At 43.8% G+C, this 60,948-nt stretch overlaps 1 protein-coding gene across 1 annotated transcript; it reads right to left on the reverse strand.

The window, feature by feature from the left end:
- Positions 1–32,273: 32,273 nt before the first annotated feature.
- Positions 32,274–59,973, reverse strand: LOC138604684 (gap junction delta-2 protein). The gene is made up of 2 exons (XM_069676654.1): positions 59,903–59,973; positions 32,274–33,480 (listed from the first exon to the last, which is right to left on the reverse strand). The coding sequence occupies exons 1-2, from the start codon at positions 59,971–59,973 to the stop codon at positions 32,631–32,633; spliced, it is 921 nt and encodes a 306-aa protein (XP_069532755.1). The 3' UTR covers positions 32,274–32,630.
- Between the last annotated feature and the right edge of the window lie 975 nt (positions 59,974–60,948).

Genomic DNA, 60,948 nt, shown 5'->3' on the forward strand with positions numbered 1-60,948 from the left:
CAGCTGTGTGTTTGCTCTCATATAATCTATCTGATAAATGCTTTTTATTGCTACTAGTGCGCTGAGCCGCTGCAGTGTTCTCAGGCGTGACTTCAGAAGTATCCTCAATACATTATATACATTTTATAGCTTATTTTTGCACAATATTTTATGATTTCATTTGGAGCTTATGTATCTTTTCATGCATGGTCAGTGTAGAAAAAAAATAGAGAATGTATCTCTGTGATGCTGGCCTGATAGCTCCTTTGGAGGCAGGGACTCTGCTTAGAGAGTAGGGCACGAAGAGTTGTTTCCAAAGATACTTTAATGGTTACTTAGGCCATGTCTACACATACACGCTCTTTTACCTCCTTCCTTTCCAAAAAACCCCCCGTCCACACAAGCAAGGTTATAAAAAATACACGTCCAAGCGAAAACGCAAAAACATAACAGAAACGCTGTCATGAGAATGCTACACCAACAGGCAGCGATATAACCTGGTCATGCAAAGAAGAAAAAGAAAATCACGGCAAATCAAGAGTCTGAAAAAATCTATTGCCGGAATACTACCTGGCAGACTGCAATGGTGCATCGAGGAAGGGGGACAATATATCACTATAGTGGACGAGTAACAGTACATATGTATAAACATGTAAAACATCCTATCAGCAAGGTTAGAAGCATCACTGTTTTTGTCCGTCATTTTGCAAGGAATGTCGCCTCATTTGTGACGCCTTGGAAGGGAGATGACAGCGCACAGCCTGACGTCACGAGCCGAAAATGCTGTTTACCCCATCTACACGTCTCCGTGGAAACTGAGTTTCTAAAAGTCTAAAAGAGTTTTACAAAGATCCGTTTTCAGTGACCTAAAACGGCATTTGTGTGTGGACGAAAGGCCAAAAAAAAAAGAATACCCATGTACATTTAGACATGGCCTTAGATGGGCATTTACAGGTTATGGTTCAGCACAGGGCATTGGTATGGATATTTAGGTTAAGTGTGTGTGTGTGTGTGTGTGGTCCTAAAGATAGAAAATAGAACAAATACAGTTTAAGTATTCAATAATATGTTTTCATTCATAAATCAAAACTTATTTTGGTACCTCTAAATTATTTTTCATTTGATTTGATCTCCTGCTTAATGTGTAATACTAAACAGTGTTATGAATATTTGTCTGACAACCAATCTGTTCGGTTGATAAAACTCCCTTTCAATAACCGAGGGCGTACCACAAGGTACTTTGCTGGGTCCATTTACAATCTACCTCAAGGATGGGAGATGGAGACAACTGTCCGTCACACCTTATACTTTAGGTAGTAGGAATTTCATGACACCAGAATTTTAAAATATATACTATTAAAAAAATATATATTTGATACATCTTTCAAAAAAACCCTATAGTCCTATGGACAAAAAATGGCGTCATTTTGTATTTTAGTACAAACCACCCAACAGTGCTTGTACAGCCAGCAGTCCGAGGTAAGGGACAAAAATAAAACTCTTCTGGTGTCTGTCTGTATGCTACAGATGCTAAAGGGGAACCTTGTGTGTTAGAATGAGAAGCCAGAGTGTCATGAAAAAACTTCAGTATTTGTCGACCTGTGAATAACAACTTTCTGCTGACTGTTTAAGTGTTACAGGTGCGATGGAGGGCAGATCAGAGAGGACACGCACACCGGGCAGGATGAAGTGTGGCTTCTGCTGCATACAAACAAAACCCACATCTTTTCTGCAAGGTTGAATGTAGGTGTAGGTGTGTTTATTTGTGCTTTTGAAAATAACCACCAATCAGATAAAAATGTTTAAGTTCTCCAATTCCCAGCGGAGTTACATTTTTTGACGTCCTGTCTTGGTTGATAAAGCTTAGCTTCTTTCTCCCTTTGGCTCGCTGAAGCTTTTCATTAAAATAAGAATGGAGATCTGTTTGTTTTGTTTATTAAGCTTTTGTTCTTTTCGATACAATTAAACTTGGGGGATATTTTATCATTTTAAAATCGCTGAAAAAGGATTGAAGTATAAATACTTTGAAAACACTAAATTGAAGCCCATTTACAATTTGGGGACTTTAATCCTCTTTTAGGCCTCCATCAACCTGGCTGCTGTTCACCACTATTTTTGCCCCCTTCTGCATTTGCCAGATTGCCAGTCCGACCCCGCCGTCACATAACTAAATCATTGAATTGTTGTTTATAAAAACATTTAATCTGTCACGTTTTGTCACATGTGACAGGTTTTCCATTAGTGTAACCAACCCTTCTGTCTTCTTCTGTCCAAAAATACCAAAAATCAGTACCCTTTGCTCTTTCAGGTGATAAGCTGATGCCAGAGAGACACGCAGCAGGGGATCTGGTGAAGCTATGCCAAATCTAAAATACTGATTAATTCGGCTGTCTACCAAAAATCACTCTTTGAGATGACCAGATTAAAGCCATTCTTTTTTTGGTGAGTAAGTGCATTTGCTTTTATAGATTATCCCAAATCTCAAGGGCAGGTTCCTGCACAAAGACAGTTTGGAGACCCGTGTTCTTGTCAAATGCTGGTTTTATAAAGATATATCACGTGGATATGGTTTGTGCATAATATATATTACATGATTACACTGATTTTTTTTACCCCCACACGACGACGTGTCTGTATCCATGTATACCTATTCATTTAACTTTATAAGTCTGGCAGTCAACATCTGGAGCCGTCAGTGGGGAGAACGCTGGAACAATAACCGCTTGGATGTTACTCATCACTGCCACCCGTCTATCACTGTAACATCATTCCCCATACAGTCTGTAAAAAGCAGTGAGATCTTTTCACACTGACTGGAAGTGATGTCGATAAAAGCCCTCTGAGACAAACTTGTGATTTTGGGCTTTATAAATAACACTGACGTGACTTGTCAGTACACTTCTGCTTCAGCACGTACACAGAGCCTTTTCACAGCCACGGCAGCTCAACGCAGCTGCAGCTGATAAAGAGAATAAAGGGTAAGTGTTGGGGAGAACCAGGTGACAACTGCAGCGCTGGGTTTGGATGGTGAGTGATGTTCAGGTGGTGTTGCTAAAACACCTGTGAAGCACTTTTCCTTCTTTGTTTAGCCTCCTTTATTTCCACTGTACATGTTATACAGTTGGGTTGGCGCATGTGGTCTGCAATCAGAGGCAGAAATCAAACACTGCCTCTGTATTAATATATCCACTGCTATCCTGATGCTTAACCAGAGTGTACATATTTAGTTGAATGTCTTACAGCACCACACTGTCAGCAGAAGTTAGCATGTTACACCAAGTGAATAACTCAAATCACACCTATAGTAAGCTGAACAAACATTCAAACTGTCAACACAACGAAGATAAGTGAGGGTGCATACACGAAAATTGTTAATAAAAACATCTTAGCAATGCAGTTGCATCTTACTGTCCATTTCGCTAGCTAGCGTGCTAACCACTAGTGTGCTAATCGCTGGCCCAATTTACAGCTTAAACATCAACTGATAGTGATCCTATAAAGTGAGGAGGATGAGTTGAGTTGCATTCAGATGACACAGAGGAGCCGTGATGTTACCAGGCAGGGAGCCTTTCATGCAGTAAGTTTGACTGGTTGTGCCAATTACCAAACACCTAAAGTAATACTGACCAGGGGTGTACTTAGAAGGGGGGCAGGGGGACAAGGCCCTCCTTGGTGCCCCCATGTTTGAAAAAATGAAAGTGCCCTAATGGATGACACTAGTAGATAAAAAATCATAACGTGCCCTCTCAGGTGCTCTTTCAATTGATCAAATTTAATTGGGTGCCCTTCCAGTGGATAAATGATACATGTTGGAATTAGTTAGCTTCCGCACCTACTACATGTGAGACAATGTGCCCTCATGGGATGCCTGTAGTGCCCCTGTTCTTGTTTCACATCACAACTTTCTGCACACGAGTAGCCCATGGCATACAGCTGGTGCCCTCTTTTATTTTATTTATGCCCCTTCCCCTCAAACAGCCCGAGTATGCCACTGACTACTGTCAACTTTTGTTGCTCATTAACGTTCCTAAATCAGGAGGAAGCATGTGGTTCATGTCAGCATCACAGAGATGTCGCAAATTTCCTAAAGCTGTCTTCCCACATGGTGAAAAGAACTACAGGAGTGTCAATAACATGTGACATTGTGGATTTTGAAAGGACAGTTCGAAGTGGGGTTGTATGAAAGTGAGTGTAGGCCTACTGTGTGCAGTAGATGGTGGCTCCTGTTTATAGAAGCCTGCCAGACACAGAAGCTTAGCTTTATAGCGCTGATCACAGGGGGCACAAGAAACTTTAGCCAATTAAAAAATGTCCTGGGCTACATATAAAAAATTAAGCATATATTTTTGGGTCAGCCCTACACATGCGTCAGTATGTGACTGACTGAATAACTGACAGTACTTTCAGCGCCATAGAGAGAGAGTGTTGCGACATTGCAATGGCGGATCATGGAGCATATTGGACCTCCACTGACGCAACTCTCTGTCTGTAGGGCTCTGGATACTTTGTTCGGGGAGTAGGCGGGGCTGCTCCTCCGCTGCTTGTCTGCTGTCCTCACCTACGTCCGCAGCGCGCACCTGCTTTCAAACACGTTGTCATCGGCCTCATGAGGACAGCCCTTGTAACACATTGCCCACAAAAGCGCACACTGACCTAGGTTTTGACCTAGTCTTGTTTAAACATTTTTTACTGCTTCACTTATGGAACTATGTTTCAATCCTTACCACGGCTCTGTATTCCTACACATGCCGTGCAATGTATTTCGCCAGATCAGTTGGTGCGTGCTTGTGTTTTTCCGGAGTGTTGGAACAAAGAGAGTCCAGGTCACCACATAGATTTCACCATGTCTAGCGTTTTGGGGAATGAATATTTAAGGGGACGCATGTCTTTTATTCATTTATTTATGTATTTTTAGAGTACATATTTAGAGTATTAAGCTATTTACAGTATGGGTGGTGTTGGACCAAGTGTTAAAAGCTTGTTCGGGCCTGGTTTTGACAAGAAAGAAGAAAGTGTTGAATTACAAAGACGACTGTACTGACTTTGATGCTTTTTTAACTGTCCGTCATGAGTCCAAAAATGCAGTGCAAAGCTAAATTGGAACACTTCTAACAAAAATATACTAAAAATATAAAACATGATATAAATAGCTCATTTATGCTGGAGCTCCATTTATCCGGCGTGACGACAAGGCAAACGATGTCTGCTGTTCCTGCGTGATGCAAAATAGGCTCCCTGAATTCAGTGAAGTGATTCACTGTGCAGGCCTACTGAACTTGGAAGTGATTAGAGACACACCATTGACTGTAGTGTGTAAAAGCACAGCTGTTAGTTGTACCCAGGGGGTAGAGTGGCTTACTATTTCGGCTTAAAATAGGTCTTTAACTCCTCTTTTGAATCACTGAAAGCAAAACTATGACTGGCTTAGCAGACCAGTGTGATATACTTTATGTTTTTGTACAGGTGAATCCAGCCGTTTCAGTCATAAAGCCTCAACACTGCAGGCGAAAGGGAAGCTGCTGTGTGTGTCTGTGTTTGTTAACGCAGACAGGAGGGGAGAGTGTGAGCCAAAATGAGAGCTAGTTGTTATTTTTACTCTACAAGAAGTGTTGCATGTCATTTTATGATTCACTGATTCTTTATGTGACTGTTGGCTGAACTCATATTAATGTTTTTACATCATACAGTGCAGATCTCATACATTGTGACACGAACACTCTGCATCACTACATTACTCCTAATTAAGCTTGTAGGATACGCAAACATATGACTGTAAAATAAATAGTCAATCCTCATCTACGTCACAGACGCTCTGTCTTCTCTCATTTCCTTAATCTTAATCTATCAGTCTCAGACCTTCATACCCCTCCCTCGCTGTTTTATCAGCCCTCTTCCTCCGCTCATTTATTCCCTCTGACATGCCCATAATGTCTCTTCAATTTCCTCTCTCACCCTTCACCCGACCGCGCACACATCCATCCATGCGGCTCGACTGCACTCATCTCCTTCACCCTCCTCTCCATCCCCGCGGCCCGACTTTTATTCAGAGTAATACCACAAAAAAACGGCCTGCGCTTGCAAATTCTAAATCACTCATCAGCTTTTCTTTCTCTCGGTTTTGTCCCTCTCCGCACGTCTCTTCATCCCAGCCCTCGCGCACGCTCCACCCAGGCGTGCCATCAGAGTCTACTTCATCATGTTGGATCACCGAGGTTGAAAGCTAATTAATGAGGCTCGTGCTTAATATGAGATCGGCCGTGATTCTCATGTCATGCGAGTGGAAGAGGCGCATATTGCAGCCGTCAGCCTTTCAACTCATCTTTATAATCTTCCTCTACTGTACGTGTCACCTCCAGCTGTCCTTCTTGTTCAGTGAACCTTGAAGGGATGAAATCTTTGTTTAATCCAACCACCTGTTTTTAGACATTTAACTACAGATTTCATGACATTTATTCGTACACACGTGTGAAAAATACAACCATATATATGCTTCACGAGAATGTGTTTCCCAAGGTAAAATACATTTCTGAAAATATAATTGATTCCTGCCGGGGTCATTGGCCTTGCAAAGAGCACTGAAGGTCAAAGTTGATCCACTCTGTGATTTCATGATTGCATCGCCGCCTTTCCTCACCACCCCCTCCTTATCGGGCCATTTCTCCCCCTTCCTATCTCATCTTGACCATCTCCTCCTTCCCTCCTGCAGGCAGGGTGGAGCACATAGCGCTAGTGCTTGTTTGGACAGATATAGAATGAGCTGTGTGTGCTCATCTTTTGACAGATTCTAAATAAAAAACAGACATTTGTACTGCAAAATTCATGTAACTTTGGTTTATATTTGGTGTGACTGGCCTTATTCCGGGCTGCATGGTGGTGCAGTGGTTAGCGCTGAGGCCTCACAGCTAGAAGGTTCCTAGATCGAACCCCGGTTTGGACGAAGTGGGCCTTTCTGTGTGTGTGACTGTGAGCGTGAAAGGTTGTCTGTCTCTAAGTGTCAGCCATGTGATTGACTGGCGATCAGTACATGGTGTAACCCCGCCTCTCACCCAATGACAGCTTGGATACGCCCTAGTCCCCACGCAACCCTGAACAGGATAAGCGGTATAGTAAATAGATGTTCATTCGTTCCATCCCTCCAGTAAAAATATTAAATGCAAACTTGCGGGCGAGAAAATTAGGTCCCATTCATCCCATTGTCTAGGCCAAGCGACTGATTCGCTGCTCGCAGCATGCCGGCATACCTGGTGATGCGGACCAAGCTGGTGGTGCAACAGGACAGGATGTAATCAAGCTGAACAGCTGTGTGAGCATCCGGGAGAGCCAGACTGATAATACCTGTACAGCAGTTGATAAGACATCCATAAGAAGTATTTTTTCAGCGAATGGCGAACTGAAAAGTATCCCCATTTGCTGGAACTAGCGAACAAATTCCGTGTCAGCTCTCACAGCCAGAAGCTCCCAAATCTCTTCCTCTCTCCAGTTTTCAGACAGCTTTGCTATTGTCGTCTTGTAAATGATCCTTCTTCTTCAACTTGGGATGTTTTTAATCGTCCTGTCATGTGCCACTCTTCTGGTTTCACACCAGTCATATGATATAAAGATCCTCACCCCGCCGACTCCCTCGAGGTGAATGTTCCTGACTATTACCTGCTGCGTCCACGCCTCGACTCACCTCGGACATTTTACTCGAAGGCTGGTGGGAAAGAATCTGCATGAAAATGTGTCATTTTTAGGAGTGCAGTGCATGCGTGAAAGGGTCAGTTGCGTCATCTTTATCCACCCAGCAGAAAACACTTTTAAACTGTTTTATTTATTTATTTTTAAATAATTTTTTGGGCTTTCTATGCTAAAATTTTTTATAGAGAGGACAGTGGCTAGTGGTGGAAATGGGTGAAGAGAGAGGTGGTTGACACGCGGCAAGGGGCCGAGGGTGGGAGTAGAACCTGGGGCCGCCACATCAAGGACTATAGCCTCAGAATATGGTCGCCGATTTAACCGCTGAACTAAACCGTCACCCTAAACTGTCGTTTTTGAGCAAATAAAACACCCTTGTGATGAGCTGGTTGGATTGACGAGCCTCCTCCACCCACACCTACAAGCAAAAATCCACTCAACTTCTTTACATTCTAGCTATTCACACAGCCGGTGCAATTAGTGACCTCCTGTGTGTGTGCATGTGCATGGAGAGAGAATGAAAGAAAGGAGGAAATCACACAGATTTAAAATGATGTTTGCCTCCTCAAGGATTGCAGAGGAAATTGCTTTTACTTGAAGCAGGCCTATTTTCTGTGTCTGAGTTGTAACAAGATGCATTATGTAGGTTAGATCTTAATTAGCTTGTGTGTATCAAGCTTGAAATGTAAAACCACATCATATATTATAAATGAGCAGTGCAGTACTCTTGTTCAAACAGGTTTTTACCGGTTCTTGTATCACTGTAATGTTATCATTAACCTCTGAGGCTGAGACTTCCCTATTGTTAAAACAATATATTTTCTAGTCTGTAGGAAGCTACAAAGCAGGATCACAGTCTAAAAATATCAGTCATGATCGACTCAAACCATGAATTATTCTTCAAACTGTTAAAAATCTTATTTGCTTAAAACATGTTTAAACTGATAGGAAGGTGTTTATTCTTTGTTGTATAATGTAAACTTCCTTAGAGTCGATCTGTGATCTGCAAAGTGGATCCAATCTGTTATCCTGAGATCGATTGCTTCTGTCTCCTCCCACATACCTGGTCATAAATTGCAGTATTTTTCTCATTTGACTTCAGATGTCACCGAGGAAACAACAGCCTATCACTGTTGTGATTATTTCTCCCCGTTTTTAGGTATGTGTTCGGTTTGAAAAGAGTAACTTGCTAAAATGTCAAGACTTTCATGTTTAGTGTTTAGGTAACATTTTGAGAATGTTACAGTAAATAAGGGAGTAGTTAAATCTGAAGCTGTGTTGAGTGTTACAAATATTAGCCGTGTTCCAATTCAGGGGCTGCATCCTTCGAAGGACGTATTTCAAGGACGATTGCATCACAGCGTCGAAGGCTGTCCCATTTTGAATCTGCCTTCAGATGCGGTCGACAAATGCGTCCTCCTTTTCACAAAGGATCCATCGGGTGCATCCTTCGTGCCCTAACTTATCCCGAGATTCATTGAGCGCCTGCTGAAACGTGATGGCGGACTCTTAAGCAGCCGAGGAATACACTTTAAATGTAGTTTTTGGTTTCAACTCATTCGAATAGCTAGTGATAGACATGTTAATAAAAAAAACTAAAGTGATACGTAAAATAATACGTTAAGTTTCGTGATGTTAGTTATATTAGCGAGTTAGAGAGCTAGCTACCTGTTGCTAGGCGACAGGAGCGGCGCTTTGTGACGCAAGGGTAAGGGCTGGATCAGCTGGTGACGCAAACGGGAAATCCTCCATAAACCAGAGGGTCTCATTTCAGGGCGGCCGAAGCGTCTACACAGGCTACGAATGACTCATCCGCTTATGTTGCAGGTAAGTTTTGTGTATTATTCTAAGTGAAATATGATGTAAACGCTTCCTTCTTACCTTCCTGTGTAGACGTGTAAATTGTTATGTGTTGGTATCAATAAATACGACCGATGTTGTCGGTAACACCTTTGTGATTATTTCTTATTTTTTAAGTGGTGTGACACCCACAGTCGCAGCCTCATTCTAACAGCCCACTTCACCAACAAATAGTGTTTACTTTCATTTTTGCGTCAATGAAAGGCTTATTATGCAGCTTCAGTGTAACCAGACCAATATTTTCCCCCTTTACTCATCTACTTTATAACCTTTAAACAGTTTGAAGAGCGTGAGCCAAGACAGTTTGGGCCTCACAGATGATTTACTCTGTCTGGTGTTTGTATATCTTCTGCTGTCAAACAACAGCGTCTTCAGTATACAGTGACTTTAAGATGAACCCAGCTGAATCCTACAAACATCACTCCCGTTAATAATGCAGGATGATGAGAAATTTAGTGTTGAAATGTAGCTTTAACATGTAAAATGTACATGCTAAAACAATATTTTAATCCTGTGGCGATAGCAGCACGCAGACAGACAGATGACAGCACATGTTCGTGTATGCATCCATGCATGTAACCCAGCATCTACGGCCCTTTAACCTCACACACACACACACACGCACGCACCATCTGCTGGATGTGCAGACGCAGGCGGAAGGTGTACCCTTGTGACTGACATCAGAGTCAGGCTGTCGGTCTGCATTGTCCTTGCTGATGGCCTGCAGAGTGACCCGGTGATTCAGAAGAGGCTGAAAGGCCAGCATATGCTGGACCAGGCTGCACTGTGGAAGTCCCTTATGTATTCCTGCTTGATGTTATATCATCAGTTACATATTTACTCGGTATGTGAGGTTTTGTTCTAACCAATATCCGACCCTCTTTAACCGATCATAAACCATAAACCGACAAGATTTAAGACGTACTTTTCAGAATCAACAAATGTCTGAGACCCTTTTAGAAACTAACAATATAACAATTTAGGCTACCCTGCCACACTGTGAAATATAATATACAATTGGCCTGCACAACATATACATAAAGAATGAAGCCCAGTGTAAGCATGACTGAATCATTAAGTCATCATTCATCTCTCTCTCTCTCTCTCTCTCTGTCTCCCTTTCTATCTATTCGTGCTTCTGTGATCAGCTGATCTTGGGCGTTTACTTCTTTAAGTAGTAGACCAACCAGATTTCTCCACGACCTTAATCAGCCAATCATCCTTCGGCAGTCAAACTTTAAATCTGTTGTCCTCCCTGCTGCTGTCAGTTTGTCATTTTGCAGGGATCGTTGCGACCCCGCAGTCACATCCTGCAGACGTCACAACGGGGTCTAACCACCAAAGACGTTACACATCCTTATTCTACAATAAATGTTTATTCATAATGAAGTCGCTCCTGATTCAAATAAACGTTGGAGCAAATTGCAAATGGTTGCCACACTTTCAGAACTCACAGTGAGAGTAACACCCCTTCCTAACGTACAACGAGCGATTGCACTACAGCAGATGAAGCGCAAATTATTGCCTAGATCACAGACTGTATAAAAAGATGGACGACATGACAGCTCCCTAAAAGTGAAGCCAAACCCTCTCTATCGCCCCCTGCTGACTGGCTGCAGTATAGGTCATTAAGCCCGCCTCCTCCATGTTAACAGATGGGACATGAGTCAAACTATAAAATCAAAATACACGTCAAATAACATGGTTTCTGACATTATAGTTAGTTATTATCATGCTGATTTACGTGCAAGTGTTCATTTTTCTGACAAGTTTATTTTTAATTATTCATTTGATGCTGTAAAAATGATGATTGACAGCTCTGTTGACCAATCCTGCTCCTGCAGCGTTCTGTTCCCGAATTAGCAGAGTAGAGGAGGAACGGCGAGAGGAGACGTAACTAAACAATCACGACAGTCATTGAATTTTACATATCCTGTAAATGTCTGCTTCAGACCAACACAAAGAAGCTGTTCTGCAGTTAAACACACTGACATGCGGGATCCTTGCAGGGTTTTTTCTGTAAGTTAAATGTGTGTTTTGGTTAGCGGAAGTGGCTAGCCGCCGATCGCTACTGCACAGTCTGTGGTTGCAAATGATGTCACCAGTGCAAGATGGCAGCGCCCGGCACGGGGGTATTTTGGCTTTTTTTATTTGGGTATTTTGAGACGCGTCGTCCATCTTTATATACAGTCATTGGTCCAGATATAGACCTACTACGAGCGATGCTGCAGTGCTACATATCTTCATTATGAAAAATATACTCATTCCTACCTGGAAGCCATGAGAACGATCAGTTTCCTTCTTCAAGTGTGACTCCCTTTATCCTCACAATTGACAAACATTTGTTAATACATGTGTGTGGATGTATAATGTCTGTGTGTGTATCAAAGAGATTGAGTGTGTGTGAGTAATCTACATGCACTCGATTCACCTTCATCTCTGAGGTCAACCACACACAGATCTCATGAGTAGCTCTCCCAGGTCCTCCTGACATTCAGCCTCTTCCCATTGAAGAGGCAGCTGACTCATCTGTCCATCTGTCGGCCTCGCCATGTCTCACAGTGCCATCTCCCTCAAGGGGAAGAATTATTGATGGAGCTCTGGCTCGTAGCTACATCCGAAGTCGGATGACTAACTGCTGATGCTGACAGACTTACTGTGAAACTAAGGAGAGGGGAAGTGACAGCTAGTTTCCTTTACATCTGAAGACACGCACAATCACTGCCGGCAATTTAAGTAGAACAAAATATGTAAACAGATCACGAATGACTCTCAATAAAAGTAATTCATAGTCATGGAGACATTTCATAGACATAGTCATATACATAATTACACAAAGCTACTGCTCAATTTAGTTATTTACACTTGGTAAATATCCTCATTTGACAAGGCAAAAAAACAAAAGGGCTTACTTACAGAGTCCAGGTATCAAACTCCAACAAAAAGGTCCAACCAATAACCCGACAAACGGCTGAAAACACAAGGAGAATCCAGGGATAGATCTTCATAAAATCCACAAGAGAAAACACGGAAATTTCATGAATGTATCACAAAAACTTTTACAATGATAGAAGATGATGAGGCTAATCAGGTGAGACAATCAAGGGGTAGGTGAAAACAATAAGGGCACGGCACATAATCAAACAAGCGGGAAACAGACAAAGGCAGGAAGTAGAACAACACAGGAGACAAGAGCTGTGTCGCAGTTCAGGGGCTGCATCCTTCGAAGGAGTCATTCTCCTCCGTGCACGGACGTAACGGTCCCGGTTCCATTTAGTTTTGCAGGTTTCCACATCGACTTCTGAAATTATCTTATCTGTCTCTTATCTGTCTGACAGGCATGTTTGTCACTGTGTAGCGTTAATAAGACATCACACAGGTGTGGATAATCGCGGACTGGGTCTATCAGCTTGTCTTCAGAACCTTCTGCCATTGTTGTTCCTTGCTGCTGTGTTGACCACATGCCCTCTGCCCGCTACACTGCCCCTACCGGTCATGTGCACACGTTGGAGGACGTGCACAGCCGACGCGCCAAACAGACGCAGGGTAGTTAAACACATAGTTAGAAGCAAGTATATTTCCACCTTCAGTGTTATTTGCCTCCGTGCCTCTGCACATGGGCCGCGCAATTTACCGCTGAGCTATACCAGCGCCCAAGCTTAATTATTTCATCTTTTTCCCACACTTAACTCATTAGTTTTGGTGCCAAAATCTAACCACATTTTTTCGTTGCCGAAACTCATTTGTCTGGTTTGAGAAAGTGTTGCCTGCCACCGGCTGAGGCTAACCCCCCTTTATAAAATGCAGTAAAACTAGCTCATCAAACATCTACAACAGTAAAATGTCATATACAGTATTATCATTTAATGCGATGAAGTCTTATAGCACTTTTAGTTTGCATAACGAAAAGTATGTTTTGCTGATGAGTTTGACTTGTCGTGCACGTCTTCCACCACTGCCCCTTTCTCTCTCTCTCTCTCTCCCCTTGTATCCTGTCAGCTCTGTGGAGCAACCAAGCAACAAATGGCACACAAAAACAACCTTACCCTAATTGGTCTGATAGGCAGTTGTAACAAAAGGTGTGAGCGATTACCCTTCAGGTTTTTGTCTCCATGTTCTTCCTCGATGTATTAAACTGCAATGTGCGAGCAACGTCATAAGAGCAACTTTCCTGGCACGGACGGCAGCGCCAGCATCCAAGATCTTTTTTTTGCCTGTGCCACATCGCTCAGCTTACCCTAAACAAAGTGGCAGGGGCTGGAGATGCGGTTAAAGTGACGGATTGGAGCTTTAAAGCCTCTGTAATGATCTCTAGTGGTGAGGATTATATAAGGAGAGTGTGTCATGTAGATGGATGGTGGGTCTCTCTGGTCTGTGTATGTGTGGAGGAGGAGGAGGTCTGAGAGTAAGTTCACAGGGGGCAGAAATGTGTGTATGCACAGATGTATAGTGTGTACGCTTGTATATGGGTGCTTGTCATTGTAAGTCACCTTGCCTCCGTCTCTCTGCGAGCACTTAGCAGACACAGTCCAGCGGAAGAGCTCCTGTCTAATGTCCAGTGTGCCTCTGTTCCTGGGAATTATGTAAGGAAACACGGGGGCCTCATTTATAAAACATGCTCTGTGACTTTATCCTGGATTTCATCGTGCAATCATTTCAACAACAAAAAATAAGACGTAAATTGCAGATACGCAGCACGGTTCCCCGGGCAACGCTGGAGTTTGTTTTTAGCTTTTGATAGGTCACTAAATAAATAAGTCCTAGACATAGGGAAAAAAATCATCCTGCAGCAGCAGGGGAAGAAAAAAGGGATGCAAAACTCTATTACAAAGCCTTTTCTTCATTTAGCATAGCTGTAATTTAAGTTCGCTCTGTGCTTTAATCAAGAGTGTTTTAATGAGAGCCTAACCTTGAGACGGATTTAGATCGTAAGCTTGAATCAGGACGTTTTATGAATGAGGCCCGCTGTGTGTAGCCCACTACAGGGGAGAGACGTGCAGCCTAAATTGCAGTGACACCTCAGCCACAACAATGGACAAACCTTCTGGGAAATAATCAATAATTCATCGAGGCACTTTTTAAGATCGAGTGCTTTAAGGGCAAAAACAGAAGGGTGCAGAAACTTCTCGTTTTTTTATATTAGTAAAACAAGGCTAATTAAAAGTGCTACATGTAACTTTCAGAAAATCCTCATCCCTAGCGACACGGTCGGCCGTTGAGGGAACTGCAGTCAACCTTCCTGGGGTTTTTGCCGAAGACACACGAAACTGAGCATGCTCAATCTCGGAGCTCACCGGCTCTGTTTACTTTTCACATTGGCAGTAAAAAATTTGATTTGATTGATGAACATATGTGAAATCTAAAATATCGCCCCTTTAAAGAAAACAGAGTCGATTCTGTAAATTAGGTTAATAAAAAAAGCTAATCACAGGAATTAATTCATATTCATGACTGTAACAGTGTGTGGTGTAAGTGCCTGCTGGAGATAGCAAGAGTGGGGCTGCTTTAAAGGGCATGTCAGGTTGAATATGCATAATGTGTTACCACCTGCCATTTAAAGCCTGTATCACACCATGAAGGTCACATACAAGGATTCAACAAGATAAGCAAACAAAGGGCCTACTTTAATGCACAGTGTGAATGCTCTGATACACTTTGTGAGTCATTAAAGAAGAAGCAAAGAACAGTAATGCATTAATTTTCATTTAATACGGACACAAGGCCTCCATGAGACAGAAAGGGAGACTTTGTTCTTGGAACGTTGTTTTGTTTAGGTTCCTTGTTCGCGATGAACAGGTTGTGCTTTTGAGACTTTACACTTATTTTTATAAGTGGACTTTTGTTACAATGTTACATTTAGCAGACGCTTTTGTCCAAAGCGACGTACATCTGAGAGTTAACACAAGCAACGAACAAGACAGGAGGGAACGAATTCAGGAAGTGCCAACAAACAGTTTCGACAGTGCGATCAGATACAGGTTTTTAATTAATCTTAATTTTATGTTATTTTTTAAATTATTTTATCATCACCATCAACATCCTGAATATCATTAAGTGCAGAGGTGTTCATGAAAGAGCTGGGTCTTTAGCTTTGTCTTAAAGGTGAAAGGGACTCTGCGGGCCGAATGGAGTTTGGTAGCTCGTTCAACCACCGGGGGACTACTGAGGAGAAGAGTCTAGTTAGCGACTCAGCGACCCTGTTGTGATGGGAGTACCAGACGCCTTTCATTGGCGGGAGTGAGTGTAGACCTGGATGAGGGCGTTCAGGTAGGCAGGAGCTGTTTTGTAAGCGAGCAACAGGGTTTTGAATTTGATGCGAGCGGCGACTGGGAGCCAGTGGAGGGATATGAGCAGTGGAGTGACTGCTGCTCGAGCTGCTGCGTTCTGGATCATCTGCAGAGGTTTGAATGTGCATGCAGGAAGGCCTGCCAGTGGTGAGTTGCAGTAGTCAATGCGTGATATCACGAGAGCCTGTACCAGCAGTTGTGTTGCATGCTCTGATAGGTAGGGTCTGACCTTCCTGATGTTGTACAGGGCAAATAAACATGAACGATGAAGGCCACATGAACCTTAAAGGTTAGCTGGTCGTCAATCATGACACCCAGGTTTCAGGCAGACTTTGTAACCCCTGATTCAAAACATGAGTGTGATAAAAGTGAAGCAGTAAGCGTACTTGTTTACTTCTACTGGGTTCAATGTGTTTAACACCATTGAGTACAATATACTGGAAAAGTCACCTTGCACACCTTATACCTAGATTGTAAAATAAACAAGTAAAGAAACTGCCATCTTTTGGTCTCTTCACACATGTGGCCTTTGCTTTGGCTTGGCCACTCAAAGACTGCCACACTGCACACGAGCACTCTCTGTGCTGTGTGCTCCAGGTCATCGTCATGCTCAAAGGTGAACTGTCGCCCCGGTCTGAGGTCGTGTTCGCTCTGCAGCAGGTTTTCTTCTCGGTATTTAGCTCAATTCTGGTTATGCAGCAGCAATGTGAAGTGCAAAGACTTCAGTCATACAGCTGACAATTTATTCATTTATTTGGCCTTGTGTGCTTTTATTGAGTGACAGGACAGTGTCAGTGACAGCAGAGAGTGTGGGGATGACACGATGCAAAGGGCCAAGGGTGGGAGTCAAACCATTAGGCCAACGCGTCGAGGACTGTAGCCTCCGGGACAAACGATTTAACCACTGAGCTAAACCAGCGCCCCATATAGTTATATAATATGTGTTAAATTATTCATATTCAAAAATGTTGAAATCTTTTTCAAAAAAGTCCCTAAAATATATTTAATAGGAATTTATCTTGAGTACACGTGCTTGTCATGAGTTCTGTTTTTGATTTTTATTTCAGGGTTCAGATATTATTTCATGTTTTACTTTGTCACTTTGTCTCTTGTTGTCATGAGTTCTTTTGTTTTGTCTTTAGTTTATTTCTGTGTTCTGGTTATGATTTTGTCTTGTTTAGATAAGTATTTCATTCGTTTCATTGTTTAGAGATCATTTCCTGTTTTCTTTGACACCTTTGCTGTGTCCAAAATTGCACACTTATTCACTACTCCCTACTCCCTACATAGTGAATTGATTGTAGTGGACTGTACAGTGAACTCACCGGCACAATAAAAAATCAAATTTTGGACACTACTTGACGTATCGCCGGGCGCCAACGATGACGTCATTGCTGTCGCACACATAAAACATGCAGCTCAACGCCGGTTGGGATCAATAATAAATAACGGCATGAATTTCAGTAATAACTAATACTACTGAGCGCATTTCCACAAAATACAACAATACATCATAAATATAAAATACTGTGGTGTTAATAAAAGAATCTGACAGGTCTCATCCAGCTGCAGCAGCAAAGCGTTTCGGTGAATAAGTTTGGCCACATTGTCGTCGCTCCGTGAAGAGAATAAAATAAACTGACCATTGATATTTCTCCAGAGCGAGATAAAAACATTTAGCCCCCGTCTGGCTTAATGTAAGCAGTGCTGCCAATGGCAATTACTATACATAACAAGGCTAAGGGCTAACATTAGCGATCTGGATCGCAAGCTGTGATTAGTACTGTAGTGGCTAATTTATACATAAAATTCACAACCTAATACGTGGATAAGAAACCGGTAAAACACACTTCATGATCAAAAGTTTTTACTTACATTGTGCGTCAGTTCACGCTGGTCGCGCTCCTCTCGTCTCCTCTTGCGCTGCAATGCATTATGGTATATATTGCTTGGTTAGTGACCATCGGTTGTACACTACTTTTCACATTGCATTGTGGGATACAATGAGACCAAAATATAGGGTATAATAATTCTCACTCAGAATTCAGACAGCACTACAAAGTGGAGAATATCCTGTATAGTGCACTACACAGTTTTTTCCACCTTTTGGTTCTGCTCTGTCCTGAATTAAGAGTTTTAGAGTTGCATTGTGGATTCTGCCCTTGTGCTCTTTTTGTTTCATTCATTAAATCATCCAAGTCTGCAACTTGGTCCTCTACCTTTTTGTTTAACCTCTAATCCTGACGGTGCTTCTGCTCCGCTTCCTCCTCAACAGATCTGGAACCAAACTTAAGTGCACAATTTGAGAACATGAAGCATTTTTAAAGACAGATACTGTACTGTATTTCACGCACTTTATAGATGCTGCCTGTGTGATGTGTAGGTCTAGCAGTTTTAGCCATTCTGTGGTGCAAACTTCACTCATAAAGTCGCATGTACATCTCACGTAATAGCTATGTGTTGTATGGATTGCGTGTGTGAGCATGAAGCAGCAGAGACTGGGGCTCAGTTGGGCTTGAGAAGCTAGCCAGACATCGCTGGGACACCGTGTCATGCCACTGTGGGCCTGCCAGCTGACCTGTTTGTGTCTATGTGTTTGTGTGTGTGTGCGGTTCAGTTCGGCCAATCCTGTATCTTATGTGAGTGTAGTCATTGTCTGTTAGCGAAGCGGTTCCAGGATCCCCCTCATTAGCTCATAAGTGTGTGTGTGTGTGTGTGTGTGTGTGTGTGCACGTGCTGGTAATATACGTGTGTTTGTGCTGGCGGTCAAGGAGGGCGCCTGGGAGGACTGGTGTTTGATTGGCGCGTGCTGCCGAGATCTGCTCCTTCCTGTTAGCGCACGCATCACTTCCTCTCACCCTGCCCAGAGCTACTGCCTCGCCGTCTCACAATCACCCTGACACGATTCTCTCTCCTTATTTCTTCTCGCTCTCTCTCTCTCTCTCTCTGTTCGTCTCCTCTCGTGACTTACTGTCCCCTCTTACTTTGTCTTTTCGTTGTCTCACTACTCAGCCTTTTTAAAAATGCCTCCTGCAGCCCTGCTCCCGTTTTACTTTCATCCTCTCTCATTTTTTCCCCTCTCTCTTTCCACTATCATAGTCCTCCTTTCCCTCCAGTCCTTGTCCATTTGTCTCTCTCTGCGCTCCCTCTTAACAGAAGACCACTTTTGGTTTAACAACTTGACAGCCAGTTCATCATCGTCAGTGCATTTCTTCGCCCTCTTCCTCTCCCGGTCCACCCCTCAAATTTTTTCTCCCTAACCTCTTTCTCTTTCCATATCTGCTCTGTATTAAAGCAACCCCTTCCTCCTCCCCTCCTGCCTCACCCTCTTCCTCTCCTTCTCCTCCTCCTCCTCAGCTGCTCTCCCTGAAGACAGAGCAGATGCAGCCAGGCAGAACAGCCAGCATGTTCCCATGTTCTCTTACTCCAGCTCGGCGGCTGCAGCAGCCCTCTTAAACCTCTCAATTTCTCTCTCCATCGCCCCGGCCTTTTCTCTTCGGTTTCGTGATAACATTTTCTCATTTTTACTTCTAACTTCATTTGCCATTTAAATTTCCTCATTGTCATTCAGTCTCACTCTCCTACTCCTTCCTTCCTTCCTTGCACTCTGCTTCCTTCCCCTTCCCTCGCCTCCAGGCTTTATCCTTGGTCTTTGCATCTCGCTTCCATCGCACTTCCGCCGCCGAAACATCGCTCGCGGCCTTTCTTGTCTCCTTCTTCCCAGTGCCTTCTCATTCCCCACCGTAAACAATATTGCTCCTCTGCTTCCTCGCTCATCTCATCTCTCTGTTTTTACTTTTTACTCAGCTTAAAAACAACTCTCCAGTAGTTCTCCTTTTTGCTTTACTTGCATGTAACGTACTCCTCGATTCTCATCTTCTCCTCCCTCTTGTTCCTGAGCAGTTCCTTATCAGCATCCCGTATGGGTTCATGTTTATGGTAATGACTCTCCTGCCTCTCACTTCGCCTGCAGCCCTGTCACGTCACGTACAGCAGCACTTTAAGAGCTTATTTTTAAAAAAGAATGAAAGGATGCTAATTTAGATAAAAGACTTATAACGTGTATTGAAGTTAGGTTCGTGTCTGGGGAGTGGCTGCTATATTTAAGTCATAATGATTCAGCTATTTGCTTCTGTTTTTGAGACCAGCATCTTTCAGTTGTCTGTCAGCTCTTTGTTGTGTCTCTTTAAGGTGGCTGTAAATAACACACACCCAGTCTGAAGCTTCTTTCCGCTTACAGTCAACATTTGGCCCGCTATAGTACAACTCCAATGCCATCTGATCCATCAATCCATCTTCTATACCGCTTATCGTGTTCAGGTTCGCGGGGGAGCTGGAGCTACTCCCAGTTGTCATTGGGCTAGAAGCGGGGTACACCCTGAACTGATCACCAGGCTCATGTACAAATTTTGCATTGAACTAAGACTTAACTAATAACAGTAACAATTTACTATATTGATCCCCAAAGGGAAATTCACTTGTCTGGCATCTCATCTACCATTTACTGAAGAATTACAAAGTCTGATGGCTGTGGGTAAAAAAATCTTCCATATCTCTCCGTCCTGCAGCGAAGAGAGAGGAGCCGTCCACCACCGGTGTTCCTTTGGTCCATCAAGGTGTTATGAATTGGATGATCCGTGTTTAGAATGGCCTCAACCTTCTTCACATGATTTGGTGGTTGTCTTAACAGCAGTAAAAAAAAAAAGGCGCAGCAAGCTTCTTTTTTTTTAACCGTTGGCCTTAACAAAAAAAAGACAGTGCGGTGCGCCTCGCGTTTTACAGCCTGCCAAACGCTCTCTGTCTGATCAGGCCTTTAAAAGCGCCTCAGGATGTTTAGTCTGTATCCTGGAAACTATTTCATGGAGAACTTCACATTGAACTACAGCAGTTGCCTTGGGTGGGATGTACACCAGTATTGTTATGATATGACTGAATTCTCTCGGCACATAGCATGGTCGCATACCAACTGTCAATAATTCATTATCTATAGCTGCTTCACAATTCACGAGCTGCAGCCTTCGAAGGAGGCGGTCCACAGTGGATGCTCCTTTCACAGCATGCGTAGACAGTTAAAGCTGAACTGAAATGAGACGGTCTGGTCTACCTTTGCATCACCAAACGGCGCTCCTGTCGCCTAGCAACAGGTAGCTAGCGGGCTCACTAGCTAGCATAACTAACGTTGCGTAAGTTAACCAATTATTTTAATAGATAATTTGTTTCAAGGGCCCTTTCGTTTTCTTAAGCATGTGTAACGCTAGCTATTCAATTGAGTTGAAATCCCAAAACTTTTACATTTTAAAGTGTATTCCTCGGCCGTTTAAAAGTCTGCCATCTCATTTGAATTTGCCGCGAAATGCATCTCAGAATACGGTGGGCTGCGAAGGATGCACCCGATGGATCCTGCAAATTGCATCAGTAATTTCAGTGTGTCTAGGAGTTGGGTGGATAGGGAGTCGCGCTGTACTGCGTTGCTGTTATGGATGTCTGACTTGACGCTGGACAAGGACAGGGATTAGTGACGTTATTCCTCTTAACCTTCATACACTCATCATGCTGCACCTTGTGGTGTTTTTCAGGTGGTTGAACAAGTTAGTTGTGTTGCTTTGTGGCGCAGATACAGATTTCATGCACTTTTTGCATATTATTTTTTCCTGCTTAACATCACTTGCCCTAAACCTGAAATACCTCCAAACAACGATGACGAGCCGTTTCAGGGGAACGGTTTAACAAGTGACTCTATTCCTTTGCGTTCATAATGCGACTGAGCGTGAACAACACTCCAAAGACGTAACAGATGAGCATAGTTTGAGCTCATAATGAAAAACAACAAAGAGGACTGCTGCATATTTTCTTCCTGTTTTCAACAGCTGCTGTAACCACGACAACTGCAGATGCATTCGAACGAAAGTTGTTTACTCTTCCGCTTTTAACTGCCGCTGCAAGGTAGGCGTTCACGACATGGCATGCCAGCTCCCCCAAAAGAGAAGCCAAAACCTCTCGATCGCCCCCTATAAGGGAGAGGCTGTACGTTTATCAATGTAGAAAATTATATTGTCCCAGCCCCACCTCAATGAGAACATAAAATGCTTTCTGCAGGTTTCTGTGAATCAGTTGAGATAACGGAATCTGGAGCACACTGTGTTAGTCCTCCCTCATCTGTCCGCCGTTTGGGACACTGCTTGGAGCTCCGAGTTGGCTGTTGTCATTCAGTAATAATTTTCCAGAATGTTATGATACAGTATATTATATTTTTTACCAGCCCTAACAGATACAAAATGCTGACCACATAATCTGACACAAATCTAGCTGCATGCAGTGTTCTCTATGCTAATTAAGTGAATAAGGGAACTAATTAAGAAACAGTCACAGTATGATTATAGTTTCAGGCAAAAAGCCATTATAACTGCTGTGTGAATCACCTACTTAAAGCCCCCCTCCACTCAAAAATGTGCTGTACTTTAAGTTTTTACTATGTCTCTAAAAGGCCGTTTTTACATTCATGTGATGAACAAGTGAAATTCCTCCGTGTGAACCGTGAATCGTGTTTAGCATGTGTACAAACCAGCCTAATGGACTTAACGTTGAAGTGGGTGAATCCTTGTGTCCAGCAGTATTGCCACGTGTTGTCCACACTCTTCCCTATGTTTCTGATACTATCCACTGTCTTCTCTCTCTAAACAAATTCATTAAGGCCAATAATCCATCCATCATCTACACCGCTTATCGTGTTCAGGGTCGCGGGAGGCTGGAGCCTATCCCAGCTGTCAGTGGGCTAAAGGCGGGGTACACCCTGGACTGATCGCCAGTCAATCACAGGGCCGACACATGGAGACAGACAACCTTTCACGCTCACACCTAGGGCAATTTTAGAGTCACCAATGAACCTAACAAGCATGTCTTTTAACTGTGGGAGGAAGCGGGAGTACTCGGAGAGAACCTACACATGCACGGGGAGGACATGCAAACTCTACACAGAAAGGCCCACTTCATCCGAACTGGGATTCAAACCAGGAACCTTCCAGCTGTGAGGCGACAGAGCTAACCACTACACCACCGTGCTGCCAACCCGATCTCATGGTCCTCATAAGCATTTAGAGTCATCTCAGTTGCCCATGCTAAACTGACAACAACTACATGCATACTGAAGAGAACGATGACACATTTACCAAACAACAACAAAGGCTCCTCCAATAAAGCCAGTGTAATTAATATGATGATCGTTATTGGGTCCTGCGGGGGACTTCTGCTATAAGTGACAGTTGAACCGACGTGTCTCATGTAAAGACACTTGTTGCATTTTGTTGCATCATAAACTGTACTATATTAAATCACAGGACCAGTCACCTGCCTGCTTTATGAAGGAACTTGTTAACCCTCAGCATGGGCTTGGAATAACTTCATCCTCCTTTCGAACATAGTTGCTTTGTGTTGAGTTTTGCTGTAGAAGGTGTTGCACAGGTTTACTTTTCATATCTTTATTGTTATTTTTGTTTAATTAATTTTATTTTATTAACATGTTTGAAATAAAGAAATCAATCAGTCAAGATCTGACTTCCTGTGCAGGTTTAAAGGTATCATAAGTAGGATTTTCCTAGAAAAATAAAATATAGACTTTTACAAATATAATATAAATCATCACTTATGGGCCTCTATACGTGTGTGTTGGTGAGTGTGTGCAGACCCTTGTGAGTCCCTTCCCTCTGCATCTATTCTGTTGTTTTGCTTTGCACGGGACGTTTTCAGGAGGGGCGCTGTTGTGGTTCCCAGAGCCAATCACAGCGTACAGGTGAGTGTGGGAGTGGTTCAAATTAGCAACTGGGACCAATTCAGACGGGCAAACATGGCGAAAGAGCGATGCAGAGTTGGGCTTCTTTCTGTTGGACAGGTAGGTGCCTCAAACCGGGTAGGACAAGCTAACAGGCGGTTAGCATGCTAGCGCAACAGTAACCGGCGGTTAGCATGCTAGCGCAACGGTAACTGTGATGCTGTTGGTGTTAGCTCGGCGGGATGGGCGTGTTTCCGCACGAGAGAGTGTGAGTGAGCTTCTGGTGAATGTTTGAATGTGTTGTTGACAAAATGCAAGAAGAAATCCTACTTTTTATACCTTTAAAGTTCACAGTGATCCACACACGGTTTGCTTTTACCATTTACGCTGCAGCGTTCTCACCTCTAAGCTTAATGGAAATTTTCAGGAAAGTAAATCAGGCTTCATAGGGATGAGGTTAAAACCCCCTGAACCATGAACCGAGGCCCTGCTTCTATTACAATGAGGCTGAGCTGATGAATGAAGGCGCTGCATGCAGAGGCACACTGCGAGATTTAACCGCTGCCTGCTGTATTGATCCCCACGGGACCAAGGCCGCCTTCCTTTTTAGATGATAGTGGTGGTAATAGATGTGATGATGAAGGAAAGAGGAGCGGCGGTTAAGGAGAGGAAGAGGATGGTCTCGAAGTGGATGATGGGTAATGATGATAATGGTATGGAGGATGCAGCTTTGGTGGATGGCGTGAGGAGAACGATGATGGTGTGTGTGTGTGTGCATGCGATGGAAAGTTAAGGTAGTGGTCGGACAATGATGATGAGGATGATGATGGTGAATATGAATCCTGAGTGTGTGTGTGTGTGTGTGTGTGTGTGTTTCAGGAAGTGACGCTGAGCAGCCAGCCATCTGTCGACAGATTAATCCTGGCTGTGCTTAGAGATATTACCGGCTGGCTTATCGCCGTGGCAACAAGCCTTCAATCCCAGTCCAGCGCAGCCACCATGTGACCTTGCTCGAGAAGGTGGGTGGGGGTTGGACGCACACATACACACAACTTGCACAAGCCAAAAACCACACAGAGGTTCGGGAACGTGACGCGTACATGCACACAGAGCGCACACAGAGGGGGATTTAAGAGGAAGTATGATTGTGCTCTCTCTCTCTCACACACACACACACACACACACACACATGTTCCCTCTATGTTCATCAGTGCCATGGTCTAAAGGTTTTAATCCTGCTGAAAGGTTTCAGTGTCACCTATCGAGTTCAGAAATGTCATTACGCCAACCAGCTGGGCTGCACGAAGCCCTCTGCAAATATTTCCAGCAGCTATTTTTAGCGCTGTATCAATCGGAATTGTCGCCACCTTTGTTCGCTCTTCTTCACACCACAGCACGCTTTTTTTCCCCCAAATCCCATAACCCCCACATCCTCTGATATCCACCCCCTCACGTTTCCTATACACACATTGTACAGGAAACAACACACATACACACACACACGAACACAACTGCTTTCAGGTCATAAATCAGCAGGCACGCGGCCAGTTCAGGCTTGATGTAACATTCAAGGTTTTATTCAGTCTTTACATACAGTACACCAGTCAGAAATATACAGTGAACCTTCAGCGAAGGTCCGTCAGCTACACCGTAAAATCTGCAGTCCGCAGATTTTTTTTTTTTTAGATGAGGATTACAAAGTGTGAGCGTGTTTGAGCGTGTGTTTCATCGGTTCTGTTTTTAGTCCATGCTTTCACATCCGTACAGACACAGTAGAAGCTACGCAGAAGAAGTTTCAAGGGCAAAGATATTCGACTATTTTCCCTTAAATATGATCGCCGCTATATGATGCCAAATATTGGCTAAACTTGACATTGCTCCCCCCGCTCCCCCGGACACGTCCCCGCTCATGTGTCATCCCCGTCTCACACAGCTTACAGACACACGTCATGGCATAAAGGTGGCCGGGTCTAAGCTCAAGAGGGCTTTGAGGATAAGTTGAAAGGTGGATCTGAGGCATGTTCTTCCTCTGCCCAACATGTGTACGATGCCTTTTTTTTCCAATTTGAAACCAACTGTTTTTAGGGGACAGAAACTGAGGTTTACTCAGGTCATAATCCACAACTCTCTGCCAGTAGGTAGCTGCAGAGCTGGTAAGAGAGAGATGCTCAGCGGCTATTTGGCGTTCTTCCACCCTGCCCGTGTCTGCCACTCAGCGTAATTAGATGAAGTAATCACAATTGATATTATTGCAGATTAGCGGGAGGTGGAGAGGTCCTTTTCTGAACCCAGAAATGGTTATAATCCGGACCACAGGAAAGCTGCACCAGCGTCCGCCAGACGTGGTGGGGGGAGGAGGGAGCATCGGTCTATTCTTAGAATGAAATGAAAATTACATTGAACATCTGGATAAAAGGAGCTTTACATTTTTCCTCTTTCATTGAACACAGTAAAAAGCTTTTCATTCGATTCTAATTTTCAATTTAAATGCAAAAATGATTCTCTAGCTTACTTGAATGTGATTAATCTTGGCCCATGAGCGCGTGTTGTACTCTCTCAAAGTAAAGCGCCAAGTCGTCTTTGAAATTTTCTGTTTTTAAAACTATGGCTTTTTATTTTGATGAGCAAGAAAGAGGGGCATTTCTAAAACTCGCTCGAGGGCGATAAAGCAGCCCAAAGGATTGGCTTTAAATGAGTAAATGTTCTCGTGGCAGCAGTTTAAAGAGTGATGTAGTCACTCTGTGGTAATGAATGAAACAGCTCAATTACATGCTGCAATCCTGAGGAATCAAATCGTTTGCTACGGTTCTGCTAGTTACTTATCAAAATGATATCACACCTGCTGTCGGCTTCTGCACACAAGCCTGTTTGTTAGTAACAGTCGTGATTTTGAAGATGCCCTGCATCGCTACATGGCCTGAAGTATGAGGGGCAGTTGTTTGCTGAAGACGAGGGAATGTGTCTGAATTCATGTTTTTGGTAAAGAGTCAAACCTCAATAGCACCAGGAGGTAAAAAAAAAAATCAAGCTCCAGGACAATTTGAGTGGGTGGGCTTTACAGTACAAGGTAAGATGGCGAATGGAAAGTATGCTGGCCATAGACTTAATATAGGAAGTGGACTTTCCAAAGTGAAGCAGAAGTACCTGCATTCTTACTAATGGCAGACAGGGGGCGACTCTACTGGTTGCAAAATAAAGTCAGTTAAAGTTGTAATCTCGAAGATCTCAGTGTCGTTCTTGGCGGCACCTGTGGTGATAAACAGTAATTACGGAAGCACACTTCGCAGATATCCAGTCAGTGCTGCATGTGTGACGTCCACGGTTGGCTCCGGTTGTAACTCTTGATTTGTCTCGATGACGGTCGCTTTCCTTTTTAGACTGTTTGCCTTCATCTGAGCGTCGAGTTTGTTTCTTTTTCTTTGTTGTATCTGTAGAATCACTTTAAAGTTATAACTTCAAAGATTTTCATGTAAATAAATGTCTGTTAAGTCACTATCTATCGCCGAATGAGGGAACACAATGGTGATTGAGCTGAAGGCCCACTGATGAAAGCCTTTAGTTGGTGACGTGTTTTCCATCAGCCAGCAGTGGTTGGTCAGCCAGAGAGGGTAGGCGGAGCTAAGCAGCTGCTTTTCCGGTCTCTGCAAGCGTTGCGAGTAAACAGTAATCTACTATGGCTGAACAAACAAAGAAAAGATCGATGACTACAGATACAACTTCAACAATAAGTGAAAATCCAAAGAAAAGAAACAAACTCGACGCTCAGATGAAGGCAAACAGTCTGAAAAGGAAAGAGACCGTCAGCGAGGAAAATCAAGAGTTACAACCGGAGCCAACCATGGACGTCACACACGCAACACTGTCTGGATATCTGGGAAGTGTGCTCCTGTAATTACCGTTTATCGCCATAGGTGCCGCCAAAGAAACAAAACTGAGATCTTCGAGATTAGCACTATAAAATACGGTCCCATTTACAGTACAATAGATAGAGCAGGGTATGCTTTAGGACATGGCTACCAGTGACTGACAAATTGCTTCCATGGCAGCCTGTCAATCAGCAGCATCGTGGCGTAATAATGCATATCCACCATCTATTCCAAATATGGTCACTTGTAAAAACATAATGGCTTCAAAACGGGCTTCACAAACCAATTTGTGACACCGAGGCGGCTTCGTCCACTTCTTCTATACAGTCTATGATGCTGACATGTTGTAATCGACATGTTTCTATAAAAGTATTCCTGCGTGTCAGAGTAGAAACATCGTCACTAGAAAAGATTGGTGTAAAAGATCAGCATTGTTGTCTTTCCTGAGTCTGCTGTCGGTGTACTGTACCCCCGTAAGTTGTCCGTGAGGAGCTTCACTGAGGTTTTAATAATATTTAAATCATTGAGGCTCTTAATGCAGGTTCGTTACACTTTGTGCTGGGGACTAAACCCTGGAATGTTGTGGCATCTTTAACCTGTATGCTTATTCACCTGTGTACCCTGTGTTTAACAGTAGATCATCTGACTGATTGGCTTATAAATCAAACATTTTCTCCTATAATATTATAAAGGTAGATATTCATGTGCAAATTTTTTAAAAATTGGAAATATTATCTGCACATTGTGGTTGACAGAACCACAATGGGGGTTTAATAGGAAGTTTGAGCATCACTGAGTTGGTATTGTCTGCCTGGCTCTGTACCGTCTGAAGAACTGGGTCAGTAATATACACACTTGGCATCAAGACGTAATAGCTTCGCTCCGTAGTTTGAACCAAAAAAAAAAAAGGTCTTTCTGTCAAAGAAAACATAGACACATGCTTATTATAGCCATTACACATGCAGTTAAAAAAAACGTTGAAAATTACTGAAGTTTTGCATATCACTTTGGCAAGGGAAGAAGTATCGTATTTTTTTCTGCTAGTTTTATATTTCAACTTTCTACCCTTGATTTTACACATTGAAAAAAAACAACTTTTTGTTCCTTTACATAGAAAAAACATCTTTCTTTTTTTTTGATATGTCACTGCACAAAAAGAGCAACAGACAACAAAATGAATCCACAAGTCAAAAAGATAAGCAAATGAGAGAAAAAAAAAAAGTTGCATAATCCATTTCACATTGACAAATAGAAAAAAGGAGACTGTGGAGAGTGGTGGACTGTTGGAAGAGCTGGGGTCGTCTTTGGACAGCCGTGCACACGCTGACTGTAAAACTTCAGGAGCCGCGAATGAAACTTGGGTAAATGTAAACCGAAGACGACCGGGGACACGTTTACGGCCCTCTACATCCTCGCACGTGTTTCTGACCTGAATGAAACCAGACATGATCCAGGAGGAAGAACCTGAAATTACACTGCAGTCCTCGCATCAAGATTTGGTTCTTATTCCCAGAGTGGATATATGCTCAGTATATCTGTTTGTATCTACCCTTCACTAAAAATAGGCCTCACTCTAGCATTGACCTGTGCCCTTTGGAGATTAGATCTGTTCTGCACAGTGACCACGTATAGCACAGGACATTGGCTTGGCCTTAAAGCTCAAGGTCAGCGTTTAAGCCTTCGCGAGAAGCGAAGGGTCTCAGTAAACGAGGGAGCCGCGATTCAGCCTGAAGTGGTAGGCGTTCTGGCGTTCCCTGTGAGCTTATTTGTCCTTCCTCGTGAACACAATAGACTGCCGGATCCCACAGAGATCCTCAGAGGAGTCTAAATCTGGGGATAATCACCTGTAAGAATCACAGAGATTATGAGAGGGAGTGAATGGAGACAGAGAGAGTTTGATGGCTCTCTCTCCTACAGCGGCTCCAAGACCGACTGCAGCTCTGGCAGACGTGTTTATCCTTCTTACGAATTATTACATAATGTTGCGTCATGTCAAGATGTTTCCAGAGCTACGGTGGTGTTTGAATACACATAAATTTGCTCTTTAAAAAACTACAAAAGACAGAGAAAAACATTTTATATCTGCGGTAGTACGGAAGCCCTAAGCATCCACACATTTTATTTATTCTGTGTTCCCGTAATAATGAGTCATTTCTGATTGTTTTCTTGAGATCTTGACTTATTTATCTCATCATCTTGAGATAACAAAGCATGTTTTCTTGTGATTAGGGACATGCCATGCTGCCGTTGCACACACCAGGTAAACTAAGCCTGTTTCTATGTTTGTTTTGTGCTTTTGCAGCTCTGGTGCAGCGTTATTATCTCAACATAAATAAGTCCAGATCTCGAGAAAACAGTCGTAAATTCCTCGTTATCACTGGAAAACGGAGTAAATAAAATGTACGGATGCATGTCCGCTTCAGGCTTCCGTACCGTATGCTTAACCTGCTGTTTATTTAATATTATTTCCTTTAATGTAAACTAGTTTTCCTTTTATTTACCCTCTGCATAAGGACCAAGGCGTTGTCCAAAGGCATTGTGGGAAATGTAGGAAATCACTAATTAAAGAATAAGCAGATAAGGCAAGTTGAAGGAAAGTGGATGTGACAACACGTCCAAAGCTTTTTAAAGGTCTTTTTTTTTTTTTTACATTTCATGCTGCAGTCTACTGACAGACCGAACATATCATACTGTAGCTGCAGTGCCGCTCGGCTAATGTAAATACAAAGTGTCAAACCAACGTTGTGGGTGTGAGTAGCTTAGTGCAAGCGGCCCCTGGAAGAATCAAATGTGGCAGTGCTAAGCTACTGCGGTGTTCAGCTACATAAGGCCATTCAGTTTGCAGTGGTGGAGATTCCAGCGCTAAATAACTAGATTTAAGATGCATATATGAATTTTAATATCACTGTGCGTAAACTGTGGTCTCTGGAACAGGTAACATGAAGCGGTTTAAACAGCAACGTTTCAGCTTAAATGTGTGTCCTTGCGCCTGCTTTTCACAGTCTCCAAAGCCACCTCCTCCTCACAGAGGAACCAGACAACATGCTGGTCCAATGTGTTTATGTGTGTGTGTTCATGTCACTTTAATCATTTAACTATGATGGCAAATGTAGTGCAGTGAAATGTCTGGTTTCACAGGCCCCGCAGTGCGACAGCTTCCTGTTTTAAATGATGCATTAGTTTATGTGTGATCCCAACACGAGTTCCTCCAGTCTGCCACTCTCACACTCGCCTGCATTAATCAAGGTGCAACACTCCCCGTCATCGTTATCTTTTTCTTTCATGTCATTCTTTTCTCTTACAAGGCATGCATGTTGAAATCCAGTCAGGAAAGAAATGCAAAATGAAAACCACTGAGATTCAAAAACACCCTAGAGTTACTACTCGTCGGTTACATAGCTTGATCATTCAAGAAACATCACGTCATGTAAACATGCCTTTTTCAAATGGCTCACGGGCCTCGGTGGCCCCCCGAAGCTGTGCAGCTGATTTAGAAGAAAACCAAGGCTCTCTGTGGAAAGCACACCAAGAAGAAGTAGTGCCGCTGTGTCGTTACATATTAAATGAAGTTAAGTCACACATAACAAGTTACAATGAAGATTTCCTTAAAAGCTGCAAAAGAAAAATCAGCTGCACAGCCTCAATGCGTTTCAGAACAAAGCTCACAAACTCGTCCTTCTCCAGCCCACATGCGTTGTTAATCAGTCCCATCGGTGAGAAATGCTTTAAACTAAACAAGAATGAAAAAAGACAGACAGTTTTTACATAAAAAAAAAACAGCAACATGATGTCCCAACCCGCCCGCAAAGATAAATAAATCTATTTGGATATATTCTAAATGGATAAATATTATTAGCATGATATACTCTATGTAACTTTTTTAACAATAATTAAATATCTTAAGGATGGCACCATCGCTTTCTCAAAAAAAAAAAACATAACTCATGGTGATATATTTTATAAAATTTGTTAAAGTAATAAAGTGATCTGTTCTCCTCCTCTACCCGCTCCCTTTCCCTCCTCTCCTCTCTCTGCCTCTCCTTCGTCTCTCAGCACACTGGAATGCTGGAAGGAGGGTAGTTTGGTTTGTGCTTTCAGAGAGACTGATGTTTACACTCTGGTTGTCCATTAGTTTGTTAGTTCCTCTCCAAAGTTCTTGCAGAAGGAGAGCAGCGAGGGTCATTACTGTCATCCGGAGCCCCTGGAGTCTATATAGCTGCCAACCGCGGAGCAGAGAGAGCGAGATAGGGGAGAGGGAAGGGACAAAGTGTTTATGGTACTCGCTCGCTCTTGTTTGTGTTAAAATCATCTTTTGCCAGGAGACAAAACATAAACATCGTCATTCTTTTTCTCTCGGTTTTGGCTTGTGACGACGTTCCTGCAGAGGCGAAGCTGACAATGATCAGAGGCAGCTCTTTCTCTCTTGGCTTCGCTCAGCGCAAAGTCTCCGGCTTGGAGAGGAAGCAAAAGAAAAAAACCTCTCCTTGGTTCCATCATATGTTTTCTCCCGAGCGTGATGTCCCCCAATCCACTCTCTCACAAACACACCTTCGTTTTCTTGCGTCCGTCATGGCTTTGACAGTTCTTCCGTTCCTCTTTTAATGATGTTGCTGCTCATCCTCCCCGTCCCATCCCCTATCCTGTCCTTTCCTTTCTTATTGAGGCTGACACAGTCCAGAAGAAAAGCACCATGGGATGCATCAAACACCGCCATCATCTTCCAATATCCCCAAAGAATACAAAACAGCCTCTCATCTCTTCTTCTCTCCCTTCTCCTCTTTTTCTCATCTCTAGTTCTTCCCTCTCCAGCCCCTTGAGGATTTAGTTCCTCGCTTTAAAAGAAAAAGAGGGGCAGGGGAGGGGGGTAGTTAGTCAAAAAAACAAAAGACAAGAGTATAAAATGGCAGTTTAATATCTCCTCATGAGACCAAAATGTGTTCATCATGTTCATCTGCAGAATGCAGAACTTTTGGTCCTCTTTAATCCTCTCTAAGCTTCTCAATCGTCTTCGTCTTTTCTCTCTCGACTCTTAAAAGTCCTCGAGCCAGAGGTTTGGTCTTTTTACATTCTGCTTTATTCCAGCACAAAGGAGAGGTCACCTGGTTTGACCTCACCATGATCTTTATTAAATTAAAATTATAATTAATTCATTCTCTCTCTTGCACATTCACCCCATTCCTCCTGTTTGTCTTCTCCTCATCAGACGTAGGCTGATTCGCTGGACTGTGTACGTCCCAGATTGGGCGGCTGGGACAGATGCGCCATGTCTTTCTTCCTGATCTCGCAGATAGACTTCCTGCGGGCCTGCACGCCCCTGATGGCGGCCTTGATCTTGCGCCAGCCCAGATGGTTAAGCTCAGCCAGGTTGAGGACTACGCAGATGCCGCTCACCGCAAACATGAAGACCAGGAAAACCGTTTTTTCCGTTGGGCGGGACACGTAGCACTCCACCTCCTTCAGACACGGGTAGCGGTCACATTCGAAGATCCCAGGCACGCTGAAGCCGTAAAGGAAGTACTGGCCTGCCAAGAAGCCAATCTCCAGTGCGTTTCTAAACACCACCTGGATGATGTAAAAGCGGGAGATCCCTTCTTGCCGGCGCACCTTAGAGCTCTTCCCATGAGTGAGGCCACGTGGGGCGTTGGGGATCTCCTTCACCTCCAGGCAGTCGGGTTCTTCCTTCCCTCCTCCGCCATCGCCGCCATGTTGAACTAGAATCCCATTTATGTTGCGGAGCTTTCGCGCCCCATCTCTTCCCCCGTAGTCCCTCTCCATGATGGGATAGAGAAAGGAGTAACGCCGGTCTTTCTGCTTGGCTGACTGGTGGACAGAGTAGGTGATGAAGCAGAGGCTGGGCGTGCACACCAGAATAATCTGGAAGACCCAGTAGCGGATGTGGGAAATGGGGAAGGCCTTGTCGTAGCAGGCCTGGTTGCAGCCCGGCTGTAGAGTGTTACAGATGAACATGGTCTGCTCGTCTTCGTACACGGTCTCCCCGACAATTGCCACGATCAGGATACGGAAGATCACCACTACTGTGAGTAGGATCCTACAGGAGAAAGAGAGAGACAAATGAGGTTAATAGTCGGAAATGCAGAGTGATTTACTCTGTCAGTAAGGATTAGATGTCCTCAGATATCCTTCCCAGAAGAGGTACTTCAGATGTGGAGAGTCTAAGAGGACAGAGCCAGGCAGCAGGAAAGACAAATGACCGGGATAAAAGGGCCGGTGAAGGATGAATGCAGAAGGAGGCTTTGAAAAGAGCAAAAATGGACCATAAATCAATATATCAGGACATATAAATAAATGTCAGTGTGCAAAAATATTCTGCACTATTATTAGAGTTTAAAAGAAAAAGCTTAAAGGCCTGATAAGACCAACATTAAACAAAGGATATTAATGTAATCATTTTTAATTTAATGGATGGGTCAATAAATGTTTCAAATTCAACACAATTGATTTTTTGAGTCTTTGGGGTAACGGAGAGCTAGAGGGTCTAAAATGAAAGAAGCTATCAGAGCTGTTAGCCGCACTGCACCTTCTAGTGTTATTTAACCTTGTGTGTAGCCTACTCTGAATGTAAACTGATACCAAAAAAGAACAATAGTTTTCTATCAGTGATGAGACAGAAGACCAGGGTACTAAAACACCTTTTTAATAAACTTTGTCCAATTAGCAGCCGATCTAACATGCTAGCTATCTGACAGTTTAAGCTAGTCCACTGACAGTTAGCAAGCTAGCTTACTCACTCACTTGAGGGAGCCGTATATCCTCTTCAAAAACATCTGTATTAATTAAAATGATGTTTAGTCCTGACAACAAAGTACATCCGGCGAGTAAAGGTTACACTACAGGGGAAAAAAGAGAGCCAGAGTGATTCACGAACATGTTTCTGACATGCTTACATGTTAGCCTTTAGCTAGCTTTATGAAGAAGCACATCATGAATTACACAGTAACTCTGAACTACCGGTATGAGGGGGTAAGAACATCCATTGATTTAAAACAATTGACAAATCACAAAGTGTACAGGTGTTCAGTTTGGCACATTGAGAGCATAAAGGACTGTACTTAATGGACTGTACTTATATAGCGGGTATCTAGCCTTGCGATCAAAGCCGCTTTTACACTACATGTCACATTCACCCATTCACACACTGATGACAGAGGCCGCTACATAAAGTGCCCAATTGTCAGTCAGTCTTCACACTCACACACCGTTGGCTATGCCACCGGGAGCAATTTGGGGTTCAATGTCTTGCTCAAGGACACTTCGACATGTAGAGGCAGCGGTGGATCAAACTGTCCGATTGAAAGACGACCGACTCTACCGCTGAGCCATAGCCGCCCCGTATTGTGTTCAACCTGATATTTATAGCAAAATGGAGTTCACTATGGGCCCGATCAGACAGAGCCGGCTGTAAAACGCGAGGCGCACCGCTCTGCCTTTTTTTGTTGAAGCCTACAGTTAAAAAAAAGAGCAGCTCGCTCCGCCTTTTTTTAATTTACTGTTGTTAAGGCAACCACCGAATCATAGCTGTCATTAACCTAACCGTTATATTGTCTACTGAAAAAAGGCCCGCCTCTCCTTTCATCCGATTGGACAATGAGAAAAAATGGCCATGACGTCGGGCATTTCTTTGAGTCGCTTTGAGTTGAAGTTATTTCAACTCGAGACGCTCCGAGCGTTTGCTCAAGATCACGAGGCGCACACAGCGGAAAAAACGCGAGGTGCTCTGCAACGCAAGAGCAGCGCGCACAAAGCGTCCCTCTCATTGAAAACAATGACAAAAAAGCCGCCCCCAGCTGCTAAAACGCGTTCTGTCTGATCGGGCCCTATGAGTGTCTGGATGCTGTACTTAAAATGGTTTAATGAAATGCTAGACACTTCTGAACCTCAACAGTCACCAAGCAGCAGCGGAGGACGTGTCATCAGTGCAGATGGCGGCGTAATTTCTGCAATGTGTGAATCGAGGGGCACGTAGAAGGAAGTACGAGTTAGCGTGTTCTTTCTGTTACTGGTTGAATTGACTGAATTCAAGTCAAGTGAGAAAATAAGCTGGTAGATTTTTCGGTGGGTGGCAATCCGGGTCAAATGTTGGCGATAATGCAATTCAGCATTTAAAAAACAAGAAGAAGAGGCAGTCGAATACAAATACTTAACTTTCAGACACTTTCCTGTTAAAACGGACGACACAAGAGTCTATTAGCCTACATGACAGTTTACAATCAGAAGTATCCGTATTGAGAAGCAGCACACATGCTTTAAATCCTGCTCATAACAGTACAAGGGAGTTAGGCGGTTACTACAGGCTAAATCTGATAAAGAATACAAAGTATGAGTGAAAAAACAGAGTCATTATTAAGGTCGAGAGGAGGATTTCAAATTGAAATCACAGCGGGGCGCCTCTGAAAGGATTTAACGCTCCTTAATCAGAAAATAGAAGTGAGAGACGGGCACGGAGCCAGAGAGAATAAAAGCTGTACTGGTGATGGAGAGGGACATTGTGTTGCTGTTAAGTCACTGTTTGTCCCGATAAGAACCAGAGAAGAAGAGCACTCCAAATCTCATCCATCAGCCTGAGAGTGAACACCACAGAAGGAGATCAGTTATGAGTGGAGCCGCGGTGTGTCGTCAGCGCTCGTAACTCACAGCCTGTTATCTGTGATTCAAGTTTATGTGTGTGTGTGTTTGCGTGTGTGTGCTTTTGTGAAGGTGTTTAAAAAAAACACGTGAGGTGACACTGATCTCTTATTTTGGTGTCTTCTGCATCATTAGGCTCAGTTACGATGGCAACCTCAGAGTCACTTAAATTGGAGGTGTGTTTAGTTTCTAAACACACACACACACACACTCTGTCTCTGAACAAAAGGCCACAGGTACTCTCTCTGCCTTCACTGCCATAGCAACAGGTGAGACTGAGTTGCACCTTATTTGCGCACAAGTTGCTATTTCTGTGTGGTGAGAGCTGTGGTGAGATCATTGTTGCAGAAATTGGGTTCACTTCACTTCACTCTGTGCATGTGTGCATGTTAATGTGAGTCTATTCTTAGGCTGATGTAACATATCTGTACACCCCTGTTCTGTTCCCCTTCCTGCAGACATCTCCCTCTTTGTTCTTTTCTTACTTTATTCATATCTCATTTATTTTTCAGATCTGAAGCCATGCAAGCACTTTAGATAGCAGGCTTTCTGCGCTCCGCGAGCCTGTTGGCTGTCTCGCTCTGTGCGACTAAACAAAGTCTGGATCCAGGCTGCAGACAGGCCTGGACATCGCTGTTAATCTGTTGATTGATTGCTGCTTTGCATCGTCGGACGGATGTGAGGGAGTTCAGACCGACTTCTGCATACTGTAAGATCAGCTCCCACTAATCGCCAACATTTATATTAATGATAATCCCATAAATGATAAATCGCTGTCATTACTCCATATGAACCCAGAGTACACATCATTACAGTAGCCCATCTAAACCTGACCTCATTACATTAATCATGGATTTATGGGGGTTTTTGTGCATACAAGTCAATAGATGCTGACATATAAAAAGAGCTGTGGCGGCGTTGCTGATGGGAAGCGCAGCCGGCTGCAGGAAGAGCAACTCAGTTGTGAGAAAATGTCAACGTGCATAACACAGACCTTTTAGATTTAAAGGGATAACGCTGAACAGCAAACAAATAGAAGCCATATTTTAGACTTTAAGGATCAACTGGCCGAACTAAGTTTCAATTTTGGTGTCTGAAAAGGACAAAGTGATAGAGTGATAATCTTGAAGATTTGCATGTAAATAAATGTCTGTTAAGTCACTATCTATCACCGAATGAGGTAACACAATGGTGAATGAGCCTTTGCATTTGCAGTATTACAGACTGGGTGTCTGTGGCGACACAAGCGGCCCCCAGTTAGTGACGCGTTTTCCATCACCCAGCAGTGGTTGGTCTGGCAGAGAGGGTAGGCGGAGCTAAGCGGTTGCTTTTCCGGTCTCTGCAAGTGTTGCGAGTAAACAGTAATCTACTATGGCTGAACAAACAAAGAAAAGATCGATGACTACAGATACAACTTCAAAAATAAGTGAAAATCCAAAGAAAAAGAAACAAATTGGACGCTCAGATGAAGCAAACAGTCTGAAAAGAAAAGCTGCCGTCAGTGAGGAGAGTTAAAACCGGAGCCAACTGTGGACATCACACATGCAACACTATCTGGATATCCCAAAAGTGTCCTATTGAAGTATATTGACTATAAAGTGAGATTTCTGCAAGCTGCCTACCGCTCTACTTTTGGTAAAACAGCCAGGAATAGATCTGACATCCATAACCAATAATAGAGGTCTGCAAATGCTTCAGTGACTTGTTGCAGTAAGCAGACTTGCACCTTGTACATAAAACAGTTCACTGTTTTAGTCTCATGTGCCAAATGATACCAAATGTCCCAACAGCTTATTATAGTCCAGTCATGTTGAACAGTGTTCCTTTATCAGACAGAATGTATAAAAGACAGAATTACTGAAATTCGTCCTACAGTCCAAAGACATGCTCGTTGGTGACTCTAAAACTGCACGGAGATGTGAAAGTGAGCGTGAAAGGTTGTCATCTCTATAGCCCCTTATACACTGCCGGTTCAAGGCGGGATTATTATGCCTCTGTTGTTGAGGCAGAATGGTGGGGCGAAGTCGTTCCGCCTCTGAGCCGTCATCGGAGGTAGTAACGGAGGCGTCAGTGTAAACAACGGAGCCGGCAGGGCGGGACAGCGCTGTGTGTGTGTGTAAAGCTTGCACTGTTTCTTTACACCCCGCCATGTAAAATGACAAATGCGGCATGGCGGCGGAGCTTCGTTACAGCCCTGTGATTGACTGCCGATCAGTCCAGGGTGTAACCCGCCTCTCGCCTATGACAACTGGGATCGGCTCCAGCGACCCCACGACCCCGCGACCGTGAAGACGATGGATTGATAAATCAAAAATTCTATGTATGAATGGGAAAAAAGTTGCAGGCAATATTTTCACATAAGGACACATTTATCGCTATATCTCATCGTGCACACTTACCCATACTTAAATATCTGTTATGATTCTGTTTTCTGTTTTTGCATCCTGCCTCAGTAGACAGCCTCCTTAACTTCTCTCCTCCATTTCACCTGCAACTCTCCCCCAAGATAAATCAGGATTTTTATTAAACAGAATTGAGAAGCTGTCGCTTTAATTCCCCTCAGGCCAATCCACTGTATTTTAAAGAGATTACAATAAATGCACAATCCGTGTAGAGTTATTAAACTCATTTGCTTATCTGGGCACCAGTGACTGAGCAGGGGATCCGGAAAGGAGAGGGGGGGTGAGGGTTGCCACTGCACTTTAGACGTTGCCAGATAATCATTAGATGGCATTTGGCTGTGTGAAGGGTAATCTACCAATCGCGCCGCAGCTTTGCCAGTCTTGTGTGGAGTCAGAGGGCAGCGTTAATCCTTTCCAGAGTCTGACGGCGTGTGTGGCTCACATGTACCTCTCATCAAAACTGCAGGTCACCACTGATGACCTCTAAAATGAAAAATAAAAGACTTATTTCCAATCCGCCCACCTGTGATGAGCTGGCATGTGCAGGGAGAAAAATAAAAGCAAAAAAAAAAATGAAAATGCATTTGCCCTTGTAGTGACTCCATTAAGGAGCTTAGTGAGCAGAGAATTCACAATACCCCTGCAGAGAGTATTGCACTGAACGTGCGCACGTGTGCACTCAAACATGTATTCTGTACGGCCACACACACGCACTCTTTCACACATATCCATGCAACAATACACTATCCAGAGAGAGAGGGGAGACAGTTTCAGACTAACTGAGTGCAGAAAGAAGACGTCAAATTGCTGTTGAAGATGAATTAGTTCCAGACAGGGATAAAAAGATTATAAAGTCACCAAAAAACCTCAGTGTGGCTCGGACATCCCCTTAAATTAAAAGAGAAACCTGCCAGTTCTGGGACAGAGCGCGAGAGATAGAGAGGGATAGTAGGAAAACCAGCCACGGAGGAAAATCTCATCACAGAGAATGAATTATATAATAGCATGCACACGCAAACCCACTGCTGTAATCTGCGGCTGGGCCAAGGGAGGATTCTTGCATTAGGTTTTTTTTTTTGTTAATGCCATCGAATAGCTGTAGATTATCGTACGGCACACAGCATCCCCCACCTGTTTTCTCTCTCCTCTCCAGAGCATCTTCCTTTCTCTTTTTTTGTACTTTCATTTGCACTTCCACGGCTCCTTTTTTCACTCTCTGTCACCCCCCCCCCTCCCCTCCTCCCTCAGTCATGAATAATCTCCAGATTGTGTTTGTAGTTTTCTATGAAGAGCTGTCTTTCTCCGCGAACAGTCAGAGGAGGCGTCGCAGCTGGTTTACAACTAAAAAGGATAACGGCAAACTAAAATCCATCTGATGCACTCTCTAATTGTCGCCGCACACTCTTGTGGAAAATCTGCACAAAATTACGCCTCTAACCATCCCTGTCTTCTACAAAGGACTTTCATATACAACTTATCTTAAAGAGCAGATGCTAACTGATGCCTTTCTCTTACTCTAGTAACAAACAATAGACTATTCACATGTCCTAACGATGGCATTACTCAAATTTTGTGTGATTATGTCCGGTTTGCAGAACAACATTAGAAGCAATCGTGATCTTTTTCAAACTTAACCAAGGTGCTTTTGTTGCCTTAGGTGGGGCACACACTACAGCATAATCAGGCTGATTTTGGGCCTAATTTCCCCCCGTCCGACAAAAGTAAGGAAAGTCCTGATTTTTTGATGGTTCTAAAGATGATCTCTCCAGATGTTCCTGCGGTGTGAAGTCTGTGAAGAGCGATTTTACTTCCCCCCGATCTGCTCGGAAGAAAGTTGAGGCAGCACCGATTTCAAATCATCAAAATCAACCACATTCAATATTTACGACCCAACACCCTGTTGTGTGGGGGGAACCCCGAAAACAGCCGAGCACACGCTCTGTGAATTGTCACGTGGAACGACACGATAGCCAATGGGGAAGCAAGCTGACTGAAGAAGGAAGCACAACAACCGCAGCCATGGCGGCAAAAGCAAACGCGGAGCATAAACATGTATAGCCCATGTTCACGCTGTCTACACGACTTCATCCATAAATCTTTCCTTTTTCAGAATTTTCAGTAAAAAAGTCCCAAAATTATCATCGCCAATTCTTCCTGCCCGTCGTCCACCATGTTTGTTTACTCTAAAGTCACGTTTGACCTAAAGTCACGAGATTTAATGAGATTTCCAGCTGTGAGAGTCAGACTCTGGTTGTTGATGAATTAATCTGTTTGTGGTGTGCTGTTTGCGTCATATCGTCGCTCTCCACACACTACAGGAACAAAACTAAATCTATCGCTATCTGTGGTCATGTGTGTTTAAAAATCTTTTGGTGTGGGCCGGCCTTAAGCAGAATGATGTCTTTAACCACTGAGCACAGTGTGGTCTGAGGAATGTATGAAAACAATCATCAGTTTAGCCATACACGTCTGAGACCACTCCAAATGTTCCTTTAATCAGCATCTCTCTCTACATGTCATGGTTAGCCCACATCCAGATCTGAACCCTATTTGAGTGTGATCAAGACGAAGATGTGTGGTTACAAGCCAACGAGCAAAGCCGAGCTGCTTCAATTTTTGCACCAAGAGTGGCCTAACGTCGGGGATATGCATGGAAGCTGTAATTACAAACCAGGTTAAGCATGAACATGTTTTCTTTGCATAACCAGTCGTCATTTTCCACAAATGAGAGCCGAGTAAATGAGAAACTTATAAAAGGAAGGAGCGAGAAATGTTGTACTAATAAAACAAAGTTAATTTCACACAAACCTATAAACAGGAAAAACATAATCCTGCAGTGGTCTCTTCCTTTTTTTCCAGAGCTGTATATATATGCTTCCAACACACATTAGAGACACATTAGCACATATCTCAACACATTGCTAGCCTGCGTTCCCAGCAGACACTGTTTGTTGTTCCCTTTGACTAATATGTTGACTGTGTCATCACACAGACGGTGGTGATTATGCAAAAACATAATGCCAACACAACTCCAAAAACGCCTCCTCTCCTCCGGCAGTTGTGTACCCTCGACCCGCCGCCTCTCTCTCTTTCTCTGCCTGATTATCTGACGGTGGATTTCTTGCTCGGAGGGCGTGTTTGTCATATTCAAAGCTCTCATTACAGACATGCAGTTAATTGTCTAAAATGAAACATACAATAATCATGGTTTATCCTCCATGTGAATGCTCATAAGCACAAATGCACGCACAAAAACGTGGTCTACATTACTCAACTTGCACGGCCATTCACAGACCAGCTTCTTTGACATTATTGAATATCTGCGTTTGTGTTTAATCTCTCTTTTAATGAGACCTTAAAGACTGTTTGCATGAAAATAGAGGAATTGATCTCAGTAGGTTGAAAAATGCTCACACTTGTGTTGTTTTGAGGCCCTTTGGTGAACCGTGTCCACAGAAAAGTGCAGGCTTTGGGGCTCTTTTATTAAGAGGTGGATTAAACAGGCCAAAAGTTTAAATTAAGCGGAAAAGCACGAAATCCAGAAAGAGATAACAGAAGACGAAAATAAACCAGGAGAAGCCAAAAATATAGCAGCATAATGAGGAAGAGAGAAGCAAAAGAGAGGAAATAATTGGCCCGGGATCAAAACGGAGTGCGAGGTTTTGGAGAGATTGGACGATGCGGCGGCAGAGATAAAAAGAAGAGGGGAGGAGGAGGAGGAGAAGAGCGGCTGTGGTTCCCTTACCCAGAAACCCGAAACAACCCCCCTCTTTCTACCTCTCTCCTCCCTCCCTTCCCTTCAGTCTCCCCTCCACTCAACTTCCCTCGCTAGTTACCACGGCAACAGGCGAGGGGCAGAAAACGAAGGCAGATGAAGAGAGGAGAGAAGTGTGCCAGAGAGGAGCTAAGTCGAACCACGGAGCGGCATGTTTTCTGCCGAGAAGGGGAGCAGGATCGGATGCACCAGTCAGAGCCTGGTTTAGGTGCCTCAGAGAGCTCGACGCGGGTTCATTTCATGCCAAAGCCCAAACAAGGAAAAACAAACAACGGCAGCAAAGCAAAGTGATGCTATTGCTTCAGATAATTCAGTGAGGAACACCCGAACATTTTGGCCTCCTTTACGCAAAGAAACTTTCTAAGTTTCTTTTCCCCGTTGTCCAAAAGCCGCCAAAAACAAGGAAGTCAAAGTAGGACACAAAACATGATAAATCTGGAAACAGTTTTATTTGTGTTTTTGACGATATTGAGTTTTGTTTTTTAGGATTGACTCGAGACAGATGATCATAAAAAGGTCTCTGCAGGCTTAGGGCTCTGTCAGCCGCCTGGACTCTGATGTAAACAAGTCCGATGTTATGGCTGACCTGTTAATCCCTTTCAGAGCCTCCCCTTTAGCCCCCATCAATACCTGTCCTCTGCTGTTAAGCTCTGCCTTTTCTCTCTGCTCTGCTCCCCTCCCCCTCTTTCTACGCCTCCATACCTGCTGGAGCTCTGTTTCTGCTTTAATTACACCTGCGTCTCGCTTCATTTACCCCCCCAGTTCCCGTCTCTGAAATGTTCACAAATCAGCCCCCCATCGAGTGTTTTTGTTCTGATTCCCAACCTGAGATTTGTATACTTCCCATAAAGCCTCTTTCACACATGCACTGCATTCCTGAAAATTGTCTGGGTGGGCTGCATGCACAAATTTTTCACCCGGACATTTTTCCTGCCAGCCTCCAAGTAAAGTGTCCGTAAGAAGTCGGGGTGAGCCGATGTGAGAAGGCAGCAGGTAATACTGAAGAACATTCACAGCGAGCGAGCGAGTGGGCGGGGTGATGATGTTTATGTCATGCAACCGCTGCAAAACCAAAAGAGTGAAACACAACAGGATGATTAGAAACATCCGAGGTTGAAGAGGAAGTATCGTTTACAAGACAATAATAGCAAAGATGTCTCCAAATTGGAGACATCCTCCCCCCGCTGGGAGGGACATGTGTAAAAGGGCAACTCTGGAAAATTAAAGGAGTGCACTGTGTGAAAAGGGCTTTATCCTGATAACCAGACAGTATTTCCGTTAAAGTCAGAAGTCTGGATAGTATTTGGTGTTACGAAGCGTTCCGGCGTTGTGGAAGCAAAACATGTGCACCATTCGGCCTCGGTGCGTACTACATAGAAGACGGACCGTAACAGAGGCGTGATAATCCTGCCTTGAACTTAAACCTGTATAAGGGACTAGTAAGTATCAGAGATGCTGATGTGCACTAGCCATATATTTAATAGTCAGATATGAGAGTGTTGTCAGCAAGAAACAAACAAGTTTATGTCCCGAAATATAAATGTATTCATTCAAGTCCTATATTGATATTTTGAAGCGACCTTTATGGCTGCACTAAGGCAGAAGTAGCATAAATCTGATAAAACATCATTGCATCATGCAGGCAAAGGTGGAAGGGGGTGGCTTCTTTCTTTATGCGTCTTATTTTTTATTTGAAGATATTCTATTGCCATTGTTTGCCTTTATTGATACAGAAAGCAGAAAAGAGGCTGGAAATGTGGAAAGACAGAGAGAGGATGACACGCAGCAAAGGTGGACGAGAGGGCGCTGTGCTTCGTTTGTCTTTCTTTCATGAGGTCTGTTAAATTAGTTTTCTAGTCCAAATTTCACACCTGCTTCCTGACAGAATTTAGATCAACCAGTTAACTTCTTAAGATCCACATAATGTGTTGTTGAGATTTGATAGGCGAGTGTGTGGCTACCCATAACACCCTTCTCTGCAGAGGTTTGTAGACATGTCTTCAGAGACGCACATGACTTTGGCTTCAGGAGGGGATCAAGTTGGTGTTTTGTTACATAACCAGTCCGTCTTTTAGTGACCTTTATCCGAACCTAAAGCTACACCACAACTAAAGCTTTAGTCTGAGTGTAGTTTTACTGGGCTAACTGAAGTAGAAGCCTTCATACCTTAGTGCAAAAGTCTCTAAATACATTAGAAGGCGCTGACAAACAATGTCCGTCTGATACAGGGGCTCATATGGGTCAAATTCAATGGACCATTTTTTGGTTTAGGTATGAGGGGTTCTTATAATATACACAAATATATAAAAATACAATTAGCGTTAACAGTCCTCAGTGAACTCCTCGCTCCCTATCCTCCAAGCTTTATCCTTCCTCGTTTCTCCGTATTCATTTTTTCCCCGTATTAATGCTCCGACGCTCTGTCTGCGTTCTGTGTCTTAAGGCTACCAGGTGGTAACCCAAATACACTCACCAGCAGCTCCGACAGATCTAATCCCGTCACATCAAATATGGGCGGACACTTGTCATAATCTCTCCGTCAGTCTGTGTATTCATTTGCCAAGGTTTATCAATAGCGCGTAGTTCATGGCGGGTCGCCTGGCACCGAGCTGTGTCCAACCTCACACACAGGAGACCTCTGAAGAACACACACACACACACACACACACACACACAGAAGGGATGTTCCGGTGCTTCAGGCCAGTGACAGAAGGAGTGAGGGGGCTGCACTCTCCCCTGCTGACAGACCTTTATCCTGCATGGCCACCCACCTCCCAACACACACAAACACACACACACACTCTCGCTATCGCACTCAATGTTAGGATAAAAACACCGTGTGTGCTTGTAGCGCATACACACAAACAGAGAGCGAAGCCTCTAAGGACAGATCCCGTGCACATCTGCACACACATTTTAATCAGTGACACACACACACACACATATCTTCCAGCTGTTCAGGGCGTCACAAAGCCGATTGTGTCTGACATGAGCGGGTGTTGGTTTCATCCTCTCAGGAGAAGACGAAGATGAATTTTTATCATACTGACCAGTAATAATGGTTTTACTATCATCTGCAAGCCTCTGATCTCTCTAAGGTTTAGTTTGGTGCAGCTTAGGTGACGTGACAGTATTTTCCAGCGTGGCTTATACGGATGAATATTCATTTGCATTTTATGCAAAGCACCTTAAAAGCAAATAATCCCCCGAGGATACATATTACACATATAGAAGTCTCCATTCACTCCAGCACTGTACGGAGGTACAGCTGCGCGACACTTGCACTGTATATGAGTAATTACATTTGATGCTACTTTATACTTCTACTCCACAAGTTAGTTCTCCACTTTTTACTTCCTTACATCAAACTCTTTTGGTTACATGTTACTTTTCATATGTAAGCAGGTTATTGTTATTGTGGACATACGAAATCTATAATTAGACTCGATGTATTGATTTGGAAATTATTTTATTAATTTAAAGATGATTTCCATTTAAAAACAGTCCGTTTCACTTACAGTGAGAGCTGTGTCCATAGCAATTGTTAACTCTGTCGCCTTCTTAAAATGAGCTAACTGCTTCACACTGGAAGCGTGGCGTGTGCGTGTGCGTGATGGCAGCATTTTCATTTTAAATGCATGAAAACAGGTTACAGTGTTCACACCGCCGGCATGAGTCAAGCGCCAAAAATCTAGAGAATAGGAGGCTTGTCTATTTTTTACCGCAAGCCGCGCATGTAACAGAGCTAATATTACTCACATTAAATGGAAACGTTTCCACTGAGGGTGAAGTAAGACACAGTGTGCAGGGCCGCAGGAGTCATGGCAGCAACTGATTCTCCATTCACCGTCTTTAAACACCGTCGTCTCCCGTACTGTGTTCCGTTTAATGTTTGCTTCATGTGCCGTCTTCAGTTTTGTAGATCTCTCTGTCGTAGCTTTCAGCTTTTGCATCATTTAACCTTTGTTGCTTTCTTACCACTGTCTCTGCCTTTTTACCGTCTGTAAACAAACTGACGTTAAATTTACTGGACTTCTTTCACAGATTGTGTGATTAGAGCCGCATCCCTAGCAACGGTCTGTTCTTCATAGCAACAGTCTGTTACCAAGGAATAACAGACCTCGGAATGCCAATTAACCAATCAGAATCAAGTATTTAACAGCCATGTAATAAAATATGAATAGTAGTGTTCTTGTGACACTTTCGAATGGGGCTGATGCATTGGTTGGGAAACAAGAACTACCTACAGCAGCAAAATGCTACTTGAGCATCGATGTTACTATTAATAATCTGATCATTTGAAATATAATAGTTTGTCAGTGAATTTTCTGAACAAAGTACTTTTGTAAAAGTGAGCTGATATTTGGTTTCCATCGATCTTGGCGCCCCTGTGGACACGTGGTACCTCTTGTCTTTTGAGTGTAAGTGGTGTTTTTTGATGACAAATCTCATCCTGCTTCCTTTAAACTGCCAATCGATTACTCAAGATGACTCTTTCTTGTGCAAAATGTAAAAAAATGTTTCTGCAGTGTGTTGTTAACTGCCGCATCTGACACAGACACAGCGGCAGCGGTTACAGGAGTTAGAGAGAACAATATAGAAATAGTTGATTTGGTCTTTTCGTTTGATTTTGTAGATCAAATGGAGGCATCAAAGCTGTTTCACAACCAGAATGTATTTTTACATGACTCCTCCTAAGTAAAGGATCTGTGTCCTTCTTCCAGCTCTGAGTATATGTTAGTACACATGTAAGAGTGCAAACACCACATGAGTCTATTAACGGATATAAGGAAATTATCTTCCAGCATTATAATTATTATTATAGATATATAGCCATTTATCCATCTCCTCCATGCACTGTACTGCACTGTCAGTGCTGCATATTCCTGCTGTAACGATAAGGTGGTCGGTGACGGTCTCTGTGTGTAATCCTGGGTCTGTAAGCTGCTGAAATGGAAATCTAATAATAGCATTTTCTAATACTGTTCACTTGTCTACCCATCTCTCTGTCCCTTTATCTCTTTCTCCCGCACACACAAAACACAAACGCAAGCACACAAAGGTATTTAAGTGGCGTGTTGATGAATGTGAACCGACTCGCTGGCTGGAGAGAAAATAATTCAAATTTAGCACAGTATATCGCACACTTATGTGCACATGAACACACACACATGCAAACCCTCAGTTAACCGTAAGAGGGTAATTTTTGTTTGTGGTTTTAAAGAGCAAACAGGCTGAACCTGAGAGAGGTTCCTTTGCTCTGCTTCAGAAGCGCACATAAATAGCAGCGCAGAGATTAAAAATAGACTTTCTAAAATCTACCCTGAGTGATAATTCACGGCAGATCAATGGCAGGAACGAGAAGAAGTGACATGACGGGGGGGTGAGGCGTGAGCAGGAGAAAGAGCAGCAGGAGGGAGAAGGAGAGAAGTGCGTGGGCAGGAAAGGAGGGAGGCGGGCGGGGAGGGGGGGTCAATGCAAGGGAAATACAGAAAACGCGTGCGCGCTAGCAGAAATGATGGGCGTAATCCGGATTAAAATGGTGGGTTTTTCGACAATCCCGAGTTAGGACCGCCGCGTCCATGCCAACTCCCCACCCACAGCAGCTATCCCGTGCCAAGCCCTCAACCAAATCAGCCGCTCTGGCACATGCAGGGAGCCTCCATGACACACAAGCAGACAGCACATGGCCATGCAGGGAACATCCCAAGCGCACTCAAACCACAGAAGATTCGCTCATGCCTGGTTTTATACAGATCTGCCGTAGTGGTACCAATGGAAGTCACTTAAAAATTACAGGAAAATACACAATTTACATTTTGCATATCCAAAATAGACATTAGCATGATTTGGTCGGATTAAACTGAAAACAAAATCTTTATTTCTTGCTTTTCACAGATCTCATTTTTTCTCTGCCTCCTCTTTTTTAGAGGTGGTAATTGCTTTAAAATGGGAGGTTAATTTCAGTGCTGTCTGTAGTAGAAAATAACGAGTCAAGATCCAATCATCTAAGGGGCATTTACCATAAAATCCGGAATATACGGTAAGTCGCACCAGAATAGCCTATAAGTGTTTTTGGGGGTAAAAAGGTTTTCTATAGCTATTTATTAATAAAAATGTGTACACAAGTTAATTCAAAACTATTTCAATTTATTTTCATCTAAAACACACACAAATCTGTTTTCGCTATGTCGAGTTTGCAATCCTGCTAGCTCCCGGTGCTGTAGCTAGCGGTAGCTGGCAGCGCACGTTAACGTTGATTGTTGTGAGGGTGGCGGCTGCAATGGCGATCATGACTGTGCGTGTCCGTACGTTAGCAACAATCAAGTTAGTTGTTTTCCTTGTTGTGTTACCTTGTTTCCAAGTTGTGTCTTCCTCGCTTAAAACAGTGAGGAAGATGCAAAGCAGCGCTGCGGCATATTGTAAATAGGAGACGTTGTAGCAGCTTGAACCCGGAGGTCAGGTGTGACGTCACCACTTAACAACTGACAACTTTTGCTATATTAGAACGCCATCGTCTGGGTAAAATACCGTAACACAATAACATAGCTCGATCTGCATTTTCAGAATCAGAAATACTTTATTTATCCCTACTGGTATATTGGTCGCACTGGAATGTAGGACGAAGCCCACTTTTTAAATGAAAAGAAAAAGTATTAAAATGAATTGGATTCAATGTGTTTTTACTGATGTGATTAGGATCATGTATGATGAAATGGGCGTTAGTACAGTGAAGGCAACCCATGAATGTAAGAGTACGCCAGCCATCACTCCTTAGTCCAAACCTAGTGTAGCTTTTTTTAAATCGATCACATTTCAACTTTAAAGACGCTGAAAATTTTGGGGGCAATAATATGATCATGGTACATCCATCCATTGATCCATGAGCCTATCCCAGCTGTCATTGGGCGAGAGGCCACTTTCAATCACAGGGCTGACACATGGAGACAGACATTTCACACTCACATTCACACCTTTTTTAAAGTCAATTTTAGAGTCGCCAATGAACCTAACGAGCATGTCTTTGGACTGTGGGAGGAAGCCGGAGTACCCGGAGAGAACCCACGCATGCACAGGGAGAACAAGGAACCTTGTTGCTGTGAGGTGACAGTACACACCACTGCATCATTGTGCTGCCCTGATGATAATGCCTACAGAACTTGTAACAGTAGCATGAGTAGGAAGAGTTTTTAAGTCAAAAACTGTCTCTGTCATGTCAGTTTGCTAACATTAGCCACCAAAATCTACTGGTCATATGGACCAGGTAAAGCTGTGATGGCAAACATGAGTGTCTTAACTGAGGAAGGGGGAAATAATGAATAACATTTTTTATATTTTGTAGGGAATTATTTAGTGGGATTATATAACCTTATTTATTTATGTAGGAATTGAAATTGACAGTAAGCAATAATCTGACCACAAGGTCCACCCAGTAACTCTCATTTCAGTCCGGCCTTAGCGGTCAACGCAGGCTGCGAATGACGCATCCTTGAAGGATGCAGCCCCTGCATTGAGACGCAGCTATAGAGTCATGATAACAAAATGACTTCTGTAAAATGACTTCTTTTAGATTTAAAGTTTATTCACTTTACTTAACTACCTTGTTGAATTCCAGACACTGTATCATGCTGTAGTAGCATAGTTGTATCAAGTTGTATCATTCCCTGATGACCCACTTAGCTGCTTGAAGCTAGAAGACTGTTAGCCTAGTAGGGAAAGTAGGGAAACAGCTAGCCAAATCTAATTATTAGAAACTTCAAAGTTAATTAATTACATCTGGTTATAACTTAACTTATACTGTTCCAAAAATCTGGTGTCAAAATAACCAGTTGAAGTTATTTGGGGAGCTATGCGCCCGACTATTTCTTAGCAAAGGGCAGATACTCGGACAGAGCCATGCTAGCTGTTTACCCATGTTTCAGTCATTATGCTAAGTGCCAAACTAAGCAAAGTAGCTTATTCATTATTGGCTCAGAGAGTGGTGTGAATGTAACATATTGCTGAGAGACAAAAACACTGCATCTTGATTTTACTGCCTCATTAAAGGAGCTGTGAATGTGATCATGTGTGTGCAGCGTGTGTGTGTGTGTGTGTGTGTGTGTGTGTGTGTGTGCTGAGGTGTGAATGCATTGTCACACTCTATCTGCTTGCTCATATGCGACGTCGAGGTCGAGACAGTTTTGGCAGCATGTGTATGTGTGAGAAAAGAGTGTCTATGTGTATGTTTCTGCCCCTGAGTTATGAGTAAATATATCAAGCACGCTGCAAGGTTGCTTACGCACATGTTTGTATATTTGGATGGCCATCTGGTTCTGCATGTGTGTGTGTGAGTGTACACACAGGTGAGGGGCAGTGAATCAGATGTCTAGTATGTTGGTCCTGGTGGATATGGTGCGTGTTTGAGCGAGGTGTCAGGTGTTTGGCTGTACGTGCTTCTGATTTTTTATTCATGTTGATTGAATCACAGCGTGCAGAAGCTTCTACCGCCTCTGAGGAACGGGCGATACACACACAAACACGTTCAAAGAGAAGAATGTGCCGTGGTCTAAGTGGCTTTAACAATCTCAGCTAAAGCATGAAGATGCAGCCAGTGATGGGAGTAGAGGCGTGGGGGGGGGATGAGGAGAATAAATCAATGGCAGGAGAGCGTCCTTTTCATCTTCAGAAAGAGAGATGAAGTTAGATAAAGTGGCGAGGCAGAGTGAAAAAGGAGCCACAGTTTTATCAGAACATCGGCACACACACATAATGATCAATCAAACCCGACGAGGATGTCGACTTTATGGTCCGAACATAGAAATGCTGTTAGTCATGTGTTATTGAAGCAGATTCTATAAATAAGACAATAACCCCCACAGCCACGAGCTCACACAAATAAACCCGACTGAGCAAACTTCAAACGCAGCAGCTCTGCTTTGTACCAAAGATCAAAGATGGCTATTTGTTTTAATTTTATTCCTCATATTTTAGGTAATTATGTTTATCTGACTGCATAAAAGTCAGACAGTTTTTACAAGGGAGCACAGCCAGTTCAGTGTGCCTCTTAATGACAGTCTCTGTGTTTTACATTGTCCTGTTCCCTATTCTTTGCCAACTACTGAAAGATGATAAATACTTTTTAGTTTACATAAAATATATATCAGTCCTTGCAGTTTTGTCAAGTTAGGATCGTTTCATAAGGACAGGTGAAGCTCTCAGGTGTTGCAGGAAGTTGGATTGTCAACAAAAACATCTAAAGTCTTGTGAGTCAAGCTGTTGTAATTAATTGAAAGTGGCTACTTATTTAAACATGTAGTGTGAATTGTTGCATGCCTATTTTCAAGTTACCTTGCTAACTGAGTAATCCTATTTGGTGCTTGGTGATGGAAACTTTACATCAGTCAGACACGTGTAGTTTGTGCATCATACAAAACTGAAGCTCAATAACCATCCATCCATCCTTTATCTATACCGCTTATCTTGTTCCTGTCGCAGGGGGTCTATCCCTGCTGTCATTGGGCGAGATGACAGCGGGGTAATCGCCTGTCAATCACAGGGCTGACACATAGAGACAACAACCTTTCATGCTCACATTCACACTTAGGGGCAATGCAGGGTCACCAATTAACCTAACGAGCATGTCTCTGGACTGTGTGAGCCCATTAGTTGTGTCAATTAATAGGCTGCATCCTTCACAGGACACAGGCTACAGAAGATGTGTCTTTCCGACCGCTAAGGCCGAACTGAAATGAGACCGTCTGGTGTACGGAGGATTTCCCGTTTGCGCCACCAGCTGTTCCCAACCATAACCTCCCGTCACAAAACGTGGCTCTTGTCGCCTAGCAACAGGAAGCTAGCTGGCTAACTAGCTAGTTAGCATAACTAACGTCACGTAATTTGTGTAATTTGTTTTTTAACATTTGTATCGCTAGCTATTCGACTGAGTTGAAACCAAGAACTTTTACATTTTAAACTGTGTTCCTTTTCCGCCATCTTGTTTGAGTTGGTGCGCAATTAATCTTGGGATACGTTGGGCCACGAAGGATGCACCTGATGGGTCCTTCATGGAGCCTTTGAAAAGGGACAGTCTTCAATGCGTCTTCAAATACCGCCTTCGAAGGATGCGGCCCCTCAATTGGGACAAGTCAATCACAAATGAGAGACAATACTCTGTTGCATTATGGGAATTGTAGGCTCCCTTGAGTCCCTAAACTTAGTGGAAAAACAAGAGTACCTCTTTAAGTTGAAGTTTATGTTGAGTAACTACGCTCTACGACAACATGCTATGATCTATGATGCAGAACCCTTTAGATTACTTGCTCATGTCCTCTGCCTCACTGCAGTTTAAATTGCTCTTTAAGTGTGACAGTTATGACGAACAGTAGCGGGGATAACATGTCAAGAATCTAATGTGTTATAACGTGAAACTCAACAGGCATACTTTATCTGACTGGTTTCGCCAACCTTGCACACACCTCATGTCGACAAGGCAGGAACGTTAAAGCGGGCCTGAGATAAATAATTCATCGCGTCAGTGTTGTTCTCACGCTGTAATGCAAAAGAGAAGAGGGACTGCTTTTCCAGCATTGAAGAATTGATTATCTGACAACATGCGGGAGATGTTGTTCAGGTGAGTTTTAATCTTCGAATGTCAAATCCAACCACAGGTCCCTGAATGCACCAGCTGTGAGTCGATGGACTAATTAGCACTAACAGTACAACTAGAATCAAAGGCAGGCCAAGATTTCTCCTTCAATTAACCAGTTAATATAAATGTATTTAATTGAAATGTAATTAAATAATGCACATATGACTAAATAACAGATTTAGGTTGCGTGGGGTTTTGTTTTGGTGTGTATGAGGTAATGTCCGGGTTAAACAAACCCCCCAGTATCACTGTAACACTGGTCTGCTCCGTCCTCCAGCGAGGTGCTAACGCTAAACCTATAAGCCTTACTGAGTCACCCTGCCAGGGCCGGTCTCTCCCCGAGGCCCTGCAAGGTGAAATCTGTCTCAATTCTGACCCCTTCGTGCTCTAATCCCTCTGTCTCTATCCAATTGTCCCTCTCGTTCTTTCTTCTCTATCTGACAACCGATGAGTTGTCCGATTAGGTCTCATTTTCATCCTCCGGTACTTTCACTACATTGATGTAAGATTGCAATTGCTTGAGCTTGAAGATGGAGCATTGACGACATAATGTCAACGCTCGATCGATTAATCCCTCAGCATAAGGACACCACGTCAACCCTGACCTCAGCATATGTGGACTTTAAGGATCAAGAAAGGGAGAATAAGCGGCTGAAAACAAGAATGAGGATGAGGGAGAAAGTTTATACGAGGTGTAAGCACAAAGAAATGAGAGCACAAGCTGCATAATAATGTGCGGTTTCTCTCCCTCAGCTACAGCTCTGCATCTCCAACTGTCCCCATGGAGGCTGGTTGTGGTTCTCTACTCATGAAAGCCTGCGAGTGGCTGCTCTCAGGGCCCACTTCCAACATGTTTTTATCTTTAGCAGCACAGCTAGAGCAGATCAATTCTACTATCATTAACGATATGTATGCTAATGCATGCTGCATCTTCAATAATTAATTAATCTTTGACATGAAGATGGTTCCTAACTTGTTGTTTTATCAGCAGGTGGATGTTTTATGCAGCAGCAAGAATTACATCCATCTACCTCCCACCGGAGATTCGCATCCTCCCTGTGGAACATGTGAGGTCACATTAATAACCTGTTTCTTACGGCAGCACGCAGAAGGCACTGACATTATAGCGGACAGCATCCCGGGGGTCATTACATATGGATGGAGGAAGTGTGAAAGCAGAGACAGGCCTTCTGTAAGTGTCTCTGTAAGTGTCGCTTTTTAAAGCTCTCTCAGGGGTATCTGGCACGAGCAAGATAATATCACAGCCTCCTTCTCGCTCTCTTCTTGTCTGCAATACAGCGCACATTTGCAAAATAAGCCTCATTCTGTGCAAACAAAATCATCCATCACCTCCGTTGGGGTTGCGAACGCTCCACAGGGACTTTTCTAAATAAAAGCACGATGATCTAAAGGTCATGTGACGCCAGAGCTGTAACCTGTCAACAAACACGAGCGCGCTGAGCTGCATGCGCTGCTCACTAATAAATATTGGCTTTGGCTCGGTGTGTGCTGTGCTGGAAGAGTGCACGCGCAAGTATGCACACTCACACACACACACGCTTTCCTAGACGGATGAGTCGAGGGCTCCAGAGTGACAACACTCCAGGGAGTCATGCAGAGGAGTCATGCTGAGCGAGCTGGGCTATGTCAAGAACGAGGCGTCAACCCTCTATAGGAGCACACCTACACACGCTTGATCACCTCCTTTAATGCGAGCGTGTGCCGAGGCATGCTGAGATACAAGCACACCTTCAACTGTGTCTGTTCAGGGATTCTACCTAGTGCTCCAACAAGCTGCAAAGACTGTGTTTAAAAATGTACATCAAGTACTTCAAAGCAGCTCTTAGGCCTCAGATTGCTTCAAAGTGCTTTAGATCATGTAACAGTGTCAGAAATTGAAATGCAGACAGGTGCAAACCATGATTTTTGTAACTGAAAATCACATCACATTAAATATTCCTTTTATAACTATAATCTTACTCCTGCAGCATGTCTGACAAATTTCAACAGCCGGAGAGAGACATCCGGAATTGATGACTCTCACATTGCTTGTAGGTGTGAAAGGTCAGCCCTGTGATTGACAGGCGAGGTGTAACCCAAGCCCTTTTTACACTGCGGTTCTGCCTCAGCGCCGTAACAAAGCTCCGCCGTCATGCAGCCTTTGCCATCTTACATTGGACCAAGCAACGCCAGCGTTAAGCCGTCCCAGTGTGTGTTTCTTCTACATAGCATTCCGGCAAGCTAGGTGTAAACATACAGCTCGTGCTTCAAATACACACACACGGCGCCGTTCCTCCCTGCCGGCTCTGCTGTTTACACAGACACCGTTTCACATCTGTTACGCCTCTGATGCCAGCTCAGAGGCGGAACGACTTCACCTCCACCATTCCACCTCCGAGCGTTCTACATAGAAGACGGGACGTAACAGAGAAGCGTACTAATCCCTCCTTGAACTGGCAGTGTAAAAGAGGCACCACACTCTCGCCCAGTGACAGCTGGGAAAGGCTCCAGCCCTGCCCTCCTAACCCCGACATGGATAAGCGTTGTATCAGTTAAGGATGGATGGATGTTCTACCTTTTCTGTAAATATTTCATGTTTTTATTTTTACAAGAAATAAATGGTGAGGGCTGTCTGAATGCCTCTGGAAATGTGGCTTGGAATAGCCATCATTTTGAAAGCCTCATTAGGCAACTGAGTGAAAACAAACCTTCGTAAATATTTTAAAACCAAGTTGAAAATCTGGGAGGAATATAGAAAAGGGGGTGCATCTTATAATCAGAGTAATCAAATATCCAGGCCAGTATTTAAGGGAGCATGGTGAGTGAGAGTTACATAGTTTACAGCTCTCACTCAGCTTTGTAAGTAGGAACACTCACTGTGAAGAGACACCTTAACTTTTATAACCATGTGAGGTGTCAGGTGAGGAAAATGATAAGAATAAATATTTGGACTGCTAATTACCATCAAGGTTCAGTTTAACAGGCAAAAAGTCAATGAGGTACTTAGAGCCTTAATCACTCACTTAACATTCCTGCAGCTGCAGCCCATGAGTCCATTTGTATTACAAATGGACAGGCCTAAAGACTGTTTCATTAAGTGCACTGTCTTCTATCAAGCTCAGCTTCCTATTCCATTATTGGAGATCAATATCAGGGTGGTGGGAGGATTCATCTGCATGTTGAGCAGTCATACTGACCAATCAGGGTTCAGGCATGAGGCTGTAGCCTGTGGGACATAAGGGACAGCATGAGCAATGTGTCGACAGCAGTTAGGTACAGAGAGCTTCATCACCGCTTCTCCTCCGAGGCTGGGTGCACCAACAGGCGCCAGGGTCCTACGGTCAGTCAGCTGGTCCTGGGGATGTCGATTTACATCTAGCCCACAGCCCATAATGGCAGGAATTAATCACAGGTAGCAGGTGAATACACAAACACACGCTCACAGACGGGGCCAGTCCACGCACATGTGAAAGCACACTCGAGCTCACGTTTTACAGAGTATTTTTGCTTACACACACACACAGATCCAGACCGTAGAAGGGAATCTCTCGAGCTGTTTGTAATCTTACACAAACGAGTGTTAGATTCCCTCTAATGTGTGTGTGACTCATGTATGACGAATGGAGGCAGGCCTGCAGGCTGTTGTCATGGTGGGCTCATGAGAACACACGCTGGCATCGCCTCAGGAGCAGAAACCTGTCCAGTGCTTTCAACCGCAGAACGGCACCTGCGCCGACCAATGAGATGACACGAAACGGCAGCAGAGGAACCAATAGGTTTTAGGTTTGAAGGAGAATTAGTGCGCGTTTATAAAAATTCATGTCAGCGGTGATGTCCCAGATTAGATGTTTCTGAGCTGCAGAAAAGCCTGATGCAGAGAGGGCTCTGCACTGAGGGAACGTGCAGGCTGGCAGACAGAAGCTAAAGCTAAAAATGGATGACATCATATTATCAGTAATAGCACTGAGTGATTAAAGAGCTTCTGATAAACAAACATTAAAAGATAAAGAAATGTCATTCTGATAACCTCCCTTTTATCTGTTTTTTTACACTGGAGAAGCAAAAATAAACCTTTTGATTTCCACTAAAAACAGACCGCTGCAAACAAACGGAGGATTTGTGAGGATAAAAAGCATCCAATACATAATAAATCTACAAGAGAAACCACTAAAAATGACAGCCGCTCCATCAGTTTGACCATTGGTAAGTCAATATGCCAGTAGAGTCCGCATACAGAGTTCAAATTACAGTGTAACTACAACCTGTATTAGCACTTGTGATGTTTGATTGGTGTGCAGACTTTGATTTCAATAAGACAACAAGACAACGAGTTTACAGCCATGCTAGCAGCTCTGCTGTCATGTGGCACAGCATTAGTTGGAGCTAAATGCTAAAGTCAGCATGCTAGCGTGCTCACAAAGACAATTCCAACCAGCTGATGTTAAGCAGTGGTAAGAAATTTTTGCAGTTTAGCTTGTTTATACGCTTAAATTAGCTAATTAGCACTAGCCATTAAAACATATCAGCTATAAACTAATGTTTGGGACAACCAGAGAGTTAAGTCTTCAATGTCAAATTTTATGAAAATCCATCCAATAGTCACGACTTTACCCTCAGACAACTGCCAACCTAATGGTGCCACAAGAGGAAAAGATAGAGATCACTAAAGTCAGGAGGATTCATCGTCAGTGGTTCATGAATCCATCCGTCAAACTCTGACACTTGTCTTGGGCCAGGTCGCAGAGGCAAGCTAAGCACATTAGCATTAGTTCCTCTCCAGAGCAACGTTTTCCAGCTCCTCTTGGGGGGCCCTGAGGCTTTCTCGGGTCAGATGAGAAATATCATCTCTGCAGCGTGTTCTGGGTCTCCTAGCAGAGTCCCTGGGGTGTTCATGGATGTCTGTACAAAATGTCATTGCAATCCAAGTCACAGTTGTTGAGCTATTTCAGTGTGGACCAAAGTGTGTGAACAAGTGACACTGCCATCCCTAGGTACAGCTCTGCCGCTAGCGTGACTAAAAAATACCATTAAAATTGAAGATCAGCTGCTAATGCAGTTCATATAATCGTTACATCCTTCAGCATGTCAGCCTGATTTCAAGCCACTCGACAGCGAGTCTCCACGCTGCTGAAGGATCCTTTAGAAAACCTCTGAATAGCTTCCTATTAGCTGAGGAGGACTGCCAATATTATTCGGATGAACCTTGTTTTTCTCAGAAAGATACAGTTTATAGTTCTGCAGCTTGCAGACCGTCAAGAATATTTCTGTACTTGCTTGGTTTCATTCAACAGTGTGTACTTGGTAATTTAAGGTACAGTTAAGGTACAAGTGAAACTCTACGGGGCTGCTGGAGACCGTTGTATATTTTGTCGTATTTTGAAGACTTTTGGCCAGCGCCCTCCGCCGTCTGAACATTTCAACTGTCTGGACAACAGATATAATCTGCGTGAAGATGATCTGAGGCTTTTTTGCCGCCGGGTGTCCTGGTTGCCCTGCTCAGGTCATGACATGCAGCACCATCTCGTGACGAGACAGTCCTGTTGGCTTCCTCCCAACGCCCTGCAGACTGAGACCATGTGTCTGCTCGCTTGTCTGTGAATAACCGCTCCTCGCTGCCTTCGCCTTCACTCTGTCTTTTGTACTCTCTCTCCATCATATGCTTCCCGTCCCTCACATCTCCCACTCTGACTGTCGATTCTGCTCATCTCTTCTCTACTTTGCAATCAAAAACATTCGCTTGTTTCCCTGTTTTTCTCTCCTGCCTTGTTTCTTATTAGTCCTTTTCCTCCTTATTTACCCTCTCTTTCCCTCTCCTCTTTCTCGCTGGGACCCTGCAGCCACGATGACGAGTCCAGCTGACGAGCGACACTTTGCTTCCAGTGTCTCATGAATGAGGGGAAGCAAATGCTGACCAATTATTCATCATAACACCAAAGGAAACAGCTCAAACTAACCATTCAAGCGACTCGCTGCACTCAGAAGCGGACTCGGAATCACATCAGCTTCATTTCTCGTCACGGAAAACTTCACACTCAGAGCTCTGTCGGCAGGAGACGACTCATCTTTTGCCAAAAAGGAAAATTCCCCCACATCATTTCCTTCACAAAGTGGCTGACAGTTATTCACTCAATAGTGCATGAGAACCACTATACAGAGCAGCTTCAGGGGATTGGTTTGAACAGCTAATACAGGCAGGGTCTAATAAACCCGTGCTGAACCTGTCCAAAGATGTCCCAATAAAACCCCAAACTCGGGAACACGTCCTTCACAGGATGTAAAATCAAGACTAATACCAACTCAAGCGCTGATGTGCCTCTGTGGCTAAAAGTGCTCATCAATAATTGCACCTTCTGCGGCTGATGAGAATGAGTTATTCAAATACAAGACATCACGGCATGTATGATGCATAAATCATAACTGCGGTGACCTCGCGGTAGTCGCTAGTTTGTTTCGGTTGTGAAATGACTTCATACTTGACAGAGAAAGAAAGAGAAGGATAAGGGCGGAGGGAGGGGGCGGGAAATTGTGGGAAAAGCTCAAATGATGCACGCTTGTGCAAAGCCGTGGCTTCTGGAGCAGACTTAAAGGCTAAAGCCGGAGGTAAAGAGGGGGGAGAATGAAGGCATGAGCAGGAAGAGGTGCGGTGGAGAACTGTGAATGGAGGCACCGTGGACGGTGTGATGTCCTCAGACGGCTCCGGATCCTCTGAAGTCCAAAGCCTCACTAAGAGAGTCCCTCTTGGAGCCTAACCCTCCCATCATGTCACTCAGAGGGATTATAGCAGCTAAAGCCCCCCTCTCCCGGCCATCACAATCGTTTGACCAGGAATCACTGACAGGAAGCAGGGGAAGGATTTATATTTTGCATGTGCATTGGTATTCTTTATTCTAAATAGCACATTATTTGTATGCAGAGATGATGTAGAGGCATGCAAACCATAGAAGCGTGCAAGAGCAAGCAAGACATTTGTTCTTACGTCCCCACATGAAATCATCGCTCTGCAGACCACAATCACAGAACTCACCTTCCGATCATAGTAGAGTGCTGCTGCACTGCGGCCTCCAGGAGGCGCTCTAGGATGGTCCATTCTCCCATGGTTGGAGTTAGGAGGCATCCACTGGGAACAGGAAATCAGGGTGGACCCCACGTCTGGTGGGCTTCCAAGTCAGCAGGGCACCAGTGCTGGTGTCGAAGTCGCCTTTTTTTCTGAGTCTTTAAGTCCACTTGTTATGTAGAGATGAGGTAGGCGGTGGCTTCAGGTGGCTTGTCAGGTGTAAAAAAGCAACCAAGAAGCTCAGTGGCACCTCATTGTTGCTTTGAAGTGCACCTGAGATGGTTGGACTGAATCTCGTCTATGTGCTCGCTGCACAAACAACCATTCTCCATCCATGCACGTGCTCAGGTGAGCGTGTCAACCTCTTTTCCTCCCCTGGGTGCATCTGACCCTGTTTAGCCCCCCAAACAGCTGGTCTGTCAGATGTTCTCGAGCACACACTAACACCTGGAGACACCAGCGCTCGTCTACTTCTACTGAGTTTCAGGTAGCAGCGGCGGTTTGTGCACACAGACACCCATCACTCACACACTAACACTCCGCCCTCACACACGGGTTCTTTGACAGCATCTTGTAGTAACTCTGGGGCGGGCTCAAGTCCGTACACTCATGTGAGCCTGAGTAACCGGGGATCTGTGTGTCTGCTCGTTGAGCGCTCCTCCATCCTCCTCGTGTCTTTCTCCTGGTTCTCTGTCCTCTCCTCCTCTCTGTTGCTCCTTTCCTTCTCTCCTGGTTTCGTTCAGGCAGCGCTGGACTGAAGCATCACACTCCTCCTCCGTCTCCTTCGCTTTGCTCCAAGCCGTCGCTGGCTTCTCCAGTCCTCCTCGTCCTCACTGCTCTCTCTCTCTCTCTCTCTGTGTGTGTGTGTGCTTCTCTCAGCGTAGTTTACGAGGAGCAGCTATCCTTTCTTCTCTTCCCTTCATCTTGTTTTTTCCTTCCCGCTTGGTTTCCCTCTCTCTGCTTCAGCCCTCCACCTGCCTCCGTCTCTCTCTCTCTCTCTGAGCCAGTAGGCAGCC

This window comes from Semicossyphus pulcher, unplaced genomic scaffold (assembly GCF_022749685.1).
Source record: "Semicossyphus pulcher isolate SPU_LCO1_2020_fin unplaced genomic scaffold, fSemPul1.0.p SCAF_26, whole genome shotgun sequence".
NCBI lineage: Eukaryota > Metazoa > Chordata > Actinopteri > Labriformes > Labridae > Semicossyphus > Semicossyphus pulcher.

Bases quoted from the DNA above. Each gene is read 5' to 3' on its own strand.
- LOC138604684 (XM_069676654.1), bottom strand. From the start codon at position 59,973: ATGGGAGAATGGACCATCCTAGAGCGCCTCCTGGAGGCCGCAGTGCAG. The intron at 33,481-59,902 runs GTGAGTTCTGTG...TTTCTCCTGTAG, and splicing joins CACTCTACTATGATCGGAAG to GATCCTACTCACAGTAGTGG.